Source organism: Schistocerca cancellata, chromosome 6 (assembly GCF_023864275.1).
Source record: "Schistocerca cancellata isolate TAMUIC-IGC-003103 chromosome 6, iqSchCanc2.1, whole genome shotgun sequence".
Taxonomy (NCBI): domain Eukaryota; kingdom Metazoa; phylum Arthropoda; class Insecta; order Orthoptera; family Acrididae; genus Schistocerca; species Schistocerca cancellata.
The window spans coordinates 100305940-100378028 of NC_064631.1; positions in this window are offsets into that span (position 1 = coordinate 100305940).

Below are 72089 nucleotides of genomic sequence, written 5' to 3' on the forward strand. Positions count from 1 at the left end.
ACATATGAACCTCTGTAGTTTCAGAAAACGGCTACATGGAAACAAGACATATTGGAATGGACAGAACACATGTCCAAGTTTCGATTCACAATGCCCGCCGTGGAGTATTTGCAGTAAGGGTCAGGTGCGTCAGAACATTTACACAATTCATCCGCTCCGAAATGTTGTATGGACTTAGCTCTCGCTTACAGACAGACACCCAGTGAGCAGATATCCAAAGTGGGCTGCCGTCGTGCATTTGCTGGCAGCTACCAGCAGCGACTGCAGTGAATTGCTGACACGTACTGACGTTCGCTGCGCCGCAAACAGTGTCCATACTAACCACATGTAATTTGAGGTAAAAGCTTTGAGAGCTAACCTATCCACCGATAAGTGTCTGTTCTCTAGATGACTATTAGTTTTCACGCACTTGTCTTTTGAAACCATGGAGTTACTTATGAATAATCACGTACCACATCCACAAACCACAGTATGTGAGTTATGCCTCTGATAAAGTTATTTAACATAAAGGATTATTACAAAAATTTCTCACATTCATACAATACAACCAAAAATCAGTAGTAATATTCTTGTTTTCGATATGGCTCCTACCCAGCACAGTAAGAAATTATTCAGCAGTAAAGGAAGGTAGGACGGGTCATACACAGGATGTCTCTTCTGAGAGTCGACGCGCGCTTTTTCTCTAGTATTCCGGAACATATTTGGAATTTCGTTTTTGTTATGAGTAAGTGGTGTCATCGCAAGAAAATACTGCTCATCAAGTCTTCCATGTGACTCCCAGTGACAACAGGAAGAATCGATTTGTTTTCCTTTACAAACAAAATAATTTTTAATGCTGAACTTTACGTGGTTATTCGATAGAGCGATCCCAGATTAGTCCAGTGCGATATTCGTAGCGCTTCTCAGTCGCTAGCGGAGTGCTGGTTATTTCCCGCGTTTTACTATCCCTGTTAACACATATCGATAACATTAATATTGCAGTAGACCAATCTGGTGTCCCTGTATCTCGAATGGGCACGTAAAATTCAGCTTTAAAAATATTTTTCTTTGTAACAGGAAACCGACGTTTTCCGTCCACACTGGAGGTCACATGAAAGATGTGACGAGCAGTATTGGTTGGCCTGACTCCAGCTACAAAGTGAAAAAACGAAATTGCAAATAAGAGCCGAAACACAAGAGAAAATTCCCCTGACTGTATTATACAGACATTTCTCTACTATCTAATCATCTTACTCAAAGACATGAAATTCACGAAATCAAATTCGTACAAAACATTATATGTATTCTCAACTTACGAGGATAGGTCCCCAACGGTGCAATAGACTTTTTGAAACTATCTATATGGTGTTATAGGTTACGATCCCATCCATCGCACACTGCAGTCGTTCGACCTAGTTGACTCTTGTTTGCGAGTAATTGAAGAAAAAAAAATCGGAAGTTTGTGTGATACGCAATAGCGTTAAAAGATGTATTCTGTGCCATTGTGTAATGGACAGAATAACAGCTTCGCGTACAGGAGGTTGTGGATTCGTATATCGTCAGGTGTAATAAGCTTTTGTATCTAAATCTTTATCGAAATGACTTTGCTCATCATTTTTATTGAATTAATTGATTTAAATGTATTTTTTAATTGTATCTCTTTGTCACATAATGAACTGTGACTTATTTTCAAAGAAAATTCTTAAGAATTTATTTTATTTACTAGCTATTCATCAAGAACATTAACACATCCAATCACACTATGTAAGCATGGAAGTAGTTGCCAGGGAGTATCTGATGAAATCATAACTCCTTTTAACAAATGGGAATTTTATTCACTTTAATAGTGCCTAAAGCATTTTTTAAAACAAACAAGTTTAAATTTATAATGAGAAATCACTCTCTAAATATCAAAGTTACAATTTATTCAAAGGCAGAAAGAAACAAGTTCTGACTGTATGAGCTTTCGGGCAGAGAACCTTGCCGCTCCCTTTTGACACGGCCGTAGTTACGACCGTTCACAACAGCCTCTGAAAGACTACACTGGTGCAAATCTGCAACACACCACATACCTTTAAACTAAGAGTTTTAACAATTTACACAAGCACACAAACTATGCACCCCCCGTTGGAGGGATGGAAATGGTTAAAAACACTTACAATTAAAATATTAACCTTGCCACCGAAGGTGCAACTTGATTTTAACTTCTAAGAAAAGTCTCACGGTGAAAGGGTGGCAACTTTATTTACTAAAATGATCATTTAAATAAAAGCCCGTGAGACGCAATCTTATATAAAATTCTAAAAGGTTGACTAAACAATAGTTAAGATGCTCTACAGTATACAGATACCGCCTCTCAAGATCATAGGCAATAATATCAAAGTTTCCAAAGACCATAACATATTTCAGGTATTTGGCCGTTACACTCGAAGCAATAAATTCGTTAACACACCAAATCCAACAAAACATGACAGAGGCAGCTACTAACGTACGGTAGACTGATAGGGAGATTACCGAACAACCCGAACCGCAGATTGCCCTAACCCGCCCCTACTCCACAAGGGAAAAACGGACGACCCAATTTATAAACAACGACCTTCCCGCGGGTGGGCAAACGGAGAAGAATGGTTTGACGACCCCAAAGCAAAACGGCTGGTGATCTCACCAACACAACATGTAGAATTTAACAAGAGAAAATCAAACAACATATCACCAATCACTAACTTGTAACAAACTGCGATTTATCGAGGAGACCTGGCGCAGCACCCCCAAATCGCTCTCCCGAACCATCCGCTGCCATCCATTGCAACGGACGCAGGAAGGCGCGCCGATCTCCCGTCTCACGGCGTCGCAGCTCGCACCGGCCAGACTGATGTCGTGGGTTGAGTCCTGTTGCTCTCGTGTCGACCGCGAAGTCACTACCCCTCGCTATACGCCGCGGCCCACTGGACTCACGTGGCGACCTGACATGCGCCGATGCTGAAGACGGACAAGTCATCTTGTGTCTCAGTGCGCGACCGACCAACCGATCGATCCAACCGCTAATGACCATTGCCTGAGCAAACTCGATCAGACTGGTGGCCTAATGCGCAGACTCAGATGCCGGAACTAAGCCCCAACCGGGCAACCACTCGCTGAGTTCTCTTACTGGTGGAGTGGAAAGACTCTCATTTTGCCGGCTTTAAAGGTTGATCCGAACGACAGACATATAGCACTCCGAACGACAGACAGAAACTAACTGCCTAACAAATGCGGACGAGAGGCAGACTAGCAAGCTGGGGACGAGAGACTGACCCAGAGTGACCGACTGACGAGCTCATAGCGCCCCTTAAATGCACGCGAACAGGCAACCTTTCGCCTTTCATACCAGAGGGAGACACCAAAGCCACAGTGGCGCCACCGCCAGAAACGAAGGGCGACTGCTTCACACTACGCGCTGCGGCGCGCTCTTCAAAACAGCAATTTTTACCACGGCTCACATAATTTTAATCATAATAACTTCTTCATTTGTTCTCATTCCTCCTCCCATCATTGTTTCTCCACTTGACATCATTAGTCATGCGTTTTTAATCTAATTCATGTATTAATTTCGGTGTAATTTCTTTCGCTTTATCAACCTATTTTTTCGTCCACATTATTGCGTTCATTATATCTATTTCTCACTTTATTTGAATTTCGGTTTGCGTATAAACCCGACTTTAAATTTTCATTGGATTGTTTTGTCCATAACGCAATATATATTTAGGTTATACTTTAAATGTTTGTATGACGATTACATTGCAAAAAAATTGCACATCTGGTAACAAAAAATATCTTTTCACACTATTGCACAAATATAAATACATTATTTCATCTTTTGTTTTTTAAATTGGCAGATCGCAATTTCAAATATTTCAATATTATAATAAACAAATATAATTAAATTAATATTTACAACAATTCTAACTGGAAAAAGAATGACATAAAAAAACGAAAGAAATGAAAAAGTCCATACGGTGATTAAAATTATGTGACAAAGGAATAGAAATAAAAAATTGCTTTTAAACGTATTAACTGAATAAAAATAATGATCGAAGTAATGTCGATAAAGATTTAAAAATAAAAGTAATTTTATGCACATCATGAGATTCTGTTTGTTTTCGTTTAATCTCATTTTGTTCGTTATTCTTTTACAGAGGGCAGCTAACCCTCCATCCGAACACGCTGAGCTACCGTGCCAGCAGTGAGATTCGAGCCCACAATCTCTCGGATGAGAAATTGTTATTCTGTCAATTATATCACGCAACCAGGCTATAGGACAGAACGTATTTAACGCTACTGAGTATCACACAAAATTCCGAATTTTGTTTCGCCAGTTACTCGCGAACTAGAGCCCACCAGGGTGAATGGCTACAGTGTGTGATACCTGGGACCTTAACCTACATCACCGTATACGTAGTTTTAAAAAATCTTTGGCAACCCTGGGGACCTCCCCTTGCTAGAAATCGATATTTATTTAACTCAGTTCTGCAGAATTTTTTACTGTCAATTCATTACCTGATCTCTTTTCATCAGAGTGGTTTACCTTTTTAGTCCACAAAGTTAATTTCACATTTCATTTTTTATGTCTGCTTTGACCATCCAAACTGATGCATTACATTCGCTGGCCAACAGTCATCGTATCAGTTAGTCACGTGGCCATTTGTAAACTATTCTGTGTTTTTGTGCTGGCACTTAACACTTCATTGCTTATTATTCTACTTATACCGGTAAGGTAATCCCGTCTTCTGTTCATATCACATGTGGAGGAGCTCGCTTAGAAGAACTGTCTTGGAGAGTCCACTGTGTACACAATTGAGTGGCAGGGGGCGCTGCTCCATGCTGACGTGTACACTCCTCTTCGGCCACTGGTCCAGCTGAGTGTCGATTGTTTGCTGTTTTTCTTCAGTCATGTAGCTTACGTTCAGAAGCTCTTTAGCTCGTCAGCGTCTCGTCACTGCCAGTAAGATATACACTCTATAGCACCCCTCTCCATCTTTTCTAGAATGTTCGCCACTTGCTTCATCGATCATTACGAACACTGCTGTGCTGACTCGGCAGTTCATCAGTCGCCTTCGAAGTGTTCAGAATTTGGTACTGACGAGTGGAGTTCCCCCATATGCCGTCATCATGACCTGTTGCCTATTGTCTGTTGATCTATCTGCAGACAGAAAAAGTAACAAATTTTGACACCTCTCCAACTCGCTCACCTCCTACTCCAGAACCGAACACAGGATTCGTCCCTTGTTGTACTGGGAGCTTCAGACAAGGTATATGACATAAAATTTCTTTAAAAAACTGAAATTAAATTTGGTGTTTTTTTATTGTAATTTTAACACCTTATACAAGGTAGACCGGCAGCGGCAAAACTACGCCGCTCTTCGGCCACCCGAATACATTCATTACAAGTGGAGACATCGAAAAACGAAACAACACAGTCGATAGACAACAGTAGACACACAAATTTAAAATACATGAAGTCGTTCAAGGGTGCAGCGTCCAAATAAAAACGTTCAGCACTCGGACACTAACAGAGACGACAGAAATAATACACGTGAACGAAGGAGCACAATAGACGAAACACTGAAACACTAACACGATGGCACACACAAACACTGGTGACGATCTCCGGCTAGCGAATGTTCACTGTACGTGTACGAGTCTGGGGACCTGCCAAAAGGGGAAAAGGTGGGGGAGGAGGGAGAGGGTAGGGTGGAGATGCAAGTGGCAGAGGAGATGGGAGGGGGAGGAAAGAAAGTATGGGGGGTAGGGGAAACCCAGGGGGAGGAGGGAGGGAAGAAGGGAGGAGGGAGAGAAGGGAGAGAGGGTGCCCTCGGGAAAAAACACAGGGTGTGGAAGGGGAGAATCAAAGTTGGTAGGGTAAATGGTGGGGATGAGGGCATCATCGGGGAGTGGAAGTTGGCGGAAGCCACCTTGGGCGAGGGTATGGAGAGTGGAGAGATGGAGAGTAAGTGGGACATGGGAATACAGGTGCGGCAGCGGATGGGGGTGGGAGAGGATAGGAGAGACAAGCGGGTGAGGGGGATCAAGTTTACGGGAGGTGTAGAGGATCCGTATCCATTCGAGGAAAAGGAGGAGGTGCGGGAACTGGATGAGGTCATACAGGATCCGCGTGGGGGCGGGGAGGGGGGGGGGGGGAGACGGATGCGATAAGCGAGGCGGATAAATTTGGTGTGAAGAAATCACCATAAATGTAGGAAGTGAACTGTTCCATAATGCGATATATTGAAGAGGTTCTTGCAAAATCTTCTTTTATGACATACAGTAGCAATAGGAATCACGTAGGTTCGAGTGTATGGTTTTCAAAGAAAGTTATTGAAACACAGAAAAATAATTTAACAAAAATAAATAGACTTCCCAACACTACACTACGCCGTCCCAGCGCTGCACTCGCCTAAGGCCCACGTCACCTAGAAAGGCGCTTCCGCGCATAGAGGCGGAGCGGAAAAAATTGCGCTTACACTATCCGTTCTTGCTACAATAGTAACGTCTCACTGCTTTGCAGGTTAACTGTCAGATGGGGCCTGTCTCTGTGTCTTTGAGATGTAAAGTAGTGCTGGATTCCTTACCAGACTGCATGTGTAGGGGATTTCAAAAATCACGAGAGACATACATTTTCTGGAAAACTCTGTGTGTTTCTTCATTTAGTTGTTGATAGTTATAAATATGTTTGTTCTAATAACTAAATTTAATTGAAAGTAGTAAGCAGTCAAATAACATTAAATTCACTAGAACTTCATGCAAATACGCGTGGTTTTTCAAATTATATAACCTCTCAAATATATAAATTAAATAATATGATCAGTGATGAAAAAAAAAACAGAGTGAAATTTAAGTGTGGGCTGGAGATGAACCGTCGCTACATACACTTTTGCCTTACGAACCTCGTACGCTATCTACTTTCTTTATCTTTTTTTGTTCCTTAATACTCGTTGCATTTGTTCGGGCCGGACCACCCTTAACAGCCGTTTAACTTCAGCGTTGATCCATTCATTCATTTTCTTTATTACAGTGGGCATCTAATCCTCTGACCGAACACGCTGAGCTACCGTGCCGGCGAACGACTTGATAACGTGAATTTTTAACTTCCAACAGCTACGCACGGATACGTCCGTTACTTAATAGACGCGTAAAGCTTCTCTTGCGATTTCCTCGGAATTTCCAGAGTAGTGTACCTTACTTCTCGCACATTATGTTGTTTTAATGGCCTACTGAAGGCGTGCAAAGTGTGCAGTAAATCCGTGATCCCAACGTCGTAGCCTCCCTTTGCTAGACCTAAGTACCCTCCGTGTAGCAAATAAGCTTTAGTCACTTTATAAAACAAGTCTTCCAGTCCAGACTGCATGCCAATTAGGTTCCTTTCAGTGTACGCTGGTGTAACAGTTCCATACTTGGCAACCATATACAAAGACGAAAAGTCCGTACGTGTGGACTGAAATGTGCACCTGTCACACCAATACACAAGAAACGAAATAGAAATAATCCGCTGAATTATAGACCCATATCACTGACATCGATCTGCACTAGGATTTTAGAGCTTGTGCTGTGTTCGAGAATTACTAAGTACCTCGAAGAAAACGATATATTGACACGTAGTCAAAAAATATCGTTCTTTTGGAAAACAGCTTGCTGTTTACTCACACAAATTAATGCGTGCTCTTTACAGGGATTCCATATTTATAGGTTCCTAGAAGGGTTTGCCACTGTTTCTCACTAGGCTCCTAATCGAATTGCGTGCCTGTGACCATATTCCCAGCTGCGCGGCTAGATTCGTGATTTCCTGTCGGGAAGGTCACCGCAATAAGTGATGGAAAGTCATCTAGTAAAACAGAAGTGATATCTCGCGTCCCCTAGGGAAGTGTTATAGGCTCTCTGCTGTTCCTGATCTAAGTAATAGATTTACAACAGAATCCGAGCAGCCCCCTTCGATTGTTTGCAGATGATGCTGTCATTTATCGTTAGGAAAGTAATAAGAAGATCAAAAGCAATTGCAAAATGGTTTAGACAAGATATCTGTACGGTCCAAAAAGTGACAATTTATTATGAATAGTGAAAAGAGCGAAGTCATTCACGTAAGTAGTAAATTTTGGTTAAACGGTAATTCACACAAATCTAAAAGCTGCCAATTAAAGTAAATGCCAGGGCTTACAAGTGCGAACAAATGAAATTATAAGGATCGCTGAGATAGTGATGTGGAGAAAGCGGGCCAGAGACTGCGTTTTATTGGCGGCACACTTAGAAGACGCAGCAGGTCTATTAAAGAGACTGTCTAAACTACGCTTGTTCGTCCTCTTTTTGAGTATTGCTGTGCGGTATGTGATCCTCACCAGATAGGATTGAAAGATCACATGGAAAAATATATAAAAAAGGCAGCTAATTTTGTATCATCGCGAAATGTGGGAGAGTTTGTCTCTGGTGTGACTCGCTGCTAGGGTGAAGGTGTTTAACATAAATTCTCTGTATGTTCATTTTTTTAGAGATGGTTGCGGTTCTCGGCTGTTCGCTACGGAAGTCAAATCAAACACTTTTCAGTCGTCTAATTTCCAAACTTATTTTATCTGGATACGAGTTTCGGAGGTTTACTACGCCATGTTTAGGCCCCTGACCGACGTGTAGGAACATTCCACCTCGGTTCTGGTCAAAACATGGACCAGCATTCAAATACTGGTATCTGTAGAGTCCTTAGGTTAGTTAGGTTTAAGTACTTCTAAGTTCTAGGGGACTGATGACCACAGATATTAAGTCCCATAGTGCTCAGAGCCATTTGAATAATTTATTCTGCAAAGATATATCACATCAAGGCGAAGGAAAATTAAAAATGTTTAAAAGAATTAACTGTAGACTTCAAATTCGAAAATATGTAAAATTTCTCCAGCACAAACAAACTAGTTTTAAAAGGGCAACGATAATACAGAGCATAATATTATTACACCAGTACGTCGCAGTTCCAATACAATATTGACACTCTTAAGAAAAGGTAGAAGCTAATGATAACACGGATAGGCCCTAGTGCAAAACTAGAAAGCTTGAATGTCTACTTCATCAATAGACAGCTGCGTGGTACATAGTTCAACTCCACTAGCCAAAATGAATAACACATTGCTCAGCGGCCTGTGTAGAAGACCATGGCCCAGTCACGCCTCAAGAACTTGCAACAACAGGCCCGCTTCCGCACTCTGGGCCACATACACCGGTCAAATCCAGCTAACTCCACGCAAACACAAGTTTCACCCTCTGAGCAGCGACACGTACCGGCGCAACTGGCGCCGGCGACTCCCCACGTATCACAACCGTCATCTGCCTACTGTCACGTTTTTCGTTGCGACGATACCCTTTCACCATTTTTCTATCGCCAGCTTTCGCCTCCGAATGTGAATATGTTTTGTTCGCCTACTTACGTAGGGAGAGATGACCACTGTAATATTATAAAAGAAATCAGTGCTCGCACGGAAATATGTAAGTGCTCGTTTCTTCCTCGTGGTATTCGAGAGTGGAACGGTAGAGATGTAGTCTAGAAGTAGTTCGATGAACCGTTCTGCCAAGCACTCAAGTGTGAAGTGGAGAGCAGCACTGTACTTGCATCGGAAGTGCGGCTGTATGCATCGTTGTGTGAGTGCGTCTCGCTGAGTCACGACTGCCCCATTCACAGCCTGTAGCGGTGGCACTCGGGGCCAAGGTCACGGCCGCAGCTCCCAGGTAGTCGAGGTCAGTGAAAGCCCCAGCGGCGGCTGCCACCCGTCGCTAGTTAACCTTTGACCGCTGTCCGGTCTCTCATGATAGTGAGAACACTCATTGTTCTTTATTTATGACTCACGGAAACGTTGCTCGTTGTACATTTCAATAATTTCTGCTTTCATCCCACTTTGCTGTTTCTACCTTTCACTTAGTCTCTTTGGCCAGAGAGGAGCACTTCTATGTCTACATCTTCATCTACGTGATGAGTCTCCAATTCACACATTATTGTTCCGCAGATGGTTCATGGAATCACTTTCAGACTACGTTCATCATACGAATAAACCTCATGTAAACAGTACACAATGTATTCTTCAGCGTTTGCTGTAACCTCGTTGATTTCATTTCAAGTGGAGCGGAAGCCCAGCCGTCCCAAGAACAGTAAAGTACGATAATGGGGATACGTTTCATCCTGTGCATTACGCGTACATCGACTCAGCGATGATACGGGGCAACAGCTTTACCGGTGCACTTAACTTGGACAGCGCTGACCAGGCAAATGATCCAACTAACCTGCTGTGTGTGAACAGTGCAGTCAAGACGTTAAAAGAGACAAGCAGTGAACAACATAGCTTTGAACGTCATTTAATTTTTAAACAGAAGGAAGTAATATATGGCAAAACTCTGGCGACACGCTTCTTAGGTGTCCGTACGGAAAACATAACATGCTGTCGATCTTACCCAACATAGTATTCTAAGTAAAACAACAGTGATGAAAATTCTTGATTCTAACATGTGTAATTTTTCTGCATGTGCAATGTGTGGCGTAAAAGCACATTGCTAATTTCATATGTAATTAAGTACTGAGGCCTCCGAAGATATTAGCCAGTCGTCTGGTAATTTCCGCACTGCTTCCATATTGGACTGCGAGGAATACATTTCAGTACTGATACGTTGATAATGAAACGATCAGCAACAGAATCAACCCGCGTCCGGACATCCTGATCTACGTATTCCGCTATTTCCCTAAATCGCTTCAGGCAAATGCCGGGATCCGTACTTTGAAAGGGCATCACCCTTTTTCTTTCTTTATCCTTCCGTAATCCGATGGGACCGATGACCTCTCTGTTTGGTCTCCTCTCTCAACCAGTCTCCACATTTACACAGCAAACGAATGATAACGAATGCAATAACAGAATCGCGGGTCACCAAAAAAATCCATAATTCCTCCTCCTCTTTTATGACGGGCTATTCTGCAGTTCGTCATCATTCGACAGTGACTTGTCACAAATCTTCGTGCATTAATTCCAGTACGTTTGGAAGCTTAAAGCTGTTGTTATTTCTCGCGACAAATCCCTTAACTTGGAGCCAGATCAATTCTATTGGGTTTAGATAGCAATGGTGCGATGACAACTGTAAAAATGTGGCGTTTGTACAGTGTGCACGACGCCGTGAAAATCATTGTTTTCCATGTTTCTATGACGCTTATCACTCTGGCTGGTATGAGACCAAATCTATCCTATAACAAAATGGATATTCAAACAAAGAGTATCTGATTTTTCATTTCTCTCCAAAAAATTTAACTGTGGAATGTTTTCTTAATTTCAACAGTCTTTTATAAAATATCGATGACTAAGAGTTTATATTTTCAATGTGAACCATAAATTTGCGTGCGATATGTAATTTAAAACTAGAAGACGCTCATTTTTCTTGAAAAATTATGGTTGAATGTGAGTTAATAAACATATATTTGATGAATTTCATATTTGAATGATTTAGATATTCAAACAGAACAGAAAAAATTGCAGTTTATCACGAGATTCGAAACGCCAGCTGACAGCACACACAATTAACATTCTACGACGTTACAGATTATGCTACGAGTGTAATTAGGGTACGGCTTTTTTATTTCATAGTATTTCTCGAAAAATTTCAAAATTGATTTTCTCTGTAGTCTTGTGAAAAACAATGAGAACAATCCGTTCCTCGTTGTTAAAGGTGTTTCGCGCGCGTGTTACACTACAAAGCAGGAAGCAGTGATATCCGTTTTCACAGTACGTATTACCAGAGAGACAATCAGAGCACACTTAGCATTTACATAGACTGCGACTGTACATGATTTTTGAAATAATAATTACGTAGCAGAAGGTCTTAAAGTTTCATTTACAGTGCCACAGTAATAACACATATCATACATAAGTTGGACCTACTTCCAAGAGCGGAACAGAACCAGTGTACGAGAGTTACAGCTGTTGTCCGATCATCGCGTTTGTATTTGCTTACATCAGATTTATTCTTATGATGAACCAAGGCCCTATGAAAGACGAGTGAACATAAAACAATGAAACTTTGATGAAACATTTGTAAGGACATGCGGAAGAGAAATAACGAATAAACCAGTGAAAGAATCGCATTTTAATTTCCACGTGAGATATTAACGTTTGTTAATTGCCTATTACTTTTCCTTTCCAGGTTACAAATGTTGCTCAGTGTGACAACGAGCTGCATCCACGACAGCCTGCAGCCTCACTAGACTTTGCTCTACTGCTGTCGGAAACATCTCAGGTGGGATGTTCGCTACCTGTCTCCCTAAGCTCATCTTCAACCTCCGACGAGTGATGAACCATATCGTTCAGGTACCTCCACAGCCATATATCACAAGGTTTCACCTAGTGATCGTGGCAGCCACACAGCTTGGAACGATCGGTCAATTATTCAGATTACGGAGTTACCGAGTGACCTCACGAGCAACATGAGGCGGAGCTCTTTAGTCCATCTGAAAAGTTGAGTCCGAAGCACTTCTCTCCCGTAGAACAGGGATCGATTGTTGGCGAAGCAGAGAAGAGTAACGTGTGCCATTCACACTGTATGTCTTTGGTCCATGGGGTCCAAGATCTTACTACGTCGTCGTACCAGTACTGGCGCCTAACTGCAAGTCGTGACACTAACCCTACTGACAAAGCAAATCCTGCAGCGCACAGTCTCAACATCATTCCTGTCAAGTTGGGTACCCATACGGTAAATACTTTTCCGTCTACACTTGTTCAATTAACGATAGTTTGCTTATAACCACTCTGTATTTCTCCACCGTTCCACTCTCGGATAGTTTGTGCGAGAAATAAACACCCAATTGTGATAACTCTTATTTTATTAAGATAGTTATTTCTGTCTGTCAACAAAATATTTTAGCATATGGAGCAGGAATGTCGTGAAAAGATCTCGCCGCAACGAAATACGCTTTTGTTTTAATGCTTGCCACCTCAACTCGCTTGTCGTTTCCGTGAATGTCTCTCCCCCATTTCCGTATAATACTCAACGAACCACACCTCTTTGGACTTTTCCGATGTCCTCCGTCAAACATTCCTCGTAAAGATCGTAAATCGTGCAGCAATACTTCAGACAAGGACGCAGAAACTTAGTGTAGGCAGTTTTTTACTACTGTGTTTGCGTCCTCTAAATATTCTGCCAGCAAAACGCAGTATTTAGTTCACCGTCTGAACACACTGTAATTCGTTTTGGTCCTCTGGTGACCTTAGTGGATGACAAACGACAGCATCATTTGCAAAAAAAATCTAAGAGGGCTTCTCAAATTAACTCCTAAATCGTTTATATAGATTTAGAACAACACAGTGACTATAATGCTCCTTTTAGGAATCTCAGGTATAACTTTGGCTTCACTATATGACTTCCTATCAAATACTACGAAATGTGTTCTTTCTGACCGGAAATCAAGCATCCAGTAGTTCAACTCGCTCCATTGGCTCAAAATTTTAATAGAAACCGCTTGCGAGAAACGGTGTCTAAGCCTTCCGTAAATTTATAAATATGGAATCAACTTGAGACACCCTGTCGACAGCACTCTTTACTTTGTGTGAATAAAGAGCCTCTTGTCTTTCGCAAGAACGGCAATTTCTGTGTCCTTGATGACTATGTCAACAGACCATTTTCTTCCAGGTGGTTCATAATGATGGAAAACTTGAATCTGCTCGTTGTTGCATGTATCCAGAAAATGAATGTCATTTCATGACAGTATGAAATTCTAAATTATCTCCCTCTAGTTACTTAACTTACAAGTAGCAAGACGTTATAAATATTTTTCTTTAATCCTTGTTTCGTATCTGCCTCCGAAAGCATAACGCTATAGTTGAGACTGTAAAGGCTGTAGGTTTTTAAGTACATATATAAGGCTCTATTTGTATTTCTCTTCTATTTGGGGACTCATCTGCGTTTTTTAGATGAAATTGAATGAAGTATGTCAAACGTTAACAAGACACTCTAAGTAATGTATGTACTTGGTATCTCTAAAAGGATTGGATGAGATAGTTGGAAGCATGTAATGAAGGTACGTTACAGTTGCTTTCATTTACACAAGAATAATATATTTCGTAATATGGACTAATAAGGTATTGAATGAGGTGTTTCTCCCAAGAATGGGCGAGTAAGGGAATACAGGGACAACACAGACAAGAAGAAGGAACAGGATGATAGGGCATCTGTTAAGACATCAGTAACTAACTTCCGTAGTACTAGAGGAAGCTGTAGAGAAAGAGATTGGAATACACCCAGAAAATAATTGAGACCTTAGGTTGCAAGGTTGCAAGTGCTACTCTGAGATGAAATGTTTGACACAAGAGAAGAATTTGTGGCGGGCCTCATCAAACCAGTCAGGAACCTGAAAAAAAAATGCTTAAATTGATGGCAGTTATCCTTCACTGCAGTAACAAATCAGTTATTCTGAATTACCGTTTAATCAAAAGAGCTGACATATTCACTTCACATATCAAAACCTAAAGACAGTCTTTTGCTCATGAACCCGTAGGGACCCAGTGTTTGGTAACGAAAGTAACTTTTCATATTTTTCCCAGAATCGCAACACAGGTTTCAACACATATTTTTCAACTCTTAATAATCAATCGACTGCGTTCATTTGAGTAAATACGTCAGAATACGTGAATGCTTTTCTCTTGTGTTTCTTCTGTGAGTGCTCAAGGACGTATTAACCGTAGTATTTCACGTGCATTTTTTAAGTGTTCTTAACTTTTTGTCTTTGGTACGTCAGCAAATATCTGATTTATCTTTTGATCATAGAAATATCAATATCGTTGCTTCGTATTACAAATATTTTTTTGGAACCGTGTTGTAACTCAGCTCAGTAAGTATTTAAGCATTATGCGGCATTTCAAGAGGTACCTCGTAAGGTAATGAGATCTCGGAATAAGCTTGAGGCATGTATTTACGTGCGTACATCTCCATAACACGTTATAAGATGTGGAACTTCACTGTTTGCACGTTGACATGAAGGTCATTTGAACTTTCTTTCACCATTTTCTAGATAACAAAACCTACTGGCGACCCTTTTACTCAAAATTTAATTTGTTTATAATGTATTTCAAAAGTACCAGTTGACTTGCTACAGGCTCACACTTCATTCGTATAGAGAAGTGTCTGAGGAAACGAAGGTGTTTAGCAAAACAGGAGCCGGTAGTGAGAAGGAAGAGCTTACCCCTCGCCCTTCATACACACATAAACAACAATAAGTATATCGACGAGTAAGTGAAGTAATAGTTTCAGGAGAGACAAACTGATGCTAAACCAACTGTTTCTGATTTAGGGGGAGACACTGATTATGGTGACCAGGTGAATGATTAGAACATGCCCAGCCAACGTAAATAGATGTGCTATTGTGCATTTTATGATGTTCTGTCTTTTTTATAACGTAGCAATCATCTATGAGCGCTGCATAAGTATAGGGTGTCTCATTTATCTTGCTGACTCAAAACAACTTTTTTCTGATGTATTAAATGAAAAACTGCTTCAATCAACGTTTTTTAAAATTATTGGTTAATTCTTGCCGAAGATATACATTTTATGTACGCCACAGATGTAGGAGATACGGGTTAGAGGTAAAATTTTATAAACTGAACCATGCACATTTTATTCAAAAGTACAGTCACCCCCTCCAAGAGCTTTCAAAAATGTTTCGCACTCTACAGTTTGTTTATGTAACTACCAGCTATGGAAAGATACATAATACGTAACTTCTCTAATTTAAATATCACTTCAGTGCATTTCATTAATTAAATCATTTAACCTTTTCGAGACGAATTATCAATAAATACTGAATGCAACAGTACTGCACTGTACAGTAATTGGACCTTGTTATTGTGCAGTACCATATTAAAGTACTTATGACAATGGAGAAGTAACATGACACTTTGTAGTAGTTTTACTGTGATACTACCAATTACGAACAACAGACCTTTTACATCACATGTTCGATATGGTGACCAGTGGCATTCATGCACAGGGTCACTCTGTGGAAGAAGGGCGCCCTACGTCGAGCTACTAATTGTATTGTGATGGCTATACAAGCATAAATAATGCGTTGCTCCAGGCCCTCCGTGGTTTGTTGGAACGTTTGGGGGACAGTATGCTTGACTGTTTCCCGTAGAAAAAAATCCAGCGCTGTAAGGTCCGGAGATCGGGCAGGCGAGCTAACAGGCCCACCACGTCCAGTCCACCTACCAGGGTATTTATGATCCAGTATTCGTAGCGATCGTAAGGTGTTATGTGCAGGACATCCATCATGCTGATACCACATGACCATTCTCTGATTAAGAGGTGCGGCGTCCAATAGAACAGGAAGAGTGTATCTTAACATTCTGGCATATTGTCTACCATTCTGGTTGCCATTTACGAAGAAAGGTCCGATAATGTTATCTGTAATAATGCCGCGTCAGACATTAACGTTACCTGGACGTTGATGCTCTACCTGTCGCAGCCATCGTGGAGTGCTGATTGACCAATAATGCTTATTTCTCATACTGGCTATTCCTTTGTTGGAGAATGACGCCTCACCGTTGAAAAGAACATCTGAGAAGAAATTAGGATCGGTCAGAGGTTGTTGCTGAGCCCACTGACAAAATTGAACCCTATTATCGAAGACATTCCCTTGAAGTTGTTAGAGTAAATGAACATATTAAGGGAACCCGGAACCTAAAAATGATGAAATTTTGGGTTTTCAGTTTATTGTGAAATAAAATACTACAGATCTTCCTCTTTAAAATGACATATTAATCTTACCTGTAGCTCAACTCCAAGTATTGAAAATATTATTTTCAATAATGTGCTGTAGAGGGCATACCGCGACATTGAATTTCCATGGATACATGTTCATTGAAAACATCGTTTTTCAAAACTTCCGGTCTTTCCAAAGACTTTGTATTATGTTGGCAACACGATTTGATAGGCAATTGTTTTGTTTGCGTATTGTAGTCTTTGGATACTATTGTTTACATTGAGCATTTGGTGGTTATTGTTCGATTTGTGTTGTATTTCTGTTGCGTAACTGGAACTTATCAAATATGTCTCGATTTAGTAACAGATTTTACAAGAGGAAGAAGCCTCCTCCCAGGTACACTAGTGGAACTGTGATAATTTCTCCGACCTTGGGAAATGATTTTGAAAATAGTGAGGTTATTCATGAAGTGAAATCTACTCCTGTCTCTAGCACAAGCAAGAAGTTGCATGGATCAACTGAAAAATACTGCAGTTTATTGGAGAAGTGTAGTGAGGATAATGTGAACGAAATAATTAACACTTCATTGCTCTCAAAGGTGATTGAGAGTTAAGTACTGTGTAAGGAATGTTGCAAACTGAGTATGTCAGTAAATGTCAAGCGACACATAGGACTTGCAGCAGAAATCTGTCTCCATTGTACTAGTTGTCATTACAGTGTTTCATTTTGGAACTCAGAATATGTCAAAGTAGGCAAAGGTGAAACTGATAGTGATAAAAGCAAGTACCATGGTGTACATATTAGATGTGTTTATGCTCTAAGGTCAGTCGGTAAGGGATACTTTGCTGGTCAAATGTTTTGTGGTGTAATGAATCTACCACCACCACCAACGAAATTCTCAAAATATAACTCGGTTGTTCGATCCTGTATTGAAGATATTGCCCAAGAATCCATGAAAGAAGCAGTGGAGGAGGCTGTGACGGTGAATGAAGAAATTCCAGATGTTCAGGATCCTCGGGACCTGACTGTCGCACTAGATGGTACGTGGCAGAAGCGCGGGCACACTTCACATAATGGGGTAATAACGGCAACAAGTGCTGATACTACAAAAGTTATAAATGTTGTAATTAAATCCAAACACTGTAGATGTCCTACAAGAGTGAAGGATGAGCATGCAGAAAACTATCGAAGGAATTACAGTGGGTCTAGTGGGGCCATGGAAGTTTCCGGTGTGAAAGACATTTTCAGTCGCTCTCTTCTGTGGTACAAGGTCAGATACCTATAGTTCCTGGGTGATGGCGATTCGAAGTCTTTTGCTGCTGTATCTGAGCTGAAACCTTATGGAAATGATGTTACCATTACTAAACAGAAGTGCATAGGTCACGTTCAGAAACGTGTGGAACAAGACTAAAGACTACAATGAAAGGCCAAGTACTCAGTGATGGAAAACCTTTGGGTGGAGCTAAAAGATTGACAGACGAGGTAATCAACAGATTGTAGAGAGACTATGGACTGGCAATAAGACAAAATACTCACAGTGTTGATGCAATGGAAAAGGCTGTAATGGAACTTTACTACCACACCTTATCGACTGACGAGGAACCACTACATGGACTATGCCCACAGGGACCCAATTCCTGGTGCAAGTACGACAAATATCGGGGATCTGAACGTGTATACAAGCATCATCACAGTCTACCAGAAACTGGCATGAAGGCTATAAAACCAGTTTTCAGAGATCTTCCTGCAACTGAACTTTTGAAGAAATGTCTCCATGGACGTACAAAAAATAAAAATGAGAGTGTGAATAATGTAATTTGGACCAGAATCCCAAAAAATGTGTTTGTGGAAATTCATACTCTTCATTTTGGAGTATATGATGCCATTGCTACGTACAACAAAGGTAACATTATAAAGTGCAATGTGCTGCAGAAGTTGGATGTAATACCCGGAAAGTACATGGTGAGTGCAATGAGAGGAAAGAAAAGGAGTGTGAGAGGCAAGCCAGACAAAGAATGAAAGGTGTGAAAAGAAGGCTAGATGAGGAGATGTCTAGTGACAGTGAAAACCCCTCTTATGGTGCTGGACTCAACTAAAATGTTAGTGAAACTTTGAAACTCGTTTTCCACAAGTTCACTTTTTTGCCATATAACGAACATTTTCTGCTAAACTATTAGAGATAAAGACTTAAAATTTTCAAGAAATGTAAACAGTGCCAATATACACCTTTTATCATAGCCTTTTTGTGATACATAATTGATAACAGATTTTATTTCAAAGATACTATGCCAAAAAATGTGTCACTTATTTTCAGTAACAAAATAATTAATATCTTCCCAAAAAACATCAATAAATTAAAATCCATATGGTACATGGAATTAAATATATGTAATATTATACTGCAAAAGTTTCATCATTCTGGTGTTAATAGTTCATAAGAAAATGTTCCTTACATTTAACATTGGAGGTATAGGACGTTGCGGGTCCCCTTAAGGACGGAATTTATGACATTGTAGAATTCGACGTGCATTTGTTTTCGAGGCACCAACTTGATGTTGAATTCGTCGCGTGCTGATATGAGGGTTCACGGCTACGGCAGCAAGCGCAGCCATCTCAGCAGCTTCGTTTGTTAGTTTCCTCCGACGATTCAGAGGTCTTGCATTTAAACTTCCCGTTTCACGTAGACCAGAAATGACACGGCCGAACATCTAGCGAGAAGGCTATGGCTTATGAGGGAATCGTCTATTGTACAGTAGTCGTGCCTGAACAGATTTTGAGCTCGCACAACAAATTACAGTACTGTTATGTGCAGTAGGGCACAAGACAGACATAATAACATAAAAATCATAATGTTCTCTAACAATACTGAACATACAAATGCAAGTTACTAAATTACTTCCCGTCAATGCACTTTACCCGTAGATCATTTCTACTTTATCGTCATGCTTGTACATTATACACCTTTACACAACAAAAGCTGTGTCGACAAGGTGTACTACCGCCATTGCAGTTTGTAACATGGGAAACTCCCCATCGCACCACTCTCAGATTTAGCAGCAAGACGGCCTAGTGAATCTCCCCTCAAAAACTGAACACAGATGAAGCACGAAAACAGGAAGAAAGTGTACTGAACTCTGAAAAAAGAAGGAGAAAGAAAAAGTGAACGGACCAAGCCCAAGATGTACACCATCGAGCGAGTGTGAGTAGTTGCAGTGTCTTGGTTATGTGGTCGCGGTATTTAACTGTGATGGGGAAGATGCGGGCTCAGACCCCCCTCGAGATCCCATATTTTCTTTCACAAAATTCTGAACGGTCCTGTCCGCTCATTGACGTGTTGTTCGCTGTATTCAGATTTGTGTCTGTGTCGCGGTGTAACGTCCGTTTGCAACAGTGAGATGTACAGGAGGGACCTTAAGATGTACGTGCCCTCCAGGTTAGCCGTGCGGTCTAACGCACTAGATGGCTCTCTTGCTCTGTCGAACGTCGGGTCGTGAGCAGTTGTCGCCCCCGACACGAATTTCATTTCATTGCTACAGGAGCATGTTTCTTTTACATTTGTATTATCCGCAATGCCTTCATGTCTTTCATTTGGACATTTTCTGTTTTATTCATTTCCTTAATTACTTAATTTCCTAATTAGGCACTATTTGTCAACATATGGACATTGTAGATACTATTTATGCGGTAGTACAACAAAATGTATGTCAGCAAAGATGGTAAGCCTGACATTGGAAATTAAAAATAAATAAATAAATAAATAAATAAAAAGTGGTTGAGCACTTGCCAAAAACAAAAATAAAAAAATAGATGGTAGAGCACTTGCCCGCGAAGGGCGGAGATCCGGAGTTCGATTCTCGGTCGGGCGCGCAGTTTTGATTAAAAAAAAAAAAAGTTGCTAGAGCGCTTGCCCGCGGAGGGCGGGGGTCCCGGGTTCGAGCCTCGGTCCGGCGCACAGTTTTGGTCTGCCAGGAAGTTTCATATCAGCGCACACACCGCAAAAAAAAAAACAAAAAAAAAAAAAAAACGCACTGCTTTCCGGGCGCGAAGGCATGTCGGTCCTCGCCACGAATCCGCCCGGTGGATTAGTGCCGAGGTCCGGTGTGCCGGCCAGTCTCTGTATTGTTTTTAAGGCGGTTTTCCATGTGCCTCGGCAAATGCGGGGTGGTTCCTTATTCCGCCTCAGTTACACCATGTCGGCGGTTGCTGCGCAAACACTGTCTCCACGTACGCGTACACCACCATTGCTCTACCACGCAAACATAAGGGTTACACTCGTCTGGTGTGAGACGTTCCCAGGGGGGTTCACTGGGGGCGGAACCGCACAATAACCCAGGGATCGGTGTGGGGTGAGTGGACTGCTGTAGCCTGTTGTGGGCTTGTGAACCACTGGTGGCTTCGGCGGGGACGAAGCCTCTCCGTCGTTTCTAGTTCCCCAGTTCAATACGATACAAGATGTATGTACGTCCTATTTGTTCTACACAACTATGACATTTTATAATTCTTGCGTACCGTTTACTCTTGACTGTTTATTTGTTGATTTCATTTCTGTGAAGGCGTTATGCGGCATGTCGCCTGCTCTCATCACTCTCACATTTGCGTGCGACGGTGATGTATTCGTACTGGATCAAATAGCTCTGAGCACTATGTGACTTAACATCTGAGGTCATCAGTTCAAAATGGTTCAAATGGCTCTGAGCACTGTGGGACTTAACATCTGAGGTCATCAGTCCCCTAGAACTAAGAACTACTTAAACCTAACTAACCTAAGGACATCACACACATCCATGCCCGAGGCAGGATTCGAACCTGCGACCGTAGCAGTCGCGCGCTTCCGGACTGAAGCGCCTAGAACCGCTCGGCCACCGCGGCCGGCTGAGGTCATCAGTCCCCTAGACCTTAGAACTACTTAAACATAACTAACCTAAGGACATCACATACATCCATGCTCGAGGCAGGATTCGAACCTGACCCGCATCTCGTGGTCGTGCGGTAGTCGCGGTAGTCGCTTCCCACGCCCGGGTTCCCGGGGTCGATTCCCGGCGGGATCAGGGATTTTCTCTGCCTCGTGATGGCTGGGTGTTGTGTGCTGTCCTTAGGTTAGTTAGGTTAAAGTAGTTCTAAGTTCTAGGGGACTGATGACCATAGATGTTAAGTCCCATAGTGCTCAGAGCCATTTGAACCATTTTTGATTCGAACCTGCGACCGTAGCGGTGGCGCGGTTTCAGACTGAAGCGCCTAGAACAGCTCGGCCACAACGGTCGGCTATTCGTACTACATGACTCATGTTCTGTAACTGATGTATAGTACGACAGCTGCCAAGGTTACAGAAGGAGAATAGACACGTCAATGACAGACCGGAAAGTTCAAAATTTTGTGAACAAAAGAAATGAAATGGCGGCACTTCGCAGCCGAACACTGTGACCACACAACCACAACGCCACAGCCGTGCAGTGCCCTCAATATTGAACACGTTTAACTTGGATGTTGACTATTGTTTTTGAATTCGTTCTTTTTGAATGCGTGCTTAGTGTACGTGTTGTCCCTGCCAGGTGAATCCCCGTCGCATCTGGAAATGAAACGTTTCCCACACACAAGCGGAGCCGAATAAACCCGAAAGCGTGAATGCCAGTCGCTGTTTGACTATGTGGTTGATTGGACTTGCGAATTATAAGCGTTGTTATAATTACAAGCGAAATTCATAGATTCAGAGTGGAAATAAACGACTAACGAGAATAACATGTAAGAAAGATTACATATTATCTTCCCGGTGTATCCAACAAAATGAAATTTTGACACAAAATTTTTGCCATTCGCTACACTGCTAAGGGTCAGCTGTACAGTCCCTAGTTAGCAGCCTTTTCATTCTGTTCTCGGAATAGCGCGTGGAACGTGTTGTACGAACGCATAATAATGCCTAACAGGAGAATAAACGCGGGATAACTAAACCGGTGACGCCGGCCGGGATGACCGAGCGGTTTTAGGCGCTTCAGTCTGGAACCGCGCGACGCTACGGTCGCAGGTTCGAATCCTGCCTTTGGCATGGATGTGTGTGATGTCCTTAGGTTAGTTAGGTTTAAGTAGTTCTAAGTTCTAGGGGACTGATGACCTCCGTTGTTAAGTCCCATAGTGCTCAGAGCCATTTGAACTAAACCGGTGTACCCACCGGAGAATAAGTTTCGACAATGGCAGGAATAGTTACAGAATTAGTTATGAATGTTTGTTAGAACAAGGAAGGAGAAGAAACAGGGATATCACACAAATTAATTGGAAGAATATGAAGATTCTAAATTCATATAAAAATTTCATACTACTACTAATTTTCGTTCTCGTGCTTGAGAAACTGGAGCATACGAATGAAATGTAAAACTATTACCTAACGTAAAACTTTTTGCTTGTAGTAGGCCTAATACGCATTTGATGTTGGTAATTCGTGAATTATATCCTGTCGTGTCACTTATATAAATGAGGTAGATAAAAACGACCATTTGTGCTAAAACAGTCTCGCTGCAATATTAGAAGGGTCTATTTTTTTTACTAGCACACAGTGACAAAATAGACGATATCAAATCGTGAAACCACACCAGTCTTGGGCACTATTCGTATTAACAACTTTTTCAGTGTTGGACAACGATATTTTGATTTTTCACATAGCAAAACGTTTGACGAACTTTGATGTAATAGATTCTTTCGCAGAATGGAAAGAATGCCGTGTGAAGCTGTAGCCATATCAGAGAGGAAAAAATGATGGGAGCTAAGGATTGAAGAAATGTATACTGTCTTTCTTGTCTTTTGTCTTTACTGCTTTTATGTTTCCTATATTTAATTTTATCTCGCACAAAAGAGAAAGTTGCTAGCTAATAGGCAACAAGGAGTGCAAACTTTCTGAAGAGTTCTTATTCTCCCGATCACAAATAATCCCATCTAGTATTGATCATGAGTTTTTTTTTAAAGGAGGGTAGGATGTCAAACTGGCTGACTGGGAGCAGTAGAGGCAGCACAAGTAATTTCAATTTCAGCTGCACTGATTACGCTGTGCGACATGGGTTCTATTTCTGATATTAAAGTATGTGATTCTAGACCATTTTACCGTGGGAAATTCAAATATGTAAACAAAATATCATTGTCAGGGATACTTTTTATGTAATATGTGTATTCACAATTCATGGCAAACACAGAGACGTTATAGAGAAATACGGGTATGTTGCCGCATCCAGTAGTGATAGAACGTGATAATTTCTTGTGCAACAGCAGGTGGGAAGAATCAGACATCATTAGGTTATACCCCGCCACACCTATGTCATTAAGACCACCTGAAACATCTCATTAACTCGAACGGCGACAACCGGTCGCTGCCTCGGCAGTAAAGCTTCACGCCTCCTAGGGGCAGGTGCATCGAGTTTACAACAGTGGTGTTAGCCGCAATTTGTGTCAGTCTTAACGAGTGGGTGTTCTGGCTGACAGGTAACTGTCTGTCATATTTCTGAGCACGGTTGAATTTTTTCGTTCCTGTGTGTAAACTGATTGAGCCTGGTGCTGAAAGTAAAACGACTGCTTGTTTTTACACATCAGCGTTCCTCTAGTTCCCTACTATTAATTTAATACAGGTGTATTACCAAAGTGATATTTTTAAATTTGCAGAAATGCCACGTCGTCGTGGATGTCGATATAAGTCGGACAACGTCTGCTACATCTGTGAGAAGTTCACTTTAGCCAGAAACAGGAAGAAAATTTCTTCAGTCATAAAGAAAGCATACAAACATTACTTTGGAGTAGAGCTAGGAGACCAAGATAAAGAATGGGCACCACATTTCTGTTGTGCTACATGTTACTGCAAACTAATTCAGTGGTGGAAAGGTAAAGAGAATGTGGCGTGGTTTGCTGTTCCCATGGTGTGGAGGGAGCCTAAGGACCATGTTACTGATTGGTATTTCTGTCTAACAAAGTTCAGTGTTTTACAAACAAAAAGTCGAAGAGGCACATTGTTCACCCAGATCTGCCTTCAGCGAGAATGCCAGTGCAGCATTCCAACAACCTTCCAGTACCTTAAAGAGCTCGAGGTCAAATTCCGAGTGACAGTGAAATAAGTAGTACTGAAGAAATCACAGATGATGATTCTTTATATCACTGCACAAGTGAGTCATCGCCACATTTGTTAACACAGGCAGATTTAAATGATTTAGTACGTGATCGAGGACTAAGTAAACAAAAGGCGCAAGTGCTTGGTTCAAGATTACAAGAGTATAATCTACTGCACCAAAGTACTAAAATAAGTGTGTTCAGGCACAGAGAACATGCCTTTATTTCTTATTTTTCAACTGACGAAGCACTGACATTTTACAATGACGTTGCTGGCCTGATGAAAGTGCTGAACTTCACTTATATTTCACAGGAGTGGAGACTTTTCATAAATGCATCGAAAACAAGTCTGAAAGGTGTTTTGCTCCATAACGGAAATAAAATACCCTCTGTTCCAGTAGCTTACGCTAGTTTGGCAAAAGATAATTACGAATTCGTACAAAGGATTCTAAATTCATTAAAATACAATGAACACAAATGGAAAATATGTGCAGATTTCAAGGTAATAGCTATGGTACTGGGAATGCAACAAGGCTACACAAAGTATGCCTGTTTTCTTTGCTAGTGGGATAGTCGAGACCGAAATTCTCACTACGTGAAAAAGAAATGGCCTAGGGGAAGATGGAAAGTTGGCGAAAAGAATGTACAACGTGAAAGTCTGGTAGCTCCTGAATATATACTACTTCCACCGCTTCACATCAAACTTGGCCTGATGAAACAATTCGTGAAGGCCATGGATCCAACAGGCTGTGGGTTTGCATATCTAGCTACCAAATTCCCCCATCTTTCAGCTGCAAAAAGAAAGGAAGGTGTATTTGTGGGCCCACAAATCAGGGAGCTGCAGAAAGATGCAAATTTTGAAGCATGTTTAACTGATAAAGAAAAAACCGCATGGGACTGTTTCAAGATGGTGTCGGAAAACTTCCTCGTAAGAAGAAGAGCTACTAACTACAAAGCAATGGTGAAGGATATGATCAAAGCGTATCAGGATTTGGGGTGCAATATGTCTTTGAAGGTACATATGATGGACTCTCATCTGGACTACTTCACAGAGAGTTGTAGTGACGTATCGGATGAACATGGGGAAAGATTCCATAAAGACATTTCTACCATAGAAAGGCGCTATGAAGGGAAGTGGGTACCTTCTATGTTAGCAGATTATTGCTGGAATTTCATTCAAGAGAAGAAAGATTCACAATACAAGAGAAACAAGTGATGTGCATTACAAGGCAGTGGCTCATTTTTTGTCAATTTTCTGTAATTTCTCATGTCAGATAAATGCTTCAAAGTGTATACACAAAGGTTCTGTGTTATATGTTAGATCCCACCCTCCATTAATGTGATGAACTTATAACTTTGTTTGTCGAATTTCACCTCACGTTTGCTGCACTATATCAGAAACTGAAAAGAGAAATAAAATTGCGATTACTCATAAACTATCCCTGACAGAAAAACACCAATAACAATTTTCAATTCAGCACTCAAAATACAACTAGGATCACAATATTTTTTATCAGAAATAGAAAAAAAGGTTGTTTTTTTTTGTAGAACAGTGTGATAGGCTTGATGGCTTCCCCTACAGAATATACATGTTTTAATTTCACAGATCCAGACGCAGTTATGTGGGATAGAAGAATGCTGTGTGAAGATGCATGGCACTGCAGTTTGGTACACTTAAGACTAAATAACATGTCTTACATTTCCTCGGAAATTTATGTTTCTTATATCAGACTCTTTAGAAAGGTGTGCCCCAGAAAATGAACATATTCCTAAAAAATCGATTTAAAGAAAAAGTTGTTGACGTCATATCTGAAACGTTCAAGGGTTAAGTTCTTGCCCCGGTGCGGAAATATCGTAGATCCGGCGCTGGATTTCATTTAAAAAACATTACCTATACCCCGTATCTCCTACATCTGCGGGGATAGATAAAAGGTATATCCTCAGCAAAAACTACCCAATGATTTTAAAAAAACATTGGCTAAAATAATTTTACATTTAATGCATCAGAAAAAAAGTTATTTTGGTTGAGGAACATAAATGGGACACCCTGTAGACACGTCCATGCACAGAAGGTACTTTTTGATTTTAAATGTTTTGTTTATAACAAGCCCTTATATAATGTGCTACATTTTATATACATGACATCTTGACGTGAGGTCTAACTCAATATGAACACATTTCATAGCAAACATTTTTGAGGCTCGGATGATCACAGAAAAGTCTGTCGAAACTGTCTGTTTGTAAATAAAGGAATATTTATGTGATCTTGACTTTACAAAGCTTTTACCAAAACTACTGTGGAAGCACCATCTGCCGTCGGGCTTTTGTTGCGTAATGTTCATACTTGTTTGTAAGTGTATTGCACAAATTTCATGCTTGATTGCAAATGTCATCTATTCACCTTCCATTAAGTCGTCCACTTGGTCTTTTCTCAGCTCTTGCAATCCACAAAAATCCGTTACACCTGCCTACCATTTGCCTCGCTATGTGTATCGTTCAACTCCACTTCATTGTTATTACGGTCATAACAACATCTTCCATTCACTTAGTTCCCGGATCCGTTTATTAGTTTTCCTGTCCCCTGTAATAATATTTTTTTGATACGTAGCTACTGGTTCAGGAAGCAGAAAATCGAATCATTTGGGAAAATATTGTACATTTCTGGTATTTTTGACTTTCAGTAGTTCTATGTATATGTGGTATGTAAGACGAGCTATGACTAAGGTGTGTGTAAAAATTCACCCAATTTTGTTTCCCTTTAGACCACTCCCCCTCTGGGTACTCTCTCTCTCTCTCTCTTCTTCTTTTTAACTGGAATGCTACTTAAATGTAGTAGCATTCAACATATTCGTATTAAACATGCTACATTTCTCAGTTTCGTTTTGTCAGTTGCGGTTTTCCTCTCAACTTTGCGTCTCTCTCTGTTGTGAAGATCATTGCGACATGGTAGTCATTCATTGTGATGTGTATTGGTTAGAAAATATCAGAGTAGACAATGATTTTCACTTTTAGACGTGTAAAAATACACATAGATACTCTCACACACTTGACATTTCCAGGGGACACAGTAATGTCTCAGGAAAACCGTGGAAACAGGCTGAAGTACCCAGTTCCCGGCTCCCTGATTAGAGTACCATTTCCTTTGGGTGTCAACTTGTGTTGAGGGAAGTGTGACAATCGTATATCAATCCAAATGTTTCACACTGACCTGCTACTACGGCAAAGTCATCTAGCTGAAGAGTACCACAAGTTCAATAACAACTCGCCCTTTTGCTTTGTGTGGGGAATGCCGTGTGTGGCGAGAAGAAAATGGGCTAGTGATGTGATGTGTAATACCTCTTTATATTTAAGAGACACTTCTCATCTCCCAATCAACGGAAGGAAACACTGAAACGCCGAGCTAGACTGAACAACCGCAGCGTACTGCAGCCTCTTTGCAGCAGCATAAGAGACGTCCGTAAGTGCGTATACAGCAGTATTTGACTTTGAAAGATCAAAGCAGCGAATATTTTTTTGTGCTGCAATGATCGATTGTAAGTAAATATATTCGGAGTAAGTAAGCTACAGAATGGCTCTGAGCACTATGGGACTTAACATCTATGGTCATCAGTCCCCTAGAACTTAGAACTACTGAAACCTAACTAACCTAAGGACAGCACACAACACCCAGCCATCACGAGGCAGAGAAAATCCCTGACCCCGCCGGGAATCGAACCCGGGAACCCGGGCGTGGGAAGCGAGAACGCTACCGCACGACCACGAGATGCGGGCAAGCTACAGAAGAGAGTGCTTGCCCCGTTCTTGTTGCATAAAGGATGCAACTAAAGAACTGCTACAGCTTTTGAAAGGTGGATTCTGATACGAAATAAAGTACGAGTGCCCACAGCTAGTATGAGGCAGATATTGTAGTCCCTTCAGCAGCTACGGCCTTCCCTGAGATGAGGTATAAACTGCGACAAAATGTGACCAAATTACGCTTACATTTATTTAGAATAGGTGCTCAATAGGAATTTCCTCTGCCACCAGAGCAGCCTGACACCCTCCTAACACAAGATCAGACAATCTCTAATTTCGTCTGCCGAATTTCATGAAATCACAATCCGAATACTGTCTTCTAACTGTTCTTGTGTATGGTGACTGAGAACACCTTAACTTTTAGCATCCTCAAATTTAAAACTAAGTAGGGTTACATCAGAGGAACGATGAAGCCAAACAACGCTATCATTAAACATACCTCGCAATTCTGTCGTAGTCGCAATGGCTTGCATTGTCCTGCGTGAGATAGCAGGGTATTTTAGTTGTTAGTTCTCGGAATAAAGACCGCAGTATATTGTACCTACACAAATGAGAAGTTACAGTTTGGTGGCTAAAGATGAATCCAATGATTTGTGCACCACATTAATGTTTCCACGTGATGCAGAGACCCTTCCTCTTCATGAAACTTGTCAGGATTTTGAGAACAACTTTTTATTCTTCTTTTTCTGGGAGTTCAAGTATACTGATAAATTCAGCCACGATTCATAAAAAAAAAGCCAGACTTTCCATCACGGACCAACTGCAGTAGTCAGTTGCAATTCTGTGCTCTGGCAGCAATGTCTCAATTGGTAAGTCGTTTCACTACCGATACTTAGCAAGGTTTCAGTCTGAGTTGAGGCACCTCCCGGTGAGTAGAAGCTGCTAACACACCAATATGAAGGGCTAGACGGAGCAACGACATTTTGGACTTTTTTCTCAATGTAGCTCGTAACACACACACACACACACTCTCTCTCTCTTCTCTCTCTCTCTCTCTCTCTCTCTCTCTCTCTCCCGCACCTGCCACCTGTCAATATCCGAAGAACGTGTCGGAGCCGTCACTCAGTGATGGTGGCTTGCCTACAGGGGATATTGATTTCCACGCAACTCTGTGTCCTGGGCAAGTCAGCCTGTATTTTGAAAGAGTGGAGCGGCCTCAAACTGTGCCATCGGTATCTACACACATCAAAAACAGTTTTGCATCCCCTCGGTTCCCAGAACTCCTGAACACAGACGTTGACTGTGGATGTTGTATCACAGTCACTTGGACTGCTCAGACATGTCACTAAACCCGCCCAAAGATGTAAACAACCATGCATGAGCACCGCCTATTAGACGGAGGGGGTCCCACAGCCGATCAGTTCCAGTCATTCCACCAGGAAGGGGGTACACGGCTCTTGTTGTCAGTATTTCAACCATGCCTAGACGGTCAATACCGCGGTTCGATCGGGTCCGCATTGTTACTTTGTGCCAGGAAGGGCTCTCAACAAAGGAAGTGTCCAGGCGTCTCGGAGTGAACCAAAGCGATGTTGTTCGGACATGGAGGAGATACAGAGAGACAGGAACTGTCGATGACATGCCTCGCTCAGGCCGCCCAAAGGCTACTACTGCAGTGGATGACCGCTACCTACGGATTATGGCTCAGAGGAACCCTGACAGCAACGCAACCACGTTGAATAATGCTCTTTGTGCAGCCACAAGATGTCGTGTTACAACACAAACTGTACGCAGTAGGCTGTATGATGCATCTTTGCAACTACGACACCATGCAGCGCGGTACGGATGGGCCCAACAACATGCCGAATGGACGGCTCAGGATTGGCATCACATTCTCTTCACCGATGAGTGTCACTTATGTCTTGAACTCGACAATCGTCGGAGACGTGTTTGGGGGCAACCCGGTCAGGCTGAACGCCTTAGACACACCGTCCAACGGGTGTTGTAAGATGGAGATTCCTTGCTGTTTTGGGGTGGCGTTATGTGAGGTCGCTGGTGGTCATGGAGGCCGCCCTAACGGCTGCACGGTACGTGAATGCCATCCTCCGACCGATAGTGAAACCATATCGGCAGCATGTTGGCGAGGCATTCGTCTTCATGGACGAGAATTCACAAACCCATCGTGCACACCTTGTGATTTACTTCTCTCGACTAGAGTGGCCAGCATGTCCTCCAAACATGAACCCTATCGGACATGCCTGGTATAGATTGAAAAGAGCTGCTCATGGACGACGTGACCCACCAACGACTCTGAGGGATCTACACCGAATCGCCGTTGAGGAGTGGGACAATCTGGATCAACAGTGCCTTGATGAACTTGTAGATAGTATGGCACTACAAATACAGGCATGCATCAATGGAAGGGGACGTGCTACTGGAAATTAGAGGTACCGGTGTGTACAGCAATCTGGACCACCACCTCTGAAGGTCTCGCTGTATGGCGGTACAACATGCAATGTGTGGTTTTCATGAGAAATAAAAAGGGCTGAAATGATGTTTATGTTGATCTCTTTTCCAATTTTATGTACAGGTTCCGGAGCTCTCGGAAGCGAGGTGTGCAAAACATTCTTTGATGTGTATATATCTACATACATAGTCTGCAAGCCACATATATAGTGCGTGTCGGAGGGTAACCAGTAGCACTACTATTCATTTCATTTTCTGTTCCACTCGGAAACAGAGTGAGGGAAAGAAGACAATCTATCTGCCTCTGTACGAGCCGTAATCTCTCTAGCCTCCATGATCCTTAAGCGAAACGTACGTTGGCAGCAGTAGAATCGCTGTACATTCTAAATGCTGGTTCTCTAGATTTTCTCAGTTGTGTTCCTCGAATAGAACATCTCCTTTTCTCAAATGATACCCACTTGAGTTCCCCAAGCATTTTCCTTATACTTGCGTCTTATTCGAACCTACCGGTATCAAATCTAGCAGCCCGCCTGTGGATTCCTTCGATGTCATCCTTTAATCCGACCTGGTGCGGGTCTTAAACCCTCGAACAGTACTCAACAATGGGTCGCACTAGTGTCTTATATGCGGTCTCCTTTGTAGATGAACCTCAAATTTTGGAGCTAGCGGTCATTTATCACACCAATTGCAATTCTGTCCAAGTCATCTTGTATCCTCATACAGTCGCTCAGCGATGACACTTTTCCACACACCACAGCGTCATCAGTAAATAACCGCAGACTGCTGCTTACCCTGTCCGACAGGTCATTTATTTATGTAGAAAATAACAGCGGTGCTTCCCTCGGGTACTCCAGACGATACACTTATCTTTGAACACTCGCCGTCTAAGACAGCAAACTGGCTTCTGTTGCTTAAGAAGTCTTCGAGGCACTCACAGATCTGGGAACCTGTTCAGTATCTTTGTACCTTCGTTAACAGTCGGTAGTGTGGCACCTCCTCAAATGATTCACGGAAGTATCGGAATATGGAATCCGCCTATTGTCCTTCATCCGTAGTCTGCAGGATCTCATGTGAGAAGAGGATAAGAGGGCAAACTTGGTTTCGCAAGAGCGACGCTTTCTAAATCGGTGATGATGTGCGGAAAGAAGCTTTTCCCTCTCGAGGAAATGTATTATACTCGACCTGAGAAACCGTTCAAGGATTCTGCAGCAAACGAATGTTAATGATATTCGTCTGTGGTTTTCCACGTCCGTCCTTTACCCTTTTTCTATACAAGAGTCGCCTGCGCTTTTTTCCATTCGCCTGTGGCTTTGCGCTGGGCGAGAGATTCGTGATAAATGTGAGCTTAGTAAGGGACCAATGCTGTAGAGTATACTTTGTAACTGCCTCATGATGACTGGGTGTTGTTTGATGTCCTTAGGTTAGTTAGGTTAAAGTAGTTCTAAGTTCTAGGGGACTGATGACCATAGATGTTAAGTCCCGTAGTGCTCAGAGCCATTTGATTTTTATACTTTGTAAAAACAAATTGGGTTTCCGTAAGGACCTGGTGATTTGTTTTCTTTCAGTTCTTTCAATTGTTTCTACACAGCAGTGAAGCTTATCGCAGCCCCCACTGCTCAGTGCTTTGCCTTGCTCCGTGGCCACGTCTCTTGCACTACACCTGTAAGGGAAGGGAGAGCAACCTGCTGCAGCTGCTGAGCCTTATGGCCAGGTGGCACAGCTGGCTAACTGGCGAGCACGTGGACCGCGGCGTGGCGAGGCTCCAGCTGGTGCAGCAGCTGTCTGGTGCGGAAAGCCAGGCGTCCCAGAAACCCGCCAGCCCAGTAAGCGGCAAGCGGCTGCCTGCACGTGTCCCACATGCGCTTCTGGCAGGGCAGGTACTACCGGTCCAGCCTCCCAGCCGAGGAGCGGGTTTCTCCGCCGACCGCACTCCTCTTTGATGCGTTCAATTAACTTCACGTCATGCACCAAGTTCCTAGTGCCTTTTTTATACAGAGAGTAAGTAAATTCCCTTTACATACCCGATGTTTAGCACGGGAACTCTGTCCGGAAACGAACAGTTTTCCCGCTATATACAAAAAACCACAACACATGTTCATATCTTCCACATTTTCGGCAGTGCTGACTAAAATATTACGTGATTCATTCACCGACTAGCTGATATTTCATGCCCACAACAGATTTGTTTACATGCCATTCAGTTGAGTATGTCATCTACTCACAGAGGTTTATATCTGCTGTTGTGCTTGTTGTCTTTGTTCGTACTCACTGAGACGAAAAAAAGTTAGGGGATAGTGATATGCACATATCGACGGTAGGCAATGAAATCCCGTAACTCCATTTTATAGGAGAAGCAAAAATCGTTTAAAAAAATGTATAAAGTGATAAAGATAATCTTGTTACATGTGTATATAATAGAAGCCTAGTTATTTACGAACTAGAGAAAACCATGCACTTTCAAATCTCTCTTTGATAATGGATTTACTGTTTACTGGAATTATTGACGGAGATCCGAAATGTGAAATGATTTGGGTGAAGGTCACGGTTAAAGCAGGCTCAGACATGGTAATTGGATGTCTCTATAGGCCCCCTGGCTCAGCAGCTGTTGTGGCTGAGCACCTGAAGGATAATTTGGAAAATATTTCGAGTAGATTTCCCCACCATGTTATAGTTCTGGGTGGAGATTTTAATTTGCCGGATATAGACTGGGAGACTCAAACTTCATAACGGGTGGCAGGGACAAAGAATCCAGTGAAATTTTTTTAAGTGCTTTATCTGAAAACTACCTTGAGCAGTTAAACAGAGAACCGACTCGTGGCGATAACATATTAGACCTTCTGGTGACAAACAGACCCGAACTATTTGAAAATGTTAACGCAGAACGGGGAATCAGCGATCATAAAGCGGTTACGGCATCGATGATTTCAGCCGTAAATAGGAATATTAAAAAGGGTAGGAAGATTTTTCTGTTTAGAAAAAGTGACAAAAGGCAGATTTCAGAGTACCTGTTGGCTCAACACAAAAGTTTTGTCTCAAGTACAGATAGTGTTGAGGATCAGTGGACAAAGTTCAAAACCGTCGTACATTATGCGTTAGATGAGTATGTGCCAAGCAAGATCGTAAGAGATGGAAAAGAGCCACCGTGGTACAACAACCGAGTTAGAAAACTGCTGCGAAAGCAAAGGGAACTTCACAGCAAACATAAACATAGCCAAAGCCTTGCAGACAAACAAAAATTACGCGAAGCGAAATGTAGTGTGAGGAGGGCTATGCGAGAGGCGTTCAATGAATTCGAAAGTAAAGTTCTATGTACTGACTTGGCAGAAAATCCTAAGAAATTTTGGTCTTATGTCAAAGCGGTAGGTGGATCAAAACAAAATGTCCAGACACTCTGTGACCAAAATGGTACTGAAACAGAGGATGACAGACTAATGGCCGAAATACTAAATGTCTTTTTCCAAAGTTCTTTCACAGAGGAAGATTGCACTGTAGTTCCTTCTCTAGATTGTCGCACAGATGACAAAATGGTAGATATCGAAATAGACGACAGAGGGATAGAGAAACAATTAAAATCGCTCAAAAGAGGAAAGGCCTCTGGACCTGATGGGATACCAGTTCAATTTTACACAGAGTAAGCGAAGGAATTTGCCCCCCTTCTTGCAGCGGTGTACCGTAGGTCTCTAGAAGAGCGTAGCGTTCCAAAGGATTGGAAAAGGGCACAGGTCATCCCCGTTTTCAAGAAGGGACGTCGAACAGATGTGCAGAACTATAGACCTATATCTGTAACGTCGATCAGTTGTAGAATTTTGGAACACGTATTATGTTCGAGTATAATGACTTTTCTGGAGACTAGAAATCTACTCTGTAGGAATCAGCATGGGTTTCGAAAAGGACGGTCATGTGCAACCCAGCTCGCGCTATTCGTCCACGAGACCCAGAGGGTTCACAGGTAGATGCCGTGTTTCTTGACTTCCGCAAGGCGTTCGATACAGTTCCCCACAGTCGTTTAATGAACAAAGTAAGAGCATATGGACTATCAGACCAATTGTGTGATTGGATTGAGGAGTTCCTAGATAACAGGACGCAGCATGTTATTCTCAATGGAGAGAAATCTTCCGAAGTGAGAGTGATTTCGGGTGTGCCGCAGGGGAGTGTCATAGGACCGTTGCTATTCACAATATACATAAATGACCTGGTGGATGACATCGGAAGTTCACTGAGGCTTTTTGCAGATGATGCTGTGGTGTATCGAGAGCTTGTAACAATGGAAAATTGTACTGAAATGCAGGAGGATCTGCAGCGAATTGACGCATGGTGCAGGGAATGGCTAATTGAATCTCAATGTAGACAAGTGTAATGTGCTGCGAATACACAGAAAGATAGATCCTTTATCATTTAGCTACAAAATAGCAGGTCAGCAACTGGAAGCAGTTAATACCATAAAATATCTGGGAGTACGCATTAGGAGTGATTTAAAATGGAATGATCATATAATGTTTATCGTCGGTAAAGCAGATGCCAGACCGAGATTCATTGGAAGAATCTTAAGGAAATGCAATCCGAAAACAAAGGAAGTAGGTTACAGTACGCTTGTTCGCCCACTGCTTGAATACTGCTCAGCAGTGTGGGATCCGTACCAGATAGGGTTGATACAAGGCATAGAGAAGATGCAACGGAGAGCAGCGCGCTTAGTTACAGGATCATTTAGTAATCGCGAAAGCGATTACTAAACTCCAGTGGAAGCCTCTGCAAGAGAGACGCTCAGTAGCTCGGTACGGGCTTTTGTCAAAGTTTCGAGAACATACCTTCACCGAAGAGTCAAGCAGTATATTGCTCCCTCCTACGTATATCTCGCGAAGAGACCATGAGGATAAAATCATAGAGCCCACACAGAGGCATACCGACAATCCTTCTTTCCACGAACAATACAAGACTGGAATAGAAGGGAGAACCGATAGAGGTACTGAAGGTACCCTCCGCCACACACCGTCAGGTGGCTTGCGGAGTGTGGATGTAGATGTAGATGTAGATGTAGAATTAAGAGGTTTTCACAGGCAGACAGAGTTTACCGCCGATATGCAGATGGCGAGAATACCGCGTAGTCAAGGTATAAAAGGGCAGTGCATTGGCGGAGCCGTCATTTGTACTCACGCGATTCGTGTGTAAAAGTTTCCGAAGTGATTATGGCAGCACGTTGGGAATTAGCAGACTTTGAACGCGGAATGGTAGTTGGAGATAGACGCGTGGACAGTTCATTTCGGAAATCGTTAGGTAATTTAATATTCCGAGATCCACTGAGTCAAGAGAGTGCCGAGAATACCAAATTTCAGGCGTTACCTGTCACCACGGACAACTCAGTGGCTGACAACCTTCACTTAACGACCGAGAACAGCTGCGTCTGCATAGAATTGGCAGCGCTAACACAGAAGCAACATTACTTGAAATAACCGCAGAAATCAAAGTGGGACGCACTACGAACGTATCCGTTAGGACAGTGCGGCGAAATATGCCGTTAAAAGGCCTTTGATAACAGCTCAACATCACCTGCGGCACCTCTGCTGGGCTGGTGATCACATCGGTTGGACCCTAGACGACTAGAAAACCGTGGCCTGTTCAGATGAGTCCCGATGTCAGTTGGTAAAAGCTGACATTAGGGTTCGAGATCCCACGAAGCAATGGACTCACGTTGTAATCAAGGCATGGTGCAAGCAGTTGGTAGTACCATAATGGTTGTAAGTAGGCTGTTTATGTTTTCTTATTTGTAAAGAATAAGCGCTTTGTATGAAAATCACTGGCTGTGCTGTGTGCAGTCTGTGGCTAGTTTGCATTGTTGTCTGCCATTGTAGTGTTGGGCAGCTGGATGTGAACAGTGCATAGCGTTGCGCAGTTGGAGGTGAGCCGCCAGCAGAGGACAACACTACTTCTTCAAGACTGCATGGAAATCCACTACTTCTGTGTGCAATTTCTTTTACTAATGAGACTTTGTGAAAAAAAAAACTGTAATTCCTGTTATGATGAATGATCAGGACTATCTTTATGGACTGTGAGAAAATTTTAGCTTTTGACCAACATTGTATCAATAAGTGTGTGCATTTGATATCTTTGTTATTGTAATTATGAAAATATTTGTCAAATCATTATTGGCCACTGCCCAAAACAATTTGTAAAATTTTTTGTGGGGAGCATGGGGGCTATGTAAGTAGGCTGTTTATGTTTTCTTTATGTAAGTAGGCTGTTTATGTTTTCTTATTGGCAACGTTACGTAGCGCTCTATATGAAAATCACTGGCTGTGCTGTGTGCAGTCTGTGGCTAGTTTGCATTGTTGTCCGCCATTGTAGTGTTGGGCAGCTAGATGTGAACAGCGCGTAGCGTTGCGCAGTTGGAGGTGAGCCGCCAGCAGTGGTGGATGTGAGGAGAGAGATGGCGGAGTTTTGAAATTTGCAATACTGGATATCATGAACTGATATATATATAATGACTATTAAGGTAAATACATTGTTTGTTCTCTATTAAAATCTTTCCTTTGCTAACTATCCCTATCAGTAGTTAGTGCCCTCCGAAGTTTGAATCTTTTATTTAGCTGGCTGTAGTGGCGCTCGCTGTATTGCAGTAGTTCGAGTAACGAAGATTTTTGGTGAGGTAAGTGATTTGTGAAAGGTACAGGTTAATGTTAATCAGGGTCATTCCTTTGTAGGGATTTCTGAAAGTCAGATTGCGTTGCGCTAAAAAAAATATTGTGTGTCAGTTTAAGCACAGTCGTATATAATTTTTCTAAGGGGACGTTTCATGGTGTGGGCTGTGTTTACATGGAATTGATTGAGTCCCCTGATCAAACTGAAACGATCAATGAAGGGAAATGGTTATGGTCGTCCACTTGGAGACTATTTGCAGCCATTCGTGTATTTCATGTTCCCAAACAGCAATGCGTCGCGTCACCAGGCCATAACTGTTCGCGACTGGTTTGAAGAACGTTCTGGATTTCGCCTCCGAGATCGTCCGACACCAGTTCCATCGAACATTTATAGGACGTAATCGCGAGGTCAGTAGGTGCACAAAGTCCTGCAGCGGCAACACTTTTGCAGTTACAGACGGCTATAGTGACAGCATACGTTACTGTTTCTGCAGGGGGCTTGCAACTACTTGTTGAATCTATGGCACTTCGAGTTGCTGCGCTGCGCCGCGTGAAAGACGTCCGACACGATAACAAGTGGAGTCTCACAACTTTTGTCATCTCAGTGTATTGTACAGTAGTAATCATTCACTGTTCTATTGTACGTACATCTGATTTTTAGTGTGTTGCTGTGGACCACGGTGAACTGCGCGTTTACGGAATACGTCGATATGATGTTATTGTTCGGCGAAGCTCCTTGCAATGGGAGGGCTGCTCGCCAGTTGTTTGAAGAGCTTTCCCAGCACCGCCAGACACCTTCGCACTCTCTCTTGGCTTCGGTGTACCAGCGGGCCACGGAGACGGATAGAACCCAACCGGCTGTACTCTGTACAGTAGAAGAGGATGTGGCAGGTGTATAATGCGGACCACCAAACTGTCGGGCGTGTTCTGCGTGTACAGTAGCTGCTGTCGTCACATCCCCAGAAGGTACAGGCAATGCAGTCTCAGCATTTGCACTACGAGCCCATTTATGCCGGTTATTTTTGCACTGTTGTGTGGACGAGACCGACATACGTCGGTGGATTGTTTCCACGGATGTAGAAGCAAAGTTCACCAGGGAAATGCATTCTCTCAACAGTCGTGTGTGGGCTGATGACAACGCACATACTGAGTCGTCCCCCCCCCCCCCCCCCAGGGGTTTCAGGAACGAAATGGTCTGAATCTTTGGACAGGATTCCTAGATGGGCGCGTGCGACCTCCTTCCACCACATATCATGGCTGCCGCTACTTGCGATTCGTTGACGGCATACTGGAAGGGCTCTTGTAAGATGTGCCACTGCATTTGTGTTAGAACATGTTCTCACAGCACAGTGGTGCACTACCTCATTTTTCACGTACCGTCAAAAATCACCTGGATCAACGATTTCGGGAACAGTGATAAGAAGGGGTTGCCCGATTGCCTAGCCTGCACCTTCTCCCGGCATGAATCCACCCCTCACACGAAATCCTTGATTTACGAGACCATGAGGCATCCGAGGAAGCCCTACTGGCGCGAGTTATGGTTTTGGCAGATGCTGGAGGACCGGGGGTTGTTGATCGTGTGTAGCGGAACATGGTTAGGAGGTATCAGATCTGTGTTGAGGTCGGTGGTCGTCACATCGAGCCCTGCTTCTAGGTGGACCCGGACGACAAGCAGCAGCAGTCAGGGAGCAACGTGTGTTGTGGTGTTCAGCGTGTAGTGGGAAAACGGTACGTCCCCAGACATGAGTTCCTATGCTACATTAGACCGTCTTGGTCCCCACTGCTAGTTCTCAAAGTCTGTAAAGCCAGTCTAGCTACACCCTGTATGTGTACATGAAACATATTGACCATTTGTGGCCTGATGTAAGCTGTGGAGATGAATTTTGGAGTTCCCATGGAAGTGTTATAGGGCCGTTGGTGTTAAGTATTTACACTATCTGAGAAAATATCTGCGTCCATAGCTGAGTGGTCACTGCGGCGGACTGCCATGCAGAAGACCTGAGTTCGATTGCCATTACTTCCAGGGACTTTTCCTTTGCTGGTGTACTGGAGCGGGGTGTACTCATTCTCTTGACGCCAAGTTAGGAGCTACTTGTCCGAGTGGTTGCACTACGTCTGCTAACCGCCAACGGCCGGGAGTGCAGGTGAAGACCCGAACCCACTCCTCCCTCGTCCACATGACGGCATTGGCTATTGGTGACATGACAATCAGATGATTGGCCTGTCTGTGGCCAGAGTGATGAAGTTTGCTGGTACTGATAACATTATCAGTATCTGGACAGCTATTACTGGCCATTAATATGAATGCATCTATCTTTGTGACTGTTGGGGACATATGCAATGCGGTATCGTAACGTCTCCTGAGGAATGGCAACCCATTTTTCCTTAAGAGCCGAACCCAGAAAAAGTATTAATCTCTTGTTTTTTTTTCGTTTTTCGTTTTATTTTCATTTTCTCTCCGCTGGACTTTGGTGGCGGGAATCTACAACTCATCCCTAATCTTTCTTGTAATCTTTAAACATACTTCAGTTTCAACAGATTGCTAACAGTCTTACTTAACACTCTCCGAGCGTTAATTAATTTAATTTTTCTTTCTAACTCATTATTATCACTTCAAATTTTTGTTATTACTATAGAATTTTTTAATTGTATTGTCCATGCAATATTGAACAATTTATCAAATGAAAAATGTAATATGTGTGAGCTGTTTCTAGTATAATAGGCAACAGATGTCTAAGTGTGCAATAAAAATGAAATTAAAATGAAATGAAGTTAGTGATGTTGGACGCCGGGGTCTCAAGCGAAATCAGCATTGTGACTCATCCCAAAGACTTTTCCATTGCAAATCATGTGTGGACGAGAAGAACTTCCGCAAATCATTATCTCACAGTGGCTGCTCTATGGCAGGATACATTTTCATACTGATACAGGCAGTGATTGTCTTCGAACTGTTCCTCCACTGTACAAAATGCTGTAAAATGTATTGAGCATGAACACTTATTCAGCAAAAGCCGCCCATAGCATCTGAAGATGGCGATTGCAGACCGAAACCCCGTATGACTACACAATAAAAAATAAAAGTATAACCACATGGTATATCCTGATCCATCACTCCAAATCGTTCGTTTCCAGTCATCCACTGACCAGTGGCGTCGTTCTTTACATTGCCACTGCAGGAATGAGTGGCTTATGACGAGCTGCTGGACCACTCACTATGAACAGCCGCTGAGCTAGCTGCACTGCAGGCAGCACTTTAGAACTCACGAGTAATTCCTCCCGATAACTTTAGAGATTTTTTTACAACCGCCCTCTGCAATGCTCGACGGTTCCTGCTCTTGTTTTGACTGAGCTGTTTTTTCTGGTTTCCACTCATCAAATGGTTCAAATGGCTCTGAGCACCATGCGACTTAACTTCTGAAGTTATCAGTCCCCTAGAACTTAGAACTACTTAAACCTAACTAACCTAAGAACATCACAAACATCCATGCCCGAGGCAGGATTCGAACCTGCAAACGTAGCAGTCGCGCGGTCCCAAACTGTAGCGCCTAGAACCGCTCGGCCACCGGGGACGGCTCCACTCGTCAGTCACATCCACAACAGTTGATTTGGGCAGTTTTAGAAGGACTGAAATGTCGCTGATGGAACTCCTTGAGCTTCCCCCTGACCGACCCATTCTGCTGTTAGAGATTATCTACAGACAACACAGCAGTGACCGCCTGCTTTAATACTGGCATGTCCACCTCTCTTGTCTTTCAGTCGTCAGTTTAGCGTTATATAGGAGTATCCGGATACTTTCCATCAAATTGTGTACATACGGTTTGAACACCACAGTGCTTAACTAGTCACTGACCTACTGGAATTGAGATTAAGTTGCCTCTCTCCAACCTTCCAACTGACTTAAGCAGACAGTTGTATGGTGACGTACAACTCCACGTGGACTTCGAACGACGATGAAACCAAGCATTTTTTATATTAAAAACCATTGTCAGAGATGCAAGAAGTGATTAGTGGAGCGTTGCTAAGCCACAGTATTGTCCACTGAAGTAGGGAAAGGCCTAAAGATCGTCTACCTATAGTGAAGGGACTGGAATTTAGTTCTGAACATAATTAAATAAAAAGTATTGCCCATAAACAGTAGGAGCGATTCATTAATATTCAATTACACTATTCGCGATAAATCAAGGCATAGTAACAATCCTAAACAGCAGGGATATTGGATATCGCTGAAACAACCGGTTTTCGGTCCCACCGGTTCTTTTCATCCCCAGTTCAACCTGACAGTTGAAACCGCTCAAAATAACCAGTTTCTGAAATAACCGATCTTCAGTAATAAAAGTCGACTTCGAACAAAGACTGAAATATTATAGCGAAGGTGATCGCGGTCGATATGGGGTTGAGGCAGCGGAGGGGTCAGTCTCATTGTCTCCAGCAACGATATCGAAGGTGAACGAGGGACATACGGCGACAGCGAAAGAGAAAGGTCACAAACTGACTCCCTGCACCATTACTTTTGCTTGGTATGAATTTTTGACCCCGAGGCAGTCACAAAATTAAGGGTTCAAATATTGTTCGGAGTTTATAGAATTCCAGTAACATTAAAGCTATATCAGTCATATTTACATTCTTTCAAGGAATATTGTGCATGTTTTTTTCTTGTATGAATTCGAAAGTTGTTTGTGCTTCCTTCTGTTTTTTTTTATTTTTTTTTAATCTTGTAAAGCAGGTGGAACATTTTCCTTCCCTGGTACCACGCTTCATAATTTATTTCCAACCTACGGATCGTAACTTATAGACCATGTGGGGGTAAGAGGAAGAAAGGAAGAAAGATTAAGGTTTAACGTTCCGTCCACATCAAAGTCACTAGAGAGAGAGCATAAGCTCTGAACGTTTGAAGGATGGGGAAGGAAATAGGCCGTACCCTTTCAAAGTAACCTTACCGGTTGTCGCCTGTCGCGATATCCGGAAATCACGGCAAACCTAAATCTGGATGGCCTGACACGGATTTGAACCATTGCCCTCCTGAATGCTAGTCCAGCGCAGTAACCAGTACGCCACCTCTCTAGGAAAGGTGGGGCAAGTATAGAACACTGCATGTTCACGTGTAAAGTCTAAGAGGCCACACCAAAAACGGTAGGTATATTATTGTCACTGCACTGCTGCTCCGATTCTCACACCGTGTGTTTATTGCTAAATTCCAACTGTAAACGTTGTTATTAAAATAGGGCTGATCACTTTCTCCAATTTCTATAATAATGCAAGATTTGAAAGGGATGGAAATTCTACGAATAAAAAATCTTGATTTTTAAAAATTTTTTATTTAAAATACGAAAATTTAGGCTGCTGCTGTGGCAAATTCATTTGCCGGTTTTTTACCCAGTTGTTAGGAAAAAAAATTAAAAAACTGTTACAACGGAGACGAAACAAATACAGGTTATTCACAGCTAAGGTACCGGTATCGGTTTTAACCGGTCGGTTTTCCCAATCTCCACTATACAGATTTTTTAAATACAAAATGTGTCTACAGAATGTGGCAACTAAAACAAAAACTCAGGACAATGTATTCCACAAGTGAACAAGGACCGTCTGGACTTCCACCGCATTCATTGCTGAACTTGTTCATAAATTTCGTTACCAAAACCCGAGGATAGTAGGAGCGTCAGTATGGTAACGGTAATTTTCGATGGAACCAAACTGCTGAGGTCTTCGGTTCCTAGCCTTACGCACTACTTAATCTAACTTAAACTAACTTACGCTAAGGACAACACACACACACCCATGCCCGAGGGAGGAGTCGAACCACCGCCGGGGGGAGCCGCGCGAACCCAGACCGAGCGGCGAATAGTGTGACTGGCCGTGCTCTCCCATCAGAGTTTTGCGGAAATTAAGGCAGTCCATCCTTGGACTGTCTTAATGAGTAGTCTTTCTACCTGCTCTACCAAGAAGCTCTCCAAGTTTATGTGCCTCGCAAAAGCAGTATCAGCCGCCTTCGGGTTCTATGTAAAGTGCAATTTTAGTTCTTGTAATTCTGTGTGATGAAGCGAGGAGCTAATTATTTGGAATAACGTTCAAAGGGATGTCGTTATGATGCATTTATTTACTAAACACCATAAAATGATAACATCAACACAATTAATACTGATTAACTTAAGACTAACAATTTCCTGACAGCATGGTTTTATGACACAACTCAGTAGGAAGGGATCCTATGGGCGACTGCCGATGATGGCGGGTAGCCCTACTCGTGATATTTAGCAACTGTAAATTTTCGTTATCTTAAACATTATTCATTTATTTATTACATGATCCATTTCTAGCGTTATAATATTGCTGTATGTAAGTATTTATGACCTGAAGGCTTCTCCTAATATATGAATTGGAAGAAACACTTTTATTAGCAAATATTTATTCATCATCATCATCATCAGTTATCTGCTATATTAGCAGGTCCTTTGCCTCTCCATTTTCTGCGATCCATTGCTTCCTTCTTAAGGCTGCTGTATGTTGCACCGTCCATCATGTCATCCAGTATCTCGAATCTCTTCCTTCCTCGCGTCCTTTTCCCTTCTACATAACCTTCTAAAACTGTTTTTATCAGTCCGTCATTCTTTCTTAATATATGCCCAATCCAATTTCTTTTTCTTCTCTTTATTACATCTAGTAACTGTCTTTTCTCTCCCACTCTTCTCAGTATCTCTTCATTTTTTACTCCGTCCATCCAACTTATTCTTTCCATCTTCCGCCATGTCCAGATCTCAAAAGCCTCCAGCCTTTCTCTGTCTTTTTTCCTCATAGTCCATGTTTCAGCGCCATATAGAAGAACACTCCATACAAGAAATTTTATGAGTCTCTTTCTGAGTTCTCTGTCTAGACCGCTGCAGAACATTCTCCTTTTCTTATAAAACGCCTCTTTTGCCATTGCTATCCTTGTTTTAATTTCTGTGGTGCACTTCCAGTCGGTGTCTATCCTGCTTCCAAGGTACTTAAAATTTTGCATCTGTTCTAGTGTTTCTCCATTCAGCACAATTTTTATTTCCTTATTTCCTCCTATTGCCAATACTTTTGTTTTATTTGTGTTAATTTTCATTCCATATTTTTTCCGTTAGTTGCAATGGTGTCCACCAAATCCTGTAATTCTTTTTCCCCTGTGGCTAGAAGGACCATGTCATCAACAAATCTACTCTTCTTCCTCCAATTTCTACTCCTTTGTCATCTAATGAGCATTGGTCAATCGTATTTTCCAAGTACAGGTTGAAAAGAGTAGGTGATAAACAGCATCCTTGTCTTACTCCTTTCCCTAGTCTGATCCAGTTTGTACTTTCTCCTCTCACTTTAACTGAAACCTTTTGATTAAGGTATAATGCGTTTATAAGTCTTCTGGTTTTCCAGTCCACTCTCTTTTACCTCATAATAGTCGCCAGCTTGTCCCAAACCACATTGTCAAATGCCTTTTCTAAATCGATGAAGCACATATATAGGTCTCTTCCTTTTTCAATAAACCTTTCTCCCAAGATTCGTAGGAGCCCTATTGCATCTCTGGTGCCCGTATTCCGTCTAAAGCCAAACTGCTCCTCGCCGAGATTCTCCTCTATTACTATTTCAAGTCTTTTATTAATTATTCTTAACATCACTTTGGCTGCATGTGAAATGAGGCTGATTGTCCTGTGCTCGCTGCATTTCTTGGTTCCTTGTTTTTTGGTAATGGAATCATTACTGTTGTCAAAAAGTCCTCAGGCCATTCACCACTGTCATATATTTTATTACATAATCTCAATGTTTCTCTTATTCCATTGTGGTTCAAGCATTTTAGTATTTCTCCCGGTATTGTATCTGTACCTACTGCTTTGCCATTTTTCATTGCAGCAATGGCAGCCTTTACTTCTTCCATTATGATGGTCGGTCCTTTCTCTTCATTTATTATATTTATTTATATATTTATTTATATATTTATTTTTATATATTTATTTATTTATATATTTATTATGGAAGATTAAATGCTTCGCATCAGAATAACTGTGCTTTCGCTGCGTAAGTCGGCCGACCGGGGTGGCCGAGCGGTTCTAGGCGCTACAGTCTGGATCCGCGCGACCGCTACGGTCACAGGCTCGAGTACTGCCTTGGGCATGGATGTGTATAATGCCCATAGGATAGTTAGGTTTAAGTAGTTCTAAGTTCTAGGGGACTCATGGCCTCAGAAGTTAAGTCCGATAGTGCTCAGAGGCATTTGAAACAATTTGCATAAGTCGCTGCTGACGTAGCGGGAGTTCTTATGTCTAGTCTCAGCGGCTCACAGCACCGTCCACTGGCAACGCCATATGGTCCACTGGGTCCTTCAGCCAGCGTGCGAACTGAAAATCTTACTCCCGACTGTGTGCGTTCTGCAGTATCGCTTCACTCACTGAATGATACATGATATCTGCAGACGTGATACAAGATTGTAACACTGGAAAGTAAGAAAATAAGATGTGGCATGAACAGGAGGGGTACCTTCTAAAGTCTTTCCCTGAACGTGCCTGCGGCGAAGAACAGCAAACAGTGCATCATATAACATTTTAATGTGCTCTCAGCGCATACAGAGGGGCAACGGGAGACCTTCGAAATTTGTCCGAAGAACATTATTTATGGGTTCTTCAGTCGCTTCTTGATAGAACAATTCCATATTGATGGTTGAATAACGCTTGGGCGGTTTTTTGTTCTACTGATTTATATTTGTATGAACTAGTTTTCGGTTTATTAGGCCATCTTCAGGTAACTACTGGCTATTGTTTACAAGAAGCTTGTGTTCTTACGAACCAAGCGTTCTGGACGAAGATGCAACGTACTTACATACGATCTTTAGTTGTGGTGATGTCTTTGGAATTATCAAATGGATCTTTTGACTTTTTGTTCTGCAAAACTGTTCTTTAAGATAATAAATCACATTTTATGGTTTGTCAGTACCATGTATGACAACAATTAGAATTATTTAGAATACACGTTATTACAAAATTACAACTTTTTGTTATTTGTTGTAAACAGCTGCACTGGACACTAATTGTTGCTTGTACAACTGCGATGTAAGTCCCAAAGCTTCTGACTGGTTTTCAGACCTGGACTTATGAGCTATACAACCGTTGCGAACTTGAGATTGTGTGTATATGTGTAGAAATGTACAGGGTGTTTCAAAAATGACCGGTATATTTTAAATGGCAAAAAAACTAAACGAGCAGCGAGAGAAATACACCGTTTGTTGCAATATGCTTGGGACAACAGTACATTTTCAGGCGGACAAACTTTCGAAATTACAGTAGTTACAATTTCCAACAACAGATGGCGCTGCAAGTGATGTGAAAGATATAGAAGACAACGCAGTCTGTGGGTGCGCCATTCTGTACGTCGTCTTTCTGCTGTAAGCGTGTGCTGTTCACAACGTGCAAGTGTGCTGTAGACAACATGGTTTATTCCTTAGAACAGAGGATTTTTCTGGTGTTGGAATTCCACCACCTAGAACACAGTGTTGTTGGAACAAGACGAAGTTTTCAATGGACGTTTAATGTAACCAAAGGACCGAAAAGCGATACAATAAAGGATCTGTTTGAAAAATTTCAACGGACTGGGAACGTGACGGATGAACGTGCTGGAAAGATAGGGCGACCGCGTACGGCAACCACAGAGGGCAACGCGCAGCTAGTGCAGCAGGTGATCCGACAGCGGCCTCGGGTTTCCGTTCGCCGTGTTGCAGCTGCGGTCCAAATGACGCCAACGTCCACGTATCGTCTCATGCGCCAGAGTTTACACCTCTATCCATACAAAATTCAAACGCGGCAACCCCTCAGCGCCGCTACCATTGCTGCACGAGAGACATTCGCTAAGGATATAGTGCACAGGATTGATGACGGCAATCTGCATGTGGGCAGCATTTGGTTTACTGACGAAGCCTATTTTTACCTGGACGGCTTCGTCAATAAACAGAACTGGCGCATATGGGGAACCGAAAAGCCCCATGTTGCAGTCCCATCGTCCCTGCATCCTCAAAAAGTACTGGTCTGGGCCGCCATTTCTTCCAAAGGAATCATTGGCCCATTTTTCAGATCCGAAACAATTACTGCATCACGCTATCGGGACATTCTTCGTGAATTTGTGGCGGTACAAACTGCCTTAGACGACACTGCGAACACCTCGTGGTTTATGCAAGATGGTGCCCGGCCACATCGCACGGCCGACGTCTTTAATTTCCTGAATGAATATTTCGATGATCGTGTGACTGCTTTGGCTATCCGAAACATACAAGAGGCGGCGTGGATTGGCCTCCCTATTCGCCAGACATGAACCCCTGTGACTTCTTTCTGTGGGGACACTTGAAAGACCAGGTGTACCGCCAGAATCCAGAAACAATTGAACAGCTGAAGCAGTACATCTCATCTGCATGTGAAGCCATTCCGCCAGACACGTTGTCAAAGGTTTCGGGTAATTTCATTCAGAGAGTACGCCATATTATTGCTACGCATGGTGGATATGTGGAAAATATCGTACTATAGAGTTTCCCAGACCGCAGCGCCATCTGTTGTTGAAAATTGTAACTACTGTAATTTCGAAAGTTTGTCTGCCTGAAAATGTACTGTTGTCCCAAGCATATTGCAACAAACGGTGTATTCCTATCGCTGCTCGTTTAGTTTTTATTGCCGTTTCAAATATACCGGTCATTTTTAAAACACCTTGTATATATTTGTTGAAAATAGCTGTTTGGTATTTCTACTGTCATCTTACGATAAATAAATAATCGGAAATACGTAGGATTAACTGTTGGAAGCGGAATAAATTCGAATGACCACTTACAGCTAGTATTGGGAAATGCTGATGCTAGACCAGGTTCATCGGAAGAATCAAAGAAATGTAATTTCTCCACGAAAGAAGTGGCTTAGAATACACTCGTTCGGATGATTCTAGAGTGTTGCTCAGCAATCTGGGATCCTTGTAAGACTGGAATGGTAGACGAGACGGGTTATACCCAGCGAAGTACAGCGCGAGAGCGTTACCCAGGAGGGCCACACACTCCAGTGGCGAACGCCGCAAGACAGGCGTCGTGCTTCAGGGAGAAGTTTACTGTTGACATTCCAGGAGCGTACGTTCCGAGATAACACTTCCTCCCACTATTGTCTCGCAAATTGGCCACGGGGAGTTAAACAGAGAAATTAGACGCATAGGACAGTCGTTCTACCCCACTCAGTGTTCGTGTATGAAAGGCGATGGGGACAATCACAGCTATATCAACAGAAGGCAGACTGCGTGTACTCACGGACAGGGACTGTCGAACATTGAGGAGGATGCTTGTAAAAAGCCGCATGAAATCAGCGGAACGACTCACTCGTAAGTTCCTATGTGCTACCAGCAGTCCATTTAGTATATAAACCGTGCGTAAGAAGTTAAAAAGGATTGAGCATAATGGTCGAGCAGCTCCTCATAGGCTACTCGTTTCTGCGGTCAGTGCTAAGTGACGCTTCAAATGATCTGAACGCCAACGGACAATGGATGACTGAAAACCAGTGATGCAGAGTGATGGATTACGGTATAAGCTGTGACAACCCGATGGAAGATTTTGGATTTGGCGCATGCCTGGATAAGGAGAACGTAAAATGCAGTACCAAAATAGTAATTGGCTCCTTTTACCGATCCCCCTACTCAGAACGGTCCAAAAAAAAACTTGAATCTCATTACAAATAAGTGCCCCACTCATAGAGTTATAATTGGTGGAGACTCTATCTACCATAGATTTGTTGGCGAAAATACATGTTCAAAGCCGGTGGTGGACAGAAAACATCTTCCGAAATTGTACTAAAGGCTTTCTCTGAGAATTACTTTGAACAATTAGTTCATGAGCCCATACAATTTGTAAATGGTTGCAAAACACACTTGACCTCTTAGCCACAAATAATCCTGATCTAATGGAGAGCGTCATGACGCATTCCCGGATTTGTGGACGCAAGGTCATTGTAGCGAGGCTCAAAAGCATATCAACCAAAATCACTAAAAAAAACGCAAAATATATCTATTCAAAACAGCAGATGAAAATTCGCTTTATGCCTTCCTAAGAGAGAGTCTCCATTCCTTCCAAATTAATTATGTAAGTGTAGACCAGATTTGGCTCAAATTCAAAGATACAGTATCGACAGCAGTAAAAAGATTCTTACCGAATAAGTTAATAAGAGACGGGATTGATCCACCATGGTACATAAAACATGTCAGAACACTGTTGCAGAAACAACGAAAAAAGTATGCCAAATTCAGAAGAACGCAAAATCCCCAAGACTGGCTAAGTTTCACGGAAGCTCGAAATTTAGTGCGCAGGTCAACGCGAGATGCTTTTAATAGTTTCCACAATGAAACATTGTCTCAAAATATGGTAGGAAACCGAAAGAGATTCTGGTCGTACGTAAAGTACACCAGTGGCAAAGAACAGTCAATACCGTGACTGCGCGATACCGATGGAAATGTTACCTATGATGGTGCCACTAAAGCGGAGTTACTACACTCCTGGAAATTGAAATAAGAACACCGTGAATTCATTGTCCCAGGAAGGGGAAACTTTATTGACACATTCCTGGGGTCAGATACATCACATGATCACACTGACAGAACCACAGGCACATAGACACAGGCAACAGAGCATGCACAATGTCGGCACTAGTACAGTGTATATCCACCTTTCGCAGCAATGCAGGCTGCTATTCTCCCATGGAGACGATCGTAGAGATGCTGGATGTAGTCCTGTGGAACGGCTTGCCATGCCATTTCCACCTGGCGCCTCAGTTGGACCAGCGTTCGTGCTGGACGAGCAGACCGCGTGAGACGACGCTTCATCCAGTCCCAAACATGCTCAATGGGGGACAGATCCGGAGATCTTGCTGGCCAGGGTAGTTGACTTACACCTTCTAGAGCACGTTGGGTGGCACGGGATACATGCGGACGTGCATTGTCCTGTTGGAACAGCAAGTTCCCTTGCCGGTCTAGGAATGGTAGAACGATGGGTTCGATGACGGTTTGGATGTACCGTGCACTATTCAGTGTCCCCTCGACGATCACCAGTGGTGTACGGCCAGTGTAGGAGATCGCTCCCCACACCATGATGCCGGGTGTTGGCCCTGTGTGCCTCGGTCGTATGCAGTCCTGATTGTGGCGCTCACCTGCACGGCGCCAAACACGCATACGACCATCATTGGCACCAAGGCAGAAGCGACTCTCATCGCTGAAAACGACACGTCTCCATTCGTCCCTCCATTCACGCCTGTCGCGACACCACTGGAGGCGGGCTGCACGATGTTGGGGCGTGAGCGGAAGACGGCCTAACGGTGTGCGGGACCGTAGCCCAGCTTCATGGAGACGGTTGCGAATGGTCCTCGCCGATACCCCAGGAGGTGTCCCTAATTTGCTGGGAAGTGGCGGTGCGGTCCCCTACGGCACTGCGTAGGATCCTACGGTCTTGGCGTGCATCCGTGCGTCGCTGCGGTCCGGTCCCAGGTCGACGGGCACGTGCACCTTCCGCCGACCACTGGCGACAACATCGATGTACTGTGGAGACCTCACGCCCCACGTGTTGGGCGATTCGGCGGTACGTCCACCCGGCCTCCCGCATGCCCACTATACGCCCTCGCTCAAAGTCTCGTCAACTGCACATACGGTTCACGTCCACGCTGTCGCGGCATGCTACCAGTGTTAAAGACTGCGATGGAGCTCCGTATGCCACGGCAAACTGGCTGACACTGACGGCGGCGGTGCACAAATGCTGCGCAGCTAGCGCCATTCGACGGCCAACACCGCGGTTCCTGGTGTGTCCGCTGTGCCGTGCGTGTGATCATTGCTTGTACAGCCCTCTCGCAGTGTCCGGAGCAAGTATGGTGGGTCTGACACACCGGTGTCAATGTGTTCTTTTTTCCATTTCCCGGAGTGTATATACAGTTTTCCGTGATTCCTTCACGAAAGAAGACTTAGTAAATATTCCAGAATTCGAAACAAGAACAGCAGATAGCATGAGTGACATAAAAGTAGATATCTTATGTGTTGCGAAACAACACAAATCAAGTCTTCCGGTCAAGATGGTACACCAATCAGCTTCTTTTCAGAGTAAGCAGACACAAAACGCATTTTTTAGCAATCATACACAACCGCTCACGTCACGAAGGGTCTGTTCCTAAAGACTGTAAAGTAGCACAGGCCACACCAATATGCAAGAAAGGAAATAGGAGTAACCCATGGAAGTACAGACCCATATCACTGACCTCAATTTGCAGTAGGATTTAGGAGCATGTACTGTACTCGAACATTATGAATCACCTTGAAGAAAACGACTTATTGATACATAACCAACATGGATTCAGAAAATATCGTGCTTGTGCAACACAGCTAGCTCTTTATTCCCATGAAGTAATGAGTGCTTTCGACTAGGGATCTCAAATCTATTCCATATTCCTAGATTTCCTCACAAGCAACTATTAATAAAATTGCGTGCATATGGAGTATCGTCTCAGTTGTGTGACTGGATTCGTGATTTCCTTCAGAGAGGTCACAGTTCGTAGTGATAGACGGTAAATCATCGAGTAGAACAGAAGTGATATCTGGCGTTCCGCAAGATAGTGTCATAGGCCCTCTACTATTCCTGATTTACATAAATGATTTAGGTGATAATTTGAGGAGCCCCCTTAGATTGTTTGCAGATGACGCTATAATTTACCGTCTAGTAAAATTATCAGACGATCAATTACAATTACAAAATGATGTAGAGAGAACTTCTGTATGATGCGAAAGGTGGAAATTGGCACTAAACAAAGAAAAGTGCGAGGTCATGCACATGGATACTAAAAGAAATCCGATAAATTTTCGGTTTACGATAAATCACACAAATCTAAAGGCTGTCAATTCGACTAAATACCAAGAAATTACAATTACGAGCAACTTAAACTGGAAAGACCACATAGATAATATTGTGAGGAAGGCGAAACAAAGACTGCACTTTGTTGGCAGAACGCTTAGAATATGCGACAAACTCACTAAAGAGACAGCCTACATTACACTTGTCCGTCCTTTGCTGGAATATTGCTGCGCGGTGTGGGATGCTTAGCAGGTAGGATTGACGGAGGACATCGAAAAAGCGCAAAGAAGGGCAGCTTGTTTCGTGTTATCGCGCAATAGGGGTGAGAGTGTCACTGATATGATACGCGAGATGGCGTGGCAGTCACTGAAACAAAGGCGGTTTTCTTTGCGGCTAGATCTATTTACGAAATTTCAATCACCAACTTTCTGTTCCGATTGCGAAAATATTTTGTTGGCACCCACCTGCGAAGGGAGAAATGATCATCATAATAAAATAAGAGAAATCAGATCTCGAACGGAAAGATTTAAGTGTTCCTTTTTCCCATGCGCCATTCGAGAGAGGAATGGTAGAGAAGTAGTATGAATGGTTCGCTGAACCCTCTGCCAGGCACTTAAGTGTTAATTGCAGAGTAACCATGCAGATTTAGATGTAGATGCAAATGTATTTAGTGTTTAGGGTTGTGGTCCTCTTACTACGCTAAAGAAAACATTACTTGCCGGAGTATATGAAAACTTTCTACAGCGTTATGCACTGCATACGCTAGAGGGACAGTTTGGAGACCGTGGTTGTTTGTTGCAGCCTGACAGTGCAGGATGTTGTAGACCAGAGTCTGTGAGGCAATGGCTTATAGAGAATAACAATCCTCAAATGGACTGGCCTGTCCAGAATTCCGACCTGATCCCAATGGAACATATTTGGGTTGAGTTAGGACGCCAACTTGGCTCCATACCCCAGCGTCCGGCGAACCATCTTTTCCGGTTTCGGGTATTGAGGAAAAATGGTCTACCAGTCCTTCACAGACATTCAGCAAAGCTAAAGCTATCATAAAGGCGGAGGGTGGACATACTCTATATTAATGTCCAATAGTAGTAGTCCGCTTTCGGTGCCGTACCACGTGCTTCAAGGAGCAGTAACGACAGACAGAAACCTAGATATGCGGAATACATTATTCGTGATGATAAGTCTAGTAGTTATATAGCGATGAAAAGATTATCACGACGTAGGAATAGATGGACGACACCACCAATCCAGTCGAAAAACCGATGAATTTTAAGAATGTGCAGCGAGCTCTTGCCTTAGAGGCAGAAAAATACAGAAATTCACAAAAAGAGGCATTGAGCTCTGCGATATCCATGCCCGATTTCACACTGTCAAATCTAAGAGAAAACCTGCTCTGTGGCTAACTGAAAGACACACGTTGCCTAAAGAATCTCTGTACTCACACAACGTGCAGGCGACTGACGACTCACGGAAAAGCAAAACTCACAGAAAAGCATTCGCAAGTCACTGTGACAAAAAACAAATTCAGCATGTAATTGCTGTAATAATTTGAGGTAGGAGATTTTTATTGCTGTTTATTTTTAATGGTGACGAGTGAAATAAGGTAGTATCGTCTAGCTGTGTGCGTTCGGTGACAGGGAAACACATAACCTGTAGACAGAAGCTTTCGAGCACAACATAAACGTGCGACATCTCTTTAAAAACATGAGGACAGAGAGGGAGGGCCCGTCTTACTTTTATGAATCGTTCGTACGATCCTAGTTGGATTATGAACTCCTTTTGCAAAATTGATCTACCATCTCAGGGGCTGAATATATCCAGTATTACAGTAAGACACTAATGCAAATTGTGTTTCAACTAAATTAATTCGGACCACCTTATGTGACCATATCAGCTACATGTCAACAGCCACTGATGGACCTAAACTGCGCGATGATCTTGGTTACCCTGTTGTCCTCAAGATCCGTGGACTCACTGGTATCGCCATATATGGTGTTAATATATTGCGAACCTAATAGCTACAGAATTCCTCATCTACTGTGATTCTGGATATGATTCTCAGTCCATCCACTACATATTCTCCCAGAAGAAAAAACTGTGTGGTCCTCGGAATACTTTCTTTCAGTTAAAAACATATAATGGAGATAGAATACGATCCCAGGTACTTTTGAATATCACGGTTGTCGTAAATAAACTGACGGGTGTAGAAACCCTGCAGGCAGCGCCACAATATGAAACCCTTTTACTTACAGTGGACACTTAGATGAATCAGGGGGTCATGCGGCAGTGGGAGGAAGGGCGGTTGGAAGTGAATGACAAACCCAACTTCCGGTGCGACAGCGTAATTTTTTGTAGCCAAAGAGATCTGCATCTGTTCTGCGAAATGACTCTCAGTCTGGCATCTGCCTTAGCAGCAGGAAACTTTATGTGGTCGTTCTGCTTCAAATCGCTCCTTAACAATGCCTCTAAATATTCTTCGAATTCCACTTCTGAGTGGCTGCTGACGGATGGATTCCTTCTTTTGCGGGAGGACGCAACAATGTTTACTGTTCATGTCATAAGTGTAGCTGTACTCCAAATTTTACTTTGTAAAGTCTGCAAGTTCGCCTATACCTCTTCAACGTAAATACAGATGAGATGCTGGCGAAGTCTGCAGTTGGCGCTGTTGTATTCCACCACCAACGGCACATGACATCGAACGTGGGATATTTGCTGGTGCTCATATGGTGGGTGATGCTGTATCCCACCTCGAAGGCGGCACGTGGGTCTCTGCTCCTGAAAACTCAAGGGTAGGCCGAATGTAGGAAGCTAGGAGGAGCAGGTGAGAGAAAACTCGGTATTGCAGTGTTAATTTAAATCAACTTTACTTTAGCAAGAAGGAGAATACATAACTTTGCACTGAGGAGCACTTAGGTGCGGCCGGCCAGTGTGGCCGTGCGGTTCTAGGCGCTGCAGTCTGGAACCGCGTGACCACTATGGTCGCAGGTTCGAATCCTGCCTGTGGCATGGATGTGTGTGGTGTCCTTAGGTTAGTTAGGTTTAAGTAGTTCTAAGTTCTAGGGGACTGACGACCTCAGATGTTAAGTCCCATAGTGCTCAGAGCCATTTGAACCATTTTTTGAACTTAGGTGCGAAGCCAGATGTCTCAAGTTCACAGAAGATACACAGACAAAATCTGTAGTGACTAGCCTACTAGAAAATACGAGGTGCATTCAAGTTCTAAGGCCCCCGATTTTTTTCCTAATTAACTACTCACCCGAAATCGATGAAACTGGCGTTACTTCTCGACGTAATCGCCCTGCAGACGTACACATTTTTCACAACGCTGACGCCATGATTCCATGGCAGGGGCGAAGGCTTCTTTAGGAATCTGTTTTGACCACTGGAAAATCGCTGAGGCAATAGCAGCACGGCTGGTGAATGTGCGGCCACGGAGAGTATCTTTCATTGTTGGAAAAAGCCAAAAGTCACTAGGAGCCAGGTCAGGTGAGTAGGGAGCATGAGGAATCACTTCAAAGTTGTTATCACGAAGAAACTGTTGCGTAATGTTAGCTCGATGTGCGGGTTCGTTGTCTTGGTGAAACAGCACACGCGCAGCTCTTCCCGGACGTTTTTGTTGCAGTGCAGGAAGGAATTTCTTCTTCAAAACATTTTCGTAGGATTCACCTGATACCGTAGTGCCCTTTGGAACGCGATGGGTAAGGATTACGCCCTCGCTGTCGCAGAACATGGACACCATCATTTTTTCAGCACTGGCGGTTACCCGAAATTTTTTTGGTGGCGGTGAATCTGTGTGCTTCCATTGAGCTGACTGGCGCTTTGTTTCTGGATTGAAAAATGGCATTCTCATCTCATCCATTGTCACAACCGACGAAAAGAAAGTCCCATTCATGCTGTTGTTGTGCGTCAATATTGCTTGGCAACATGCCACACAGGCAGCCGTGTGGTCGTCCGTCAGCATTCGTGGCACCCACCTGGATGACACTTTTCGCATTTTCAGGTCGTCATGCAGGATTGTGTGCACAGAACCCACAGAAATGCCAACTCTGGAGGCGATCTGTTCAACAGTCATTCGGCGATCCCCCAAAACAATTCTCTCCACTTTCTCGATCCTGTCGTCAGACCGGCTTCACCACATGTCTCCTTCAACTGTCGATGAATTTCAATTGGTTTCACACCACGCATATTCAGTAAACGAATGATTGCACGCTGTTCAAGTAAGGAAAACGTCGCCATTATAGGTATTTAAAACAGTTCTCATTCTCGCCGCTGGCGGTAAAATTCCATCTGCCGTACAGTGCTGCCATCTCTGGTACGTATTGACAATGAAGGCGGCCTGATTTTAAAACAATTCGCATGTTTTTATCTCTTTCCAGTCCGGAGAAAAAAAATCGGAGGCCTTAGAACTTGAATGCACCTCGTAGAAACAATGTTGCTAGGTCATCTCCTCGGAATCAAATGGGCTGAATGTGGAGCGGAGTTCGCAGATCTGCACAGCGCCAGCTATGGGGCGCTGTCGTCGGTGTCGGTGTCATAGTGCCAACCTAAGAAGTTATGCCGTGGCATCATAGCTATCGATACTCCATCCCTCCCCCCTGACACGACGCACCGTCGCTGAGTAGGGCTTCCGACGGCGGGTGGAGGGACTCAGGGGCGGCGCAGCTGAGGGGGCGGGCAGCGGAACTGCCGTGGCGCGCTGTCCACCTGCATCCGCGAATTGCTCGCGAGGGGGCGAGGAAAACGCTCCATGGAAAACCTGCCCAGGCCATGCACCGCCACTGGGTATGCTCGGATGTGGAGGCGGTGGCGGAGCAACGACCTCCATGGGCGACGGCGGTGGCGGTGTGGCGGCAGCCTCAGCGTCCATTGGTTCCAGCACCGCGAAGGAACACGGCGGCGAGGAGGGCGACGACGGCGGCGGCGGCGGTGAGAGCTGCCCGTCCGGTGCAGGTGACCGGACCGGCGGAGTCGTGGGCTGAGGCGGCGGAAGCCGCGAAGACTCCAGTTCTGCCAGAAAACAACCAGCAGCAGAAAACCGAGGACGGCACAAACAAAGATGGTTCCCGTGTCGCTTGACAGTGCAGTAGGGACCAGAAATGACAGATAAGGCGCGGCCAAGGTGGCGAAGAATGTACCCTTGCTCCCAGCGCTGCCTGCCAGAGAAAACGTGATAGAACACCAAAGTGTGCGGCGCCAAGCCATAACGAGGCGAAGCAGCGGGAGCGTGCAGCGGTGGGTGTAATAGCTGCAGGAGCGGCCGATGGGAGCGGCCATGTAGCAATTCCACAATTCTGACACTGATAATGTTGAGTGTTTATGGAAAAAGTTCAAGGCAATCGTTAAATGCGTTTTAGACAGGTACGTGCCAAGTAAAACTGTGAGGGACGGGAAAAACACACCGTAGTACAACAACGAAGTTAGGAAACTACTGCGAAAGCAAAGAAAGCTTCACTCCAAGTTTAGACGCAGCCAAAACCTCTCAGACAAACAGAAGCTAAACGATGTCATAGTTAGCGTAAGGAGGGCTATGCGTGAAGCGTTCAGTGAATGCGAAAGAAAATTCTATGTACCGACTTGACAGAAAATCCTAGGAAGTTCTGGTCTTACGTTAAATCAGTAAGTGGCTCGAAACAGCATATCCAGACACTCCGGGATGATGAAGGCATTGAAACAGAGGATGAGACGCGTAAAGCTGAAATACTAAACACCTTTTTCCAAAGCTGTTTCACAGAGGAAGACCGCACTGCAGTTCTTTCTCTAAATCCTCGCACAAACGAAAAAAATGGCTGACATCGAAATACGTGTCCAAGGAATAGAAAAGCAACTGGAATCACTCAACAGAGGAAAGTCCACTGGACCTGACGGGATACAAATTCGATTCTACACAGAGTACGCGAAAGAGCTTGCCCCCCTTCTAACAGCCGTGTACCGCAAGTCTCTAGAGGAACAGATGGTTCCAAATGATTGGAAAAGAGCACAGGTAGTCCCAGTCTTCAAGAAGGGTCGTCGAGCAGATGCGCAAAACTATAGACCTATATCTCTGACGTCGATCTGTTGTAGAATTTTAGAACATGTTTTTTGCTCGAGTATCATGTCGTTTTTGGAAACCCAGAATCTACTATGTAGGAATCAACATGGATTCCGGAAACAGCGATCGTGTGAGACCCAACTCGCCTTATTTGTTCATGAGACCCAGAAAATATTACATACAGGCTCCCAGGTAGATGCTATTTTTCTTGACTTCCGGAAGGCGTTCGATACAGTTCCGCACTGTCGCCTGATAACCAAAGTAATATCAGACCAGCTGTGTGGCTGGATTGAAGAGTTTTTAGCAAACAGAACACAGCATGTTGTTATCAATGGAGAGACGTCTACAGACGTTAAAGTAACCTCTGGCGTGCCACAGGGGAGTGTTGTGGGACCATTGCTTTTCACAATATATATAAATGACCTAGTAGATAGTGTCGGAAGTTCCATGCGGCTTTTCGCGGATGATGCTGTAGTATACAGAGAAGTTGCAGCATTAGAAAATTGTAGCAAAATGCAGGAAGATCTGCAGCGGATAGGCACTTGGTGTAGGGAGTGACAACTGACCCTTAACATAGACAAATGTAATGTACTGCGAATTCATAGAAAGAAGGATCCTTTATTGTATGATTATATGATAGCGGAACAAACACTGGTAGCAGTTACTTCTGTAAAATATCTGGGAGTATGCGTGCGGAACGATTTGATGTGGAATGATCATATAAAATTAATTGTTGGTAAGGCGGGTACCAGGTTGAGATTCATTGGGAGAGTCCTTAGAAAATGTAGTCCATCAACAAAGGAGGTGGCTTACAAAACACTCGTTCGACCTATACTTGAGTATTGCTCATCAGTGTGGGATCCGTACCAGATCGGGTTGACGGAGGAGATAGAGAAGATCCAAAGAAGAGCGGCGCGTTTCGTCACAGGGTTATTTGGTAAGCGTGATAGCGTTACGTAGATGTTTAGCAAACTCAAGTGGCAGACCCTGCAAGAGAGGCGCTCTGCATCGCGGTGTAGCTTGCTCGCCAGGTTTCGAGAGGGTGCGTTTCTGGATGAGGTATCGAATATATTGCTTCCCCCTACTTATACCTTCCGAGGAGATCACGGATGTAAAATTAGAGAGATTAGAGCGCGCACGGAGGCTTTCAGACAGTCGTTCTTCCCGCGATCCATACGCGACTGGAACAGGAAAGGGAGGTAATGACAGTGGCACGTAAAGTGCCCTCCGCCACACACCGTTGGGTGGCTTGCGGAGTATAAATGTAGATGTTGGTGAAGAGAAAGGGTGCCGCGCGGCTGGGAGCGATATGAAGCAAGTAAAGTCCATAGTGCACGCTCGCGTGGCGCGCAACTTGCTCATCTGCGAATGAAATGTACGCACAAAACGTTCAGCCTCGTCCTTCGACTGGGGGTGGAACGGGGTAGCGAATGTCATGAGCAGCACAGAACGCTTCAATCTCTGAGGACACAAATTGGGGGTCATTGTCGGAGACAATAACTTCAGGGAGGCCCGCAATGCATAAAGTAGACGTCAAAGCCCGAATAGTACTGGCAGATGTAGTAGAAGACATAGGTACAACAAAAGGAAAGTTGCAATAACTATCAACCAGTGGGTGTTCCAGAAAGGACCCGCAAAATCAATGTGAACGCGCTGCCAAGTCGCAGTAGGTGTCGGCCACGCAAAGAAGCGGTGGCGGGGAGCAGATTGATGCTCCGTGCAAGAGCGACAATTATCATGCAAATTCTTAATTTGTTTATGAATGCCAACCCAAGTGCAGAGAAGACGCGCTAATTGCTTCGTCCGCACTATACCCCAAAGTCCAGCATGCAGTAATCGGAAGACTTCCGACTGCAACGAACGAGGTACAACCACACGAGCCTGATCATTGTCAGTTTGTAACAAGATTACACCATGTTGTATGGACAAGTTGTGACGTTGTGCAAAGTAACACTGTACAAGGGGATCACTAATCTGGGTAGCAGACTGAGGCCATTGAGTACGAATATACTACAAAAGAATTGCAAAGAAGCGTCGGCGGTTGTCACGGAAGCAATGCGACGAAAATCTACCCGAAAACCATCAGCTAGTTCCTTATCCTGCGAATCAATAAACGTGCATGACAATTTGGAAGAATCAAACACTTCGTCAGGACTGACAGGCAGACGAGACAAAGCATCAGCATTGCCATGCTGGGCCGTAGGCTGAAACAAAATTTCATAATTGTTGTTAGACAAAACAAAGACCAACGTTACAACTTTTGGGCAGTATGGGCCGGCACTGGCTTTGACAAGTGGAACAACGACGTCAAAGGCTTATAGTCGGTGACCAAATAGAACTTGTGACCGTACAAAAAATCATGAAACTTTCTCACTCCATACACAATAGCTAAAGCTTATTTCTCGATTTGAGAATAGTTTTCCTGGGCAGAATTGAGCAACTTAGACGCAAAAGCGATAGGGCGATCGACAGAATTAATGCAGTGCGAGAGAACCGCTCCGATGCCGTGGGAAGATGCATCGACAGCCAAAGCAACTCGTTTAGAAGGATCGAAAAGAATCAAACAGCGATCACTCAACAGAGGAGCTTTGAGCTTGTGGAAAGCAGCGTCATATTCTGAAGACCAAGCAAAAGGAACGTTCTTACGCCAAAAGGCGATGCAAAGGCGCTGCAATCTGCACTGCATTTGGTATAAACCGAATACAATCTGTAATTTTGCCCAACAAAGATGAAGTTCTTACACGTTCCTGTGTGCTGGAAAGTCTCTAATCGCACTGAGATGTGACGGCGAGGGGTTGGTACCCTTCCCGTTAATCATATGTCTTAAACACTGAATTTCAGTTTGAAAAAATTTGCACTTGTCGCGGTAAGGGAAACATAGTTACCAATGGCCGGGGGTTTACTGTAGATTTAAAGTCAGCTCAAATGCAAATACGACCGTTTGGTTTCTTCACACACACTGTTGGCGAAGCCCATGGCGAAGGAGAATCAGGTTCAATGACATCACTGTCTTGCAAATACGTAAGTTCAGCAGCTACGGCGACGCGCAGTGTGTGCAGTACCGGGCGTGTGCGCCGGGAAATAGGCACGGCATTGTCTTTAACTACTACAGGGTGTTTCAAAAATGACCGGTATATTTGAAACGCCAATAAAAACTAAACGAGCAGCGATAGAAATACACCGTTTGTTGCAATATGCTTGGGACAACAGTACATTTTCAGGCGGACAAACTTTCGAAATTACAGTAGTTACAATTTTCAACAACAGATGGCGCTGCGCTCTGGGAAACTCTATAGTACGATATTTTCCACATATCCACCATGCGTAGCAATAATATGGCGTAGTCTCTGAATGAAATTGGTTCAAATGGCTCTGAGCACTATGCGACTTAACTTCTAAGGTCATCAGTCGCCTAGAACTTAGAACTAATTAAACCTAACTAACCTAAGGACATCACACACAGCCATGCCCGAGGCAGGATTCGAACCTGCGACCGTAGTGGTCGCGCGGTTCCAGACTGTAGCGCCTTTAACCGCTTGGCCACCACGGCCGGCTCTGAATGAAATTACCCGAAACTTTTGCCAACGTGTCTGGCGGAATGGCTTCACATGCAGATGAGATGTACTGCTTCAGCTGTTCAATTGTTTCTGGATTCTGGCGGTACACCTGGTCTTTCAAGTGTCCCCACAGAAAGAAGTCACAGGGGTTCATGTCTGGCGAATAGGGAGGCCAATCCACGCCGCCTCCTGTATGTTTCGGATAGCCCAAAGCAATCACACGATCATCGAAATATTCATTCAGGAAATTAAAGACGTCGGCCGTGCGATGTGGCCGGGCACCATCTTGCATAAACCACGAGGTGTTCGCAGTGTCGTCTAAGGCAGTTTGTACCGCCACAAATTCACGAAGAATGTCCAGATAGCGTGATGCAGTAATCGTTTCGAATCTGAAAAATGGGCCAATGATTCCTTTGGAAGAAATGGCGGCCCAGACCAGTGCTTTTTGAGGATGCAGGGATGATGGGACTGCAACATGGGGCTTTTCGGTTCCCCATATGCGCCAGTTCTGTTTATTGACGAAGCCGTCCAGGTAAAAATAAGCTTCGTCAGTAAACCAAATGCTGCCCACATGCATATCGCCGTCATCAATCCTGTGCACTATATCGTTAGCGAATGTCTCTCGTGCAGCAATGGTAACGGCGCTGAGGGGTTGCCGCGTTTGAATTTTGTATGGATAGAGGTGTAAACTCTGGCGCATGAGACGATACGTGGACGTTGGCGTCATTTGGACCGCAGCTGCAACACGGCGAACGGAAACCCGAGGCCGCTGTCGGATCACCTGCTGCACTAGCTGCGCATTGCCCTCTGTGGTTGCCGTACGCGGTCGCCCTACCTTTCCAGCACGTTCATCCGTCACGTTCCCAGTCCGTTGAAATTTTTCAAACAGATCCTTTATTGTATCGCTTTTCAGTCCTTTGGTTACATTAAACTTCCGTTGAAAACTTCGTCTTGTTGCAACAACACTGTGTTCTAGGCGGTGGAATTCCAACACCAGAAAAATCCTTTGTTCTAAGGAATAAACCATGTTGTCTACAGCACACTTGCACGTTGTGAACAGCACACGCTTACAGCAGAAAGACGACGTACAGAATGGCGCACCCACAGACTGCGTTGTCTTTTATATCTTTCACATCACTTGCAGCGCCATCTGTTGTTGAAAATTGTAACTACTGTAATTTCGAAAGTTTGTCCGCCTGAAAATGTACTGTTGTCCCAAGCATATTGCAACAAACGGTGTATTTCTATCGCTGCTCGTTTAGTTTTTATTGGCGTTTCAAATATACCGGTCATTTTTGAAACACCCTGTACATGCTCTGCAAAGTCTGTGGCACAACCAAGGCCATCAGAAAAAGAGTCCAGCAAAATTATCGCATAGTGCGCAACTCTGTCTGCATGGTCACTAGGGTTGATGCAAAGTACGTTGTCCTGAATTGCGAGGCCAAAAAGTTCAAATGTATCTAATGCATCAAATCTAATGTGTCTAATGCATCACTAGAGCGGATCAAGTGGAAAGACACTCTACGGGTCGTTGCACCATACGTGGCTTGCAAACTACACACGCCGAGCACTGAGATTTCCTGTCTAGTAAATGTAGTCAGCGTGGAATGCGAGTGACGAAGCGGGGACGAACCAAGCAAGTCATGCGAGAATGAGTGTCTGGCCAAACTTGATCCACACGACGAGCTGTTGACGCACGTGAAGGAGAAGGCGCTGACGTCCATAGGCTCATGTGAATCATGATCATGGTGGTTGCAGTTGCGGTGACGCCCACGCAAGTCACGCGGACGGGAGGCGAGTTGTGAATTAGAGTTTCTCGTACTACACACAGCTTGCAGGTGTCCTTTCTTATTGCAAAAATAACACTGTGCTTGACAGGATGGGCACGAAAGCAGTTCGGACATGATTTCAGTTTCTGAGTAGGTGCAGGCGTGAAACTTGTTTGTAGTACGAGCGCGCGAGCAGCGCGGCGTGGCTGGCCATGCTGGGGCCAGGCGGGAGGCCACGCTAACACTACACACACCCGGGGTCACGTCGAACATGGGAGTAGCCGTGTCTAATGTACACTCCTGGAAATTGAAATAAGAACACCGTGAATTCATTGTCCCAGGAAGGGGAAACTTTATTGACACATTCCTGGGGTCAGATACATCACATGATCACACTGACAGAACCACAGGCACATAGACACAGACAACAGAGCATGCACAATGTCGGCACTAGTACAGTGTATATCCACCTTTCGCAGCAATGCAGGCTGCTATTCCCCCCATGGAGACGATCGTAGAGATGCTGGATGTAGTCCTGTGGAACGGCTTGCCACGCCATTTCCACCTGGCGCCTCAGTTGGACCAGCGTTCGTGCTGGACGTGCAGACCGCGTGAGACGACGCTTCATCCCGTCCCAAATATGCTCAATGGGGGACAGATCCGGAGATCTTGCTGGCCAGGGTAGTTGACTTACACCTTCTAGAGCACGTTGGGTGGCACGGGATACATGCGGACGTGCATTGTCCTGTTGGAACAGCAAGTTCCCTTGCCGGTCTAGGAATGGTAGAACGATGGGTTCGATGACGGTTTGGATGTACCGTGCACTATTCAGTGTCCCCTCGACGATCACCAGTGGTGTACGGCCAGTGTAGGAGATCGCTCCCCACACCATGATGCCGGGTGTTGGCCCTGTGTGCCTCGGTCGTATGCAGTCCTGATTGTGGCGCTCACCTGCACGGCGCCAAACACGCATACGACCATCATTGGCACCAAGGCAGAAGCGACTCTCATCGCTGAAGACGACACGTCTCCATTCGTCCCTCCATTCACGCCTGTCGCGACACCACTGGAGGCGGGCTGCACGATGTTGGGGCGCGAGCGGAAGACGGCCTAACGGTGTGCGGGACCGTAGCCCAGCTTCATGGAGACGGTTGCGAATGGTCCTCGCCGATACCCCAGGAGCAGCAGTGTCCCTAATTTGCTGGGAAGTGGCGGTGCGGTCCCCTACGGCACTGCGTAGGATCCTACGGTCTTGGCGTGCATCCGTGCGTCGCTGCGGTCCGGTCCCAGGTCGACGGGCACGTGCACCTTCCGCCGACCACTGGCGACAACATCGATGTACTGTGGAGACCTCACGCCCCACGTGTTGAGCAATTCGGCGGTACGTCCACCCGGCCTCCCGCATGCCCACTATACGCCCTCGCTCAAAGTCCATCAACTGCACATACGGTTCACGTCCACGCTGTCGCGGCATGCTACCAGTGTTAAAGACTGCGATGGAGCTCCGTATGCCACGGCAAACTGGCTGACACTGACGGCGGCGGTGCACAAATGCTGCGCAGCTAGCGCCATTCGACGGCCAACACCGCGGTTCCTGGTGTGTCCGCTGTGCCGTGCGTGTGATCATTGCTTGTACAGCCCTCTCGCAGTGTCCGGAGCAAGTATGGTGGGTCGGACACACCGGTGTCAATGTGTTCTTTTTTCCATTTCCAGGAGTGTATCTTGTCTGTCTAGCAAGTCCACTACTTCCTCCAAAGACGGGTTTTTAAATTTGAGGATTTGCTCGTGGATGCGGTGATCCGCCACGTTCTGCGCAATAGCGCCTCTAATAATTATAACCGCAAATGAGCGTCCACACGAGCAATTAAAGTCACAATCAGAAGTTAGTCCTTGAAGGTCCGCTAACCAAGAATTATTGGACTGACAAGGGCCACGCCGGAGACGAAAGAATTTGTAGCGTGCAGCTACCACATTTACACTGTCACGGAAGTGGGAGTTCAAAGCATCAACCACTTCGTCGTAAGTTTCAGTTTCTGGGCGGGTGGTGGGAAACAGTTGTACGAGAACACAATATAACACAACACCAGCGTTGGCAATGAAAAAAGGAAGCCGCTCTGTACCTGGTATGTTGTACGCTGCGAAGTGTGCCTCGAGCTGGGCGATGTATTCTGGCCAGGGTTCAACGTCAGGATTAAAGGCACGAAATGGCGGGACCGTTGGCGACGGCGTCGGTACAGGCGGTGGCATCGGAGGCGCCGAAGTATCTGCAGTTTGTAGTGTGACCAGTCCATTAATGGCAGCAAGCAGCTGCGTCATTTGCTGAGCCTGAAAACGTACAAGATCGGACAGCGAAGCCTGTTCCTGTGGCCAAGACATGGTTTACACAAATGAAAGACTTATAGCGAAAGGTGGGAGCACTTAGATACAGTCATTCAGTCACATGGAGATATCACAAAAAAGCTAAAGCAGTACCGAGCAAGAAACATAAGCAAGAGGAGAAAAAATGAGCCTCGTTGCCAACTTCTGTATCCCGCCTGGAAGGCGGCGCGTGGGTCTCTGCTCCTGAAAACTGAGGGGTAGGCCGAATGTAGGATGCTAGGAGGAGCAGGTGAGGTAGAAAACTCGGTATTGCAGTGTTAATGTAAATCACCTTTACTTTAGCAAGAAGGAGAATACATAACTTTGCACTGAGGAGCACGTAGGTGCGAAGCCGGATGTCTCAAGCTCACAGAAGGTACACAGGCAAAATCTGTAGTGGCTTGCCCACTATGAAATAGAAACAATGTTGCTTGGTCGTCTACTCCGAATCAAATGAGGCAGGACATGGAGAGGCGCTCGTGGAGTTGCACAGCGCCGGTTACAGGCGGTGTCGTAGTGCCGAGCGAAGAACTTGCACCTGCGATGTGGTGTCGTACCTATCGATACCACAAGAAGTATTTGGTATTTCAAGAAACACCGTATCGAAGACTTATACCGCATACACGGCAAGCTGGAAAATCTGGAAAATATCATGTGCTAAATTCACAACATGGTCGAAAGTGTGTGTTGAATGATTGTGACGGACGATTACTGAAGAGGATTGTGACTAAAAATAAGAGAATGAAGCTGCAAAAATCACTACAGAACTGAATGTCACACTCGCGAATTTATATGTTGAAGAGCAAGAAAGAGGAGACAGTTTCAAGTGGTTCAAATGGCTCTGAGCACTAGGCGACTTAACTTCTGAGGTCATCAGTCGCCTAGAACTTAGAACTAATTAAACCTAACTAACGTAAGGACATCACACACATCCATGCCCGAGGCAGGATTCAAACCTGCGACCATAGCGGTTGCTCGGTTCCAGACTGTAGCGCCTAGAACCGCACGGACACTCCTGCCGGCGGAGATAGTTTTACCACTAACAAATCCTAAGATCTGCTTCAGGGGGTAGTCAGACAGAGCCATATCTTCATTTCCGCGTTCAGTATTTTCCGTTGCACACATTCATTTTACACCCGCCAGGAGTAGCATTTTGGAATTTTCAAAGCGTCTACCTGGAAAGCGGAGAGCTGTCCTACAGCCTGTGTCAACCGGAATGTAAACCAGGAAATAAAGCCACTGCTGGAAATAGCGAGGTAAACCACTGGGGCACTGTCACACAACACTCGAGCACAAATTACAGACTGCAGCTGCAGCAGAACGACGACACTAGAACATCATTCTGACACCACCGCAAAGTGAGGTAAGACCACGTAACACACACGCAGAAGCGCCTCCGTAACATCTCCACAGTTTTGTAACGCCATAGACATGAGCCAACCAGTCTAAATACTTACACTTCTGAAGCACCGGATCAGTCATTATGACAGTCCGTAAATTACAGTGAATACACATTGAAGCTGTTCCATGATGTGCTGCGTAACCTCTGGCTGATGAATTCAGCTGCAAGACACCAGCCAACCAACCCGATGCACACCACAACCATCCTTGCTGCCACTGATGTGAAGACTTGGTGGGCCTTCGACCAACGACCCTCTGGGGTGAGTCGAGGGTGACCCATGAGAAGCCGTCCTCACACCTTCTGGGAGATGTGAGTTCTTCCTGGCCCATGTCTGAACCTGTGAGCAGCTAATGGGGTCTTGACTGTCTATTACCGGGAGGCCAGGGTGTACTCCTGTGCAGAAATGTTGACTGCCGACCAGAGCATAAGGTATGATGATCACTCGAACGCCTTGGAGAAATTGTTTATCAAGCTATTAGCATCCTGGCTGGATGGGCAACGCCTACACACCTCCGGGCCGACACGCAGTATGAAGGTGTCCCCACAGAATGCGTGGTCACCGACCGTGCCAAACAGTGTTGATGCATGCTGAGCTGGGCGAGTCAGCAACTCCTAGCCACTCAAACTACTCATCCCGTCATCAGTCCACTCCACAGAGAGGCTACAGGTATATTCCACTATATTAATAAATGTATTCACAGGCAACAGTGACTTCCTGGCGTCCTCGGAAGTGATACTGGACCACACTCCTGCACTCTGAGCTTTGCGTCCTGCACATATAGAAGCCACGATTCCCTGGGTTTCCACAAAATAAAACTACACTACTGACCATTGAAATTGCTACACCAAGAAGAAATGCAGATCATAAATGGGTATTCATTGGACAAATATACTACATCTGACATGTGATTACATTTTCACGCAATTTGGGTGCATAGATCCTGAGAAATCAGTACCCAGAACAACCACCTCTGGCCGTAATAACGGCCTTCATAAGCCTGGCCATTGAGTCAAACAGATCTTGGATGGTGTGTACAGGTACAGCTGCCCATGCAGCTTCAACACGATACCACAGTTCATCAAGAGTAGTGACTGGCGTATTGTGACGAGCCAGTTGCTCGGCCACCATTGACCAGACGTTTTCAGTTGGTGAGAAATCTGGAGAATGTGCTGGCCAGGGCAGCAGTCGAACATTTTCTGTATCCAGAAAGGCCCGTACAGGACCTGCAAAGTGCGGTCGTGCATTATCCTTCTGAAATGTAGCGTTTCGCAGGGATCGAATGAAGGGTAGAGCCACGGGTCGTAACACATCTGAAATGTAATGTCCACTGTTCAAAGTGCTGTCAATGCGAACAAGAGGTGACCGAGATGTGTAACCAATGGCAACCCATACCATTACGCCAGGTGATACGCCAGTATGGCGATGACGAATACACGCTTCCAATGTGCGTTCACCGCGATGTCGCGAAACACGGATGCGACCATCACGATGCTGTAAACAGAACCTGGATTCATCCGAAAAAATGACGTTTTGCCATTTGTGCACCCAGGTTCGTCGTTGAGTACACCATCGCAGGCGCTCCTGCCTTTGATGCAGCGTCAAGCGTAAGCGCAGCCATGGTCTCCTAGCTGATAGTCTATGCTGCTGCAGACGTCCTCGAACTGTTCGTGGAGATGGTTGTTGGCTTGCAAACGTCGCCATCTGTTGACTCAGGGATCGAGACGTGGCTGCACGATCCGTTACAGCCATGCGTATAAGATGGCTGTCATCTCGACTGCTAGTAATACGAGGCCGTTGGGATCCAGCACGGCGTTCCGTATTACCCTCCTGACGACCAACGCTATCGGCAATGTCGCGATACGAAAAACCGAAATCGCAATAGGCTACAATCCGACCTTTATGAAAGTCGGAAACGTGATGGTACGCATTTCTCATCCTTACACGAGGCATCACAACAACGTTTCACCAGGTAACGCCGTTCAACTGCTGTTTGTGTAAGAGAAATCGGTTGGAAACTTTCCTCATGTCAGCACGTTGTAGGTATAGCCACCGGCGCCAACCTTGTGTGAATGCTCTGAAAAGCTAATCATTTGCATATCACAGCATCTTCTTCCCGTCGGTCAAATTTCGCGTATGTTGCACATCTTCGTGGTGTACCAATTTTAATGGCCAGTAGTGTATGTTTTCCTACGGGAATTGTACAAAATTTACAGCTACACTATACATACCTCACCTTGACATATTGAAACATACAATTTTTTAGCTATTCAAGATACTTTGTCATTGTCAGATTAAACTATTTGCCGGACCGAGACTCGAACTCGGGAACTTCGCATACTGTGGGCAAGTGCTCTACCATGTAAGCTACCCAAGCACGACTCACGTCCCGTCCTGACAGCTTTACTTCTGCCAGTATCTCGTCTCCTACCTTCCAAACTTCACAGAAGCTCTCCTGTGAACCTTGCAGAACTAGCAGTCCTGGAAGAAAGGATATTGCGGAGACATGGCTTAGCCACAGCCTGGGAGATGTTTCCAGAATGAGATTTTCACTCTGCAGCGGAGTGTGCACTGATATGAAAGTTCATGGCGGATTAAAACTGTTTGCCGGACCGTGACTCGAACTCTGACACGTTGCTTGGGTAGCTCGGATGGAACTTTGCTTGGGTAGCTCAGATGGTAGAGCACTTGCCCACGGTAGGCAAGTTCCCGAGTTCGAGTCTCGGTCCAGCAAACAGTTTTAATCTACCAGGAAGTTACATATCAGCGCACACGCCGCTGCAAAGTGAGAATCTCATTCTGAGAACTTTGTCATTATTAATACCTCTCTTTCATATGTAAAATGTATTAAGGCAAGTACCTCCGAAACTACTAAAATATTAGTGTTTCTTTACAAATACACTCCTGGAAATTGAAATAAGAACACCGTGAATTCATTGTCCCAGGAAGGGGAAACTTTATTGACACATTTCTGGGGTCAGATACATCACATGATCACACTGACAGAACCACAGGCACATAGACACAGGCAACAGAGCATGCACAATGTCGGCACTAGTACAGTGTATATCCACCTTTCGCAGCAATGCAGGCTGCTATTCTCCCATGGAGACGATCGTAGAGATGCTGGATGTAGTCCTGTGGAACGGCTTGCCATGCCATTTCCACCTGGCGCCTCAGTTGGACCAGCGTTCGTGCTGGACGTGCAGACCGCGTGAGACGACGCTTCATCCAGTCCCAAACATGCTCAATGGGGGACAGATCCGGAGATCTTGCTGGCCAGGGTAGTTGACTTACACCTTCTAGAGCACGTTGGGTGGCACGGGATACATGCGGACGTGCATTGTCCTGTTGGAACAGCAAGTTCCCTTGCCGGTCTAGGAATGGTAGAACGATGGGTTCGATGACGGTTTGGATGTACCGTGCACTATTCAGTGTCCCCTCGACGATCACCAGTGGTGTACGGCCAGTGTAGGAGATCGCTCCCCACACCATGATGCCGGGTGTTGGCCCTGTGTGCCTCGGTCGTATGCAGTCCTGATTGTGGCGCTCACCTGCACGGCGCCAAACACGCATACGACCATCATTGGCACCAAGGCAGAAGCGACTCTCATCGCTGAAGACGACACGTCTCCATTCGTCCCTCCATTCACGCCTGTCGCGACACCACTGGAGGCGGGCTGCACGATGTTGGGGCGTGAGCGGAAGACGGCCTAACGGTGTGCGGGACCGTAGCCCAGCTTCATGGAGACGGTTGCGAATGGTCCTCGCCGATACCCCAGGAGCAACAGTGTCCCTAATTTGCTGGGAAGTGGCGGTGCGGTCCCCTACGGCACTGCGTAGGATCCTACGGTCTTGGCGTGCATCCGTGCGTCGCTGCGGTCCGGTCCCAGGTCGACGGGCACGCGCACCTTCCGCCGACCACTGGCGACAACATCGATGTACTGTGGAGACCTCACGCCCCACGTGTTGAGCAATTCGGCGGTACGTCCACCCGGCCTCCCGCATGCCCACTATACGCCCTCGCTCAAAGTCCGTCAACTGCACATACGGTTCACGTCCACGCTGTCGCGGCATGCTACCAGTGTTAAAGACTGCGATGGAGCTCCGTATGCCACGGCAAACTGGCTGACACTGACGGCGGCGGTGCACAAATGCTGCGCAGCTAGCGCCATTCGACGGCCAACACGGCGGTTCCTGGTGTGTCCGCTGTGCCGTGCGTGTGATCATTGCTTGTACAGCCCTCTCGCAGTGTCCGGAGCAAGTATGGTGGGTCTGACACACCGGTGTCAATGTGTTCTTTTTTCCATTTACAGGAGTGTATTTATCAAATAATGTCATTTATTATCGCTATAAATTATTTCATTGTCATTTTAGCTATATGATTTGAAGATTTACTACAAACTTAAGTTTTTATATCTGAATGTGGTACTAAACAATAATTTTCAACCCTCTAGCGTGTTACCGTCATGGCGACGATTGTGTAATGATGAGAATGATGTGATAATAGCATGATCGGTG